At 43.0% G+C, this 59683-nt stretch overlaps 1 protein-coding gene across 1 annotated transcript; it reads left to right on the plus strand.

The window, feature by feature from the left end:
* Nucleotides 1-5498: 5498 nt before the first annotated feature.
* On the plus strand, nucleotides 5499-53770 carry LOC310995723 (uncharacterized protein; the record flags this gene model as incomplete). Its single annotated transcript, XM_083984847.1, has 4 exons — nucleotides 5499-5639; nucleotides 42211-43830; nucleotides 46451-47002; nucleotides 53661-53770. The coding sequence occupies exons 2-4, from the start codon at nucleotides 42441-42443 to the stop codon at nucleotides 53768-53770; spliced, it is 2052 nt and encodes a 683-aa protein (XP_083840973.1). The 5' UTR covers nucleotides 5499-5639; nucleotides 42211-42440.
* Between the last annotated feature and the right edge of the window lie 5913 nt (nucleotides 53771-59683).

Raw genomic sequence — 59683 nt, forward strand, 5'->3', positions numbered from 1 at the left:
ACTGACGAATGGCAAAGGAGATTTCTCATTTGTGGTCTTTTTTCAAACTGTCTGGTGGAGGTAGCAGTAAAAGGACAAAGGGCTTAACACAGTAACTCACTAGGCCTATAGTATTGTATTTTACATAGTACTTCAAACCCATTTAACTGTAGCCAAGTTGACATCCATTTTTACTACTGTTTTACAAAGATTCTATGAGATTATTATGATTACAGCTAATTGATAACATTTGTATTGGCTGAAATAACCTAAATACAGTGTATCACTTAGTTTAATAACATGATAGCCACAAAATATAATTCACATATTGTACAAGATATGATCGTGTCGCTTAATAATGAAGCTAGGGGTCAATTTATGCGGCCCTTCATTCATTCACTTACAGGCTACTGGGTGGTTAAACAGGGATATGACCTGAACTGAATAATGGACAAACTCGAGGAAATGATTCCTCCTCCAAACCAGCATGCATTCATACAGTAGGACAGATCTCTGTGGAGAAGACATGCTAACACAGAGGTCATCCTCTTATCTCACCCACTCACCTGCTCTCTCCCTCTGTCTTTAGCTTCTTTTGCCCATTTCCTTCCCCTCCTCCAGAAGACAGAGGAGTAAGGGAAGAGCAGAGGAGGAGGAGAAAAGGAGGCTGCTGGCTGTCATGTCAGGTCAGCGTCAGATTCAGGCTTCAGACTCCACGACACAGTGACTGACACACCTCAGTCTAACTCTGTGTGGCTCACTGAATTCTGGTTTCACTTCAAACAGGAGGACAGCGCTGACACATCTCTGTCTGCAAGGTCATGCTTTAAGTTTGTCATGAAGATCTCCATCCACACTAAAACACCACAACACTAGAACAGCATAATCTCCTCCTAAATATACTATAACTGCTGGTCAGAGTAAACCTGTGTGGAGCCACTGGACCAAAATCCAAATTAAGCTCTCCTGAGTTTAACTCTCCAACATACACTTTGTTTTAACATGGACATACTCAGTGCTCGGTTGTCTCATTAACACATTGTTCGTAGACATTTATTTGCACAAGACATTTTCCACTGAATGTATACAAATATGAATATATTCATTGTTGGATGACATGAATTTGGTATTTAAAGGTCCAGTGTGTAATATTTGTCAAAGTTTATTGGCATACTACCAATGAATATATTTGTATAAGTGTATAATCACTATAAAATAAAATCTGTTTGGTTTCCGTAGCCTTATAATTCTTCTTTTACTTTTAGCAAGGGTATTTCTTTCTTTCTTTCTTTCTTTCTTTCTTTCTTTCTTTCTTTCTTTCTTTCTTCCTGTTTATTTATTCCAACCAAGGCAATTTCACAATTTGACAATATCACGGCAAATCACAACATTTCTTTCATTGGTTGGAGGGGAGCAGGGGGAAGATACATCTTCTGCATTCATACAGTAGGACAGATCTCTGTGGAGAAGACATGCTAACACAGAGGTCATCCTCTTATCTCACCCACTCACCTGCTCTCTCCCTCTGTCTTTAGCTTCTTTTGCCCATTTCCTTCCCCTAAGAAGATGCTTAGAGAGTGTCGCCATCTTGCGCCACCATGTTTGTACGGTGGAGAGCACGTTTCAAGAGTTTCACGTTCATGAATAAACAATATAATTATTTAATAGATAAATAAGATAATCACTGATTTCCCCTCATGTTACACACTGGACCTTTAATGATTAGTGCCATGGGGCTAATAATAATGCTCCAAGGCACTGACCTATGAAATAGCTGCAGAGGTCAAGCTGAGATTTTAATGGATGTGCATTATGTAAAATGTTTGGGCTAGAGTGGGTGACATCATCAGCTGGTGTGGAGAAAGTTGTCTGAAATTGTCTGAAACGTTTCTCTTTCTACGTGTAACAGTTGTCTGCGTTGTGTTGTTTAGTTGCAAGAAGGACCGACACTCTCTTAGCTTCAGGACCGGACTTTTATTGCCTGGACAATGATACGGAAATGACTGGTCAGCTCATGGTCAAGCACAGCACTCGTTCGGCACAGCATGGGCTCAATCCTCGCATACTGGCACTATTTGTGTACATCATTAATTAAAAATAAATATATAAACAAAAACACATGTACCTGGACAATGATACGGAAATGACTGGTCAGCTCACGGTCAAGCACAGCACTCGTTCGGCACAGCTTTATGGAGGAAAATTAGCAAGTTAGCTTAGCCTTCGAGCTAAGGTCGCTAATTATAAACATTAAACAAAATAAACCCTCTGTAACACAATTAGTTACATGTAAAACTGTCGCCAGCTTCCTGAACATAATATCATGATAACTGCATTATTACATTACATTATTTACACAGTTTCAGTAGGCTATGACGCTGTGCTTCGTGTAACAAACCTACCATGGGCTCAATCCTCGCATACTGGCACTGTGTTTACGTCACAGCCCATATTTATGTGCTGAGGGGAGCCCTGCTAACCAGTGAGCGTCCGTGATACATGAATAAAGATAAATATGATTGGCTGTCACTGTGGAAGTGGAATCAACACCAAAACTCTGTTACATACGCTGCTCCCGGCCACAAATTACACTCTACACACATGATTTCTTCCACAGTTGTAGACAAACGTATCCTCTCTCTAACAATGTGCTCAACAAAGCAGACAGACTTCCAGAATTTAAACTGTGAGCCTCTGAGTGCAGTCAGGTCCCTTCCTGCTGCCCATTGACTCCAATACAAAGATTTTCGGAAAGAAGGAGAAGGGACCCTTGTTTTTAACTTGCAAGGGTTTCTAAAATATTGACTCTAGAAACACCAAATCATATCAAAGTGTTCAGGAAGTCCTCTGGATGCTCACGGTCTGCTTCTTTTTCTATTAGGAGCTACCGTTTTGTCACAAAAAGTCAAAATGTGAGACCAGCACCGAGGCAGAAAATCACCTGTTTTCTCAACGTTTCTGTCTGCCTCAGCCTGGGGTGCTTCTATCGTCATGGTCACCACCTCAGGTTGCTGGGTAACCTCTGAGCCTCAGGCCAGAGCCACAGCTGAGACCAATTCATTAATCAGGGACTCCTTTGATATCTACTGACCCCTATCTCCCATACACAATGACAGTGTGGCCCCCCGTGGCACTCAACATTTCTGCGAGTGAAAAGTCTAGTTGCAACGGTTATCGACTTTGTCTTCATGTACAAACAACAATCAGTGTGGTATTTGTCACACGTCGGCATCAGGAGGGATGTCAGGTTTCACTATTTCTTAATTCTTGGGCCTTGTCCACATGGAAACGGAGCTTCATCCAAAACAATCTTTTTCTTTTTGTTTTGAAAATAAATCTCCGTAAACACGGCATCGTTTCCAGAAATATCTGTGTACACATGGATCCACTGAAAACGACTCAAAGCACTGTCATACATTATACCAGGCCTGTATAGAGTGTGTGTGGTGCTGTAACACTGCCACACATAGGCCTACATACAGAGAGGACCGCCCCTTTATGCCGTTCTCTCTCCTCATTGGATAAAGGTTGTAGGATACAAGGAAGTATACAAGAAGTTTTCTCCTGGGCTTACAGCAGAGCAGAGTGACTGACAGACCCGTGTTTCAGACCAAACACTCTATATAAGTGATTGCTTTCGGAAGATATAACTATTTAAGACTTATATTAACACAAATATTCTGCTTACTTCTGCTTTAAATGTTGACTGGGAATCGTGTCAGTAAAAATATGATGATCAGTGATGATTTAATAACGCAGGCTATATGTGGCTCAGGTTACAGGTTAGAGAGGTGGGGGATATGACACCATCGTTTCACAAAAGATCCATTTTGGTTGTCTACATGAAAACGATGGGGCGGCGTTTTCAGACTTTCCCACTCTAAAAAAAAAACGTATGCGGATTCAGTGAAACTTGTATCCGTGTGGGCTCTTGGTTTTAACGTCTGTGCCAGGCAGAAGAAGAAAAAGAGGTTGGCTATGGGGAATAAAATGTGTTTAGAAGGTTGGGCAAACTTTGAGTTTAAAGCATAGAAAGGTGTTTGATGTAGCCTTAAAGCAGAAGTAAGCGATCCGGTCGTTTTGGCTAATGCTGCGTTCCAGGCAGGCTTTTGAAATCGTAAATTACAGCTTCAAGTCACGACTTACGACTTTGTAGCGTTCCAGGCAACCCGTAACTCGTGTTTTTCCGACCTGTTTTACCTGTGAAAGTCACTATAACGGCCACTCGTAACTTCCGACCCGTGAACTCGTACCAGATCGAACTGGTACGACTTCACAGGTCGGAAAAACACGAGTTACGAGCTGCCTTGAACGCACCATAACGTCTTGTCAGCCGACGGAGTTAGCAGCCCCCGCCCTCGTCATGGATTGGTCCTTGTCCCTACGTCACCACATTCAGGCGCATCCCTTGGCTGCACACACAGAGAGGACTGCCCCTTTATGCCGTTCTCTCTCCTCATTGGATAAAGGTTGTAGGATACAAGGAAAGTTTTCTCCTCGGCTCAGAGCAGAGCAGAGTGACTGACAGACCCGTGTTTCGGTCCAAACACTCTATGTAAGTGATTGCTGTCGGAAGATAGAACTATTTAAGACTTATATTAACACAAATATATCGCTTACTTCTGCTTTAACCTACTCATAAACCTGAGACAAAGATGATGACCAGAGCAGAAGTATATGTGATTTTTTCTTTCTTTCTAATTATTCAGTCAGTTCAGTGTGGACGTGGTCTGTGTCTCCATCCTCCTTCCACTACTTTACTCTGAGTGGTTGATATTTGAAAGAAAGGGTGCCTCCGTCCTCACCCCCACCACCCCTTCCCCTCCCTCTGTTCCCCCCTCCCCATTCACACCCCTCCCCTCCCCTCCTCTCTCTATGGCTCTGATGCTTTGCCCCCATTGTTCTCTTGCCTTCACGCACGCACACACACACACACACACACTGATACAAAACAATGCCTGAAACGTGAATGGAGCAGCCACCACAGGGAGAGTTGTAAGCTGTTGGCGCGCAGACTCCTGCTGACTCCCTCTCTCCTTCTATTTCTCTCTATCTCTCTCTCTCTCTCTCATCCTTCTTTCACAATGTCGTCTTTTTAAAAGCTCTGTCCTCCCGCGAGAAAATTAACCCCGAGAAGATCGTTTTTTTCTTTTCTTTCTCTAACCCCCTTAACTGGGTGATGAAATTTAGGAAGGGAGGAGAAGGAGGAGGAGGGGGGGTTGGAGTTGGAGAGGGCGGGGTTGGTGGTGGTCTCCGTGGTTGCTAAGGGCAACCATAGGGGAGTGAGCAAGGTAGAAGGCGTCCTGTGTTTTGCATGTGTGTGTGTGTGTGTGCGCTGCGTGCACGTAGGACCTGCCAACGTCCCGCTGCGCGACCCCTCGCGCCAATTCCATCTCACACAATTGGCTGAGAGAGAGAGAGAGAGAGAGAGAGAGAGAGAGAGAGAGAGAGAGAGAGAGAGAGAGAGAGAGAGAGAGAGGGAGCGAGTGAGAGAGAGAGAGAGACAGACAGACAGTGAGAGAGAGACCTAGGCACAGACCAAGAGAGAGAGAGGGAGAGAGGATGGCTGGTAGGATTTAGCCGCGGCAGCACAACAACAAGCTTATTAGCCTACCTTTCTCTCCGCGCGCTTGGAAACGGATTTACGCACACGAAAAGAGGTTTGTTTGCTTTATTTATTTATTTATTTATTCCTCCTCTGTTATCTCTCCATCTTCCCAGCTGATTGCATTCACCTCTTGCACGAGATTCATTTTTTGTTCCCCCACCACCTCACAAATGAACCGTTTTATTTGCCCCAGTTGCCTGCAAGTATAGTGGAGGGAGGGAGGGAGGCTACAGGTTCCTGCGCGACTGCGTTTAATAGCGATTAGCTGGCGGGTAATTAGCCATTAACGTTCAAATTAACCTGGTAGTAGTAGTAGTACAGTCGGCTCAGGAGAGACCGGGCTTCTGTCGGTTCTGGTGCAAGAGGGGCTTGTGTTTTATCTGGGGATGGGTTTCGGGGGGTCTGTTGGGGAGAGCGCTGCTGCTGCTGCTGGTGGTGGTGGCGGAGGGGGACAATAAACGGGGCTGTTGTTTGGCGACGCCGCGCGCATTGTGCCCCCCAAAACCGTTGATCGCGAGCTGCCTCTGGAGGCAATGAGGAATAATAATAATAATAGGCCTCTATTAGAAATGATGGCGATGAAATAGAATTAATTGATTGATCAGTCTAGTGGTGAAACAGTCACATGGTCCAGATCTATCCCACCAGAACCTGGATCAATCACACAGACTGGCTCCGCTCTGGCTGTATGTGGTGAATGGATGGTGGGTTTGTATGTGTGTATGTGTGTGCGCGCGGTTGTGTGTTTGTGTGCAGTTTCTTGCAGGAGCAACAGAGAAATAAAAAATGAAGATGTTGAATAAAACGCTGTGATGTTTGTGAGACATTAGAATCGGAAACTGTGTGTGAGCTGCTTCCACACTGTAGATAATATATCGGCGCGTTTGACATAATACAGTCAAATGTTACATTTCTGACATGTGTGTGTTTGTCATCTGTGACTCTGTATGTATGTGCGTGTGTGCGTTCGTGCAACGCGTGCAGTGTGGAGGAGAACAACAGTCTCATAGACCTGGATGGCAAAAGCGCATGAAGTTGTTTTTTGCGCCTGCATGGACCATGATGATCACAACAACAACAACAACAACAACAACAACATTGCAATAAAACCAAGAATATTATACAGTGCGCGCGCTGTAGGGAGAAGGAGAGACAGAGACAGAGAGAGAGGGGGAGACTGGAAGGAAGGGGGGCGGGGGGGAGGAGGAGGAGGAGGAGGAGGAGGAGAGGGTCTCAGCCATTTTCCATGAAGTGCGTGAAGGAGCGCACGCACATGGCGACAGACAGACTTGAAATCACATCATAATCACAGCCAGGCGTCCATGTGTGAAATGTGAACGAGGTCATTGCTCACAATGAAACACACAAGTCATCATCATCATCATCATCATTATTCTTCTTATCATCATCATTATTATCATTATTATTACAACAATATTATCTGTGGCTGTGAAGAAGTTGCAGGTTTGAGAGGAGGAGGAGGAGGAGGAAGGTTTCAGCCTCTTCTCTCTCTCTCCTCCACAATAGACAAGAGCTCCGCTTGTTGGGAATTTGGCGCTTCACTTGTTTTGCTCAATGAGGATTTCAGACAGAGTGAAGCTCCTCAACACTGTTGTTGATGATGATGATGATGATGATGGTGGTGGTGATGATGATGATGTGGGAGCGAAGAGTCGCGGCTCGGCTCTGTTGTATCGCCACTTGATTGTTGTAACGATTCTCCATTGACTGATAAATGTAATTGATCATGTAACGGTGCTCGGGGGGGGGTTAGTCCATGTGCAGTGCGCTGAGTCCCCCCCCCTCCACACACACACACACACACACACACACACACACACACACACACACACACACACACACACACACAGCCTCGGTCTATTGTTCCCTGGGTGAATCTGATGGAGGCAAACACGTATCAATCGGCCCATTAACACAATCGTCCGCGTCTGTGATAATAAAAAAAGGGGGAAAAAAGGAAAAAAAAAAGAGAGAAAAAGGTGCCGTGATAGTTTCGTATGATCTCACTCCAGTGACTTCATGTGTGTGTTTAATAGTCCAGGCAGCAGTAAAGTCTGGTGACCTTCTTCATGCTCGGTGTTATGTTATGTCTGTGGACTTTTTCTACTTGCTCCAAATTCTGTTATATAACGTTGCTTATATTTTAAATAATCACAAAACGATTTTTTTTTTTAGTTTTTTATTTGTCTTTTTAGGGGGAGGATGTGTGGAGAGGAGCAGACGAATAAAAACATGTCGCCATATTAGAATTTTTTTTTTGCCCCCCAAAATGGAGGGGGAGGAGGCTCAGATGAGCTCATTAGCAATGCAAATGAGTTTTTTTCTTCAATGGGGGCTCGGGCACCTGCTGTCTCGAGCATGCGCGCGCGGCTGGATGGCTGACTGGCTTCCTTCCCCTCCTCCTCCTCCTCCCTCAGCCTCGGGAGCGCGCTTCCATCCCTCCTCCTTCTCATTAGAATTATGTTCTATTTCCACAGGCGCGCCCCCGTTATCGGAGCTTTGACAGATTATAGGCTGTGTGTGTGTGTGTGTGTGTGTGTGTGTGTGTGTGTGTGTGTGTGTGTGTGTGTGTGTGTGTGTGTGTGTGTGTGTGTGTGTGTGTGTGTGTGTGTGTGTACAGTATAGTATAACCCAGTATATGGATACAGAGGAGCTCACAGGCAGCAACAGCCTCTAGGAGGTGGGGGCGAGAAGAGGCTAATTTAAAAAGAGGAAGATAAAAGAAATGGCATTAATTTAGTAAAAGAAAGAGAGGAAGAGGAGACAAATGAAAGAAAAGTGCAGCTATAGAAATATTTCAGCCACTGTGATGTAGGCTACTTATACATATTGTCTTGTTATTCACCAGCGGCCACTCATGTGTAATGTACACTGTGTGCTCTACAATCTGTTTACAGACACATTATGTGAACATTACTGTGAACCATTCAATGGCTCAACGGTTATAGCTGCTGCTTATGGCCAGAGCAGGTCAAGTCAGTCATACTAAGGACCCTAAATTGATATAGATTAGATCACGGGCACACATCTGATGAGATTTTTGTTTTAGATTATTTTTATTACAGTGTGTGAAGCCATGAACAAAAATAATCTGTCATTGGAATAAATTATAGTGGAAATAAATGATCCCTCAAGGAGCCCTGGACCCCACTTTCAGAACCACTAGATTAAATCACAGTGTTTGTAGGTTGGGCTGATGGGACAAATGTAACACTAAAATACACACGTAGGCTAATTGTTTAATTCAGCTTATTAGAGAAAACAATTTCCAACTAGGTAAGATACGTTTTTTTTTTTTAAAGGAACATTTGGTGCTGTAGTTAGTCAAAATGAAACTAGACACAGAACGTCATGAAAATAAAGCCTCCCAAAAACAGGCCGTAGGTCGTGTAGCCCAGTGGTTCTCAAAGTTTTTCACATCAAGGACCCCTAAATTGACACAAATTAGACCACGGACCCCCATAGGACAACATTTTGAAGCAAACACCATTTGTTCCGAGACTGAATAAAGTTTTCCACATTCAAATTAGGGCCAATGGCGTGGATTTTTGGAAATATTATGGAGAAATTTCTGGAAAAAAGTGGTACAATTTCTCCAAAAACCTTCAAACATTTTCTAAGAAGAAGTGGTAAAATTCTCCCCCCCAAAAAAAGTAAAAAAAAAAACAAACAAAAAAACAAACAAACAAAAAAAGTTCAAAATTTTCTAGAAAAGAGTGGTTAAATTCTCAAAAAAATACGTTTAAAGAAATCTAATATATAAATATTCTCAAAGAAAAATAAGTTTAACAATTCTAGAAAAATTGGTAAAATTTCAAGAAAAAGTTGGGGACCCTCTTCAACCCTCTCAAGGACCCCTGGGGGTCCCCGGACCCTACGTTGAGAACCACTGGTGTAGCCTATGCAGCAGGTTCTAACGACCCTTAATTACGTTTTGTTGCTAGACGACATCTAGTGGTCGTAGTAGGTATGACAGCAGCAAAGGGAAAAGTGCAGTGATGTAGCATAAAGAGAAAAAGTCCATGTCAGGAGCTTTTCATGGAGGGACCAGTCAACAATTCACAGCAATTTGACTGAGAGGAGTGTTCGATTCCCATGCCAATCGTAAAAGATACTTGGTTTAACCCACTTCACAATCTTTTCCTAAACTTACTGTAACCAAACCACTACCACTGTAATAGTAGCCACTGGCCATTATCGTTTTAACCATGACAACCAAGGTCTGTTTCGTCCGCCAAAGTATTTCATAAGGCGCTTGTATGGGTCGTATCAGAGTTGTTGAATACAGATTTACACAAACCAGAGCACAGAAGCTTCATCATTGTGCATTTTACAGTAACTGGCTGATTAATGAAGCAGAAATATGGTTGATAAGGTTGATATGAGCTAAAAATGAGGTATAAAACAGGTGTCTTACAGTAAATCTGCACTTAGTTTTAAGACGTAACTATATTTAGCTACTCGCTTTCCACCACAGGTGCATTCCAGCCTAGAAGGACATACACTGTGAACTGTGCACTGTCATGTCTGAAAAGTCCACTGCAGAAGGCTCTCACTGCAGCTGTTACAGTAAACATGAGTACATATGACACAACTTTCAACTTCTCTGAATCAGTTATTGGGTTATTGGATTTCTTCGCTGTTCTATCACAGTGTGTCGGTGAGAGGGCAGACAGGCGTTCTGTGCACTGGTCAGTGAGCCACTCGTCTATGGGAATTGTGAGACCCCAAACTGGTGAAAAGTGAATAGAAGTTAAGGGTTAAAGGGCAAAAGAAAGAGGAGAATGGAAGAATGGAGGAGAGGGAAAGAAGCAGGACAGGAGATATAAAGACAAAGTAAGAAAAACAAAGAGCGTAATGTTAGAAAAAGGAAAGATATGAGAAAAGGAGAGTGAGGGAAATGTGAAGAGAAGAGAAGGACAGAGAGACTGGAGGATGGCAAGTCACATTAAAGGATACAGGACAAATGAGAAGCAACGAGAGACAAAACAAGAAGAGATAAACAAAGGAAACAAGCATGAGGAGGTGTACGGAAAAGAAAAGAGGGATGGTTAAGAGGTAGAGCAGAGACAAGAGAGGGAGGGCGAACAAATGAGAGGAGAGGAGAGGAAACAAATGGAGGAACAAAGGAGACAGCAGTGGAGGACAGCAGATGAGGGGAAAGGAGGGGAAAGGGAGACGTGAAGGAAAACGAAGAGCTCATATAGAGGAGGGGAAGAGCCAGATGCAAGGGGGAGAAGATGAAGATGGACAAACTGGACAGGTGTAGGGGACAGCAGCAGAAAGACTAGAGGTAGAGATGGAGAGATGCAGGTGAGGGGCGTCGGAAGAGGAGGAGGAGCGGGATAGAGGTTGAAGATAGGGCTGTTCGATTTTGCCCAAAAGTAAAATCTCGATTTTCTTCTCTGAAAATTCGTTTTCCGATTACGATTAAGATTTTTTTTTTGTTAAATGACAAACTATTTTGTGTGCTGTTTGTGTCTTTTTAAATGGACCTAGAGTCTAATTTAAAAAAATTAATTAAAAAAATATCTATCTATCTATCTATCTATCTATCTATCTATCTATCTATCTATCTATCTATCTATCTATCTATCTATCTATCTATCTATCTATCTATCTATCTATCTATCTTAGCAAAATGCCGACAAGTGTGTGGGGAGAGCATGGGAGAGCGTGATGGGAGGAAGGAGGCAGCAGTCATTACCATAATTCAGCGCAGCCCAGTTTCATGAACGGGGGCTTACCGTAATTACCCTAGTTAGAGTAAAAAAAATCGATTTTTACGATTCCAAATAATCGCGATAACGATTTTAAATCGATTAATCGAACAGCCCTATAGTTGAAGATGACGCTGAGGGACGGAGGACAAGGAGGAAATTGTTCCGTAACGACTCAGACTGTATGGTTTCCTCCATTCCTCTCACATCACATGCACATCACGAGGGTCTTCACATTCTGTGCAACACATGAAACCAGCGCGTAGAAACAATTCACCTCGTTACCATGCAGGTTCGTCCGTTGTTCACCTACGTATGACTTCAGTCTGGAAGAAGATGCTCAGGTTGTCATGGTTTCCTGGTTAGATGACAACGACGACTGTTCACAAGCGAACTTAGTATTAAATAATCATGACCGCTGTTGTTTCTGCGCGATGTACAACAGCACGTCATGGTTTATCTGTAGGTTGGATTGCATTACAGCAACACACTGATGTTCACTGTTCACCACATGGTTTAGCTTGATTTTCATCCATCCAGTTGTCATGACATCATTCATTGATTGGCTTGTTTTTTTGGTTACATTTTTGATCATCAATTGATTGATTGATTGATAGATGTATTTATCGATCTGAACACTGGTTTCAGAGATTGAGATGAAGGATTTGCGTTGTGTTCCAGCAGGATGTTGCCTTTTCTCTTTGGGAAACTGTGATTTCTTTTTCAGATCAAAAGATTAAAAGATGGAAAATAAAGATCAACATATTATCTAATGTTAAAAAAAAACGTATAGTTTGCAGGGTTATGGCTGATTTACTGTATGTTTATTCTGCTAGTTGTTAGCAAAGACAACAGAGCTCAGATGACATGGTGTGTGCACAGTTCAGATGCTGCACAGCAGATAGGATGAGATTATTTGACCAGGAAATAAAATGTGAAAAAAAAAAAACTGCTGGAAAGACTTAGAAGATAACATCAAATCGGTATTAAGCTACACACACAGATAACGTGGCCATGGATAAAATATTTAGCTGGCTTTCCAAATCAGCCTTTCCCCCCACCCCCCTCATTGCTATGTTTGCGTGTTTGTGTGTGTGTGTGTGTGTGTGTGTGTGTGTGTGTGTGTGTGTGTTCCCCCCCCCCAAATCCTAACTGGCATGCCTGTTCGCTGTGGAAAACAGGGTCAGGCTGGAGAAAAAAGAGAAAGAGAGAGCGAGCACATGATGGGCAGATAAAGGCTTGCCTGTGTCTGAGGGAGAAGAGCGAGGAGGATGAGAGGAGGAGGAGGAGGAGGGCAGCGTGATGAAGGGGCCTCTCTGTTGAAGGAGGGAGTCGCGGCTCTATAGAAGGCTCCCATGGCGGACAGAAACAAGGCTTTTGCTCTGTGAGTCGGCCTCTGTAACGCCATAATAGGCTCTTATAATGATGCCACTATGGACAGGGAGGTGGTGGGGAGGTGGGGAGGGGGGGAAATACAGAATGTCCCTTTAAACTGGAGGCTTGTTGTGAGGAATGCCTATAGTGAGACGGAGGTGGATGAGCTGCCGCTTGGTTTGGGAAGAACAAGAAAAAGACTGATGTGGTTCTGGGGGTCCAGCTAGGGGTCTGGACTGACAGGGATTCAGCTGGTCCTGAGTCAGTGCTCTGCAACACGCTGTTATCACCTCTCGCTGCTCGCCAACAAACTGGTGGGTTGCTCTGTTAAATGTGGACAGACAGACGAAAGGCTTTAAGCATTAAAGGGATACTTCACCCAAAATCGATAATTCACCAATCATCTACTCACCGTCATGCCAAGGAAGGGTTTGGAGAACTTTCAGAGTCATCAAAACGCTTTAGGAGTTCCAGGGGGGGTCCGTCGGCTGGCAACGGATTTTCATATAATGGCGGCGGATAGAGTTCACTTTTGAATCGTCCAAAACACACTATGAAACATCCAGATACCTCCATACTGCTCGTCTGTACTGACCTAAGCCGCCATATGAAAAAGTTGTACGGAAAAAATATTTGATCTCTGTTTTTATCCTTGTTGTAGCAGTAGTAGCTCCCAGTGGCTGTGTGACATTTGCTGCGAGATGTTCTTCCGTGTTTACATCATACATCCAATAGTTTACGAACATCTCTCAGCAAATCTCTGGAGGTATTTGGATGTTTCATAGTGTGTGTTCTGGACCATTCAAAAGTGAACTCTATATCCGCCGCCATTATATGAAAATCCGTTGCCAGCCGGACCCCCCCTGGAACTCCTAAAGCGTTTTGATGACTCTGAAAGTTCTCCAAACCCTTCCTTGGCATGATGGTGAGTAGATGATTGGTGAATTATCGATTTTGGGTGAAGTATCCCTTTAACATGTGTCTCGTATTCAGATTGTATCCAGATTGGATAACATCAGTCAGTGTTTTTTGGTTTTTTTTTCAGACTTTTTATGCATTTATTTTGAAAGGACAGCTGGAAAGAGACACAATCCAATGTTCATGTAGCAGTCACTTTACCTTGGATCACATAGGAAAGTGGGTAAAATTGTCCCTAACCCTATGTAATTGATGTGGTGTTTTTTTTTCTTCTTTTTTCTGCATTTGTGTTTATCATGAAGTCGGTCTTTAATTTCATTTCCAGTGGCTTTAAAAAAGTCTTAAAAAGTCTTAAATTTAACTTAGCTTAAGCTGTAGGAACCCTGTATTACAAACGATTAACGTTTTATCGTAGTTCAACAAACATCCCGGAGCTTCAGTGAGTGAGATGGATGTTTGAGAAGAAACGTTGAGATGATGGATTTCGGCGACTCAAACCGACAATCACTCTGCAAATACGTCACGGTGCAAACCCATTTTGATTTGCCAATCCACTGTTTCCCTCATGGCACATTCAGTCAGATACTGGCGGAAATTGCCACTAGACTGAATCAGCTGTGAGACGTATGTTCGTTTTTTGGCGATTTGCGTTTGTAATGTGTAGAAGCTGATTTAGTTTATGGTGCAGAATCTCCTGCAGTTGTAAATTCACAGTGCTGATGTCCACACTCCAGATGTGTTTAGTTATGATGACTGAATCAGCCTGTAGGATGACTTAATGAGGCAGAGAGATGATAAACAGCATCCAGTTCACTTCTCACCTCAGCTGATCATTTTTAAGTTAAACTTCCAGTCGTTGCTTTATATCATCAGAGTTTTTTATCTGTTGTGTTAAAGCAGAAGTAAGTGGAATATTTGTGTTAATATAAGTCTTAAATAGTTGTATCTTCCGACAGCAATCACTTCTATAGAGTGTTTGGACCGAAACAGGGGTCTGTCAGTCACTCTGCTCTGCTGTAAGCCGAGGAGAAAACTTTCCTTGTATCCTACAACCTTTATCCAATGAGGAGAGAGAACGGCATAAAGGGGCGGTCCTCTCTGTGTGTGCAGCCAAGGGATGCGCGTGAATGTGGTGACGTAGGGACGAGGGCGGGGACTGCTAACTCCATCTGCTGACAGGAAGTTAGACAAAACCACCGGATCGCTTACTGATAGCTTTAACAAACCAATTTATGATAATAAATACATGTCAGAGCTCAATTGAAACAATCATGAACAGATGTAACAATTATGAAAAAATAGTTGTGAGCCTGGTAACAGTCATAAAAAAAATGAAAATAAAACCGATCAATGTTGTGCTTTGAGCTTTTGCTCTTCACGTCACATCCAGATGTATCAGCAGCTGGAAGATGAACCAGTGTGGATGCGGAGGGACGAGGGGGGACGAGGGGGGGTCGTCCTGCCCAGCTGGAGCACCCATGTAAACAGCTTCTGTAGGTGTGTGGATGGGCTCAGCTGGCCTGCAGTCTGTCATGTGTCAGGTGTGAGTGCAGCACTACACAGCCTACACACACATCTACAACTGAGATGTCAAATGCTTGAGATTTTAATGAGGAAAAGCCATTTTAAACTTTCCAACCAGTAGTGAGTTTGTTCATGGAGGGAGCTTGAGCTTCTCATTAAAAACTCATTGAGACCTACATGAGCATCAGACTGAAAAAACACACTCTCTGATTCCAGTTGCTCCAGCTGTTGTGTAAGATCTAAGTTCATTTTTAATATAGAGACATGGATAGAAAATCATCTGTGTACACTTCATCACAATCAGTTCCTAATGAGAAGACACAACTCTCTCTGAGTAGGAATGACCTGTTCAGGTTCATGTGATAAATGATCTGCCATCATCATTCTTGTTCTTCAGCATCTTTGATGGATGCTGATTGGCTGCCTGTTAGTAGTTGTGCTCCTTTTCCATTTCCCCCCCCCCCCCCACATGTTTTCATTCATAGTAACAAAGTAATGCTGGTAGTGATGACTTTATGTGGAGATGTTTCTTTTTTTTTTCAGCACATGCACAAAGCTGATGTGGTGAATTGTATTTTTTAGCATGCTCAGAATTTCATATTCTCTGCTACTGGAAAATCTGACAGCATTATTTCTGAGTTGAGCCTTGTTGCTGCTGCTGCTGCTGCTGCTGCTGAATGAACCTGCACAATACTCTCCAAAATGGACGCAGACACAGACGGTGGACACATAGCGGAGTGTGTTTATACTACAGTGTGTTTCTGCATATGCATGTGGCTGTGGGAAGGCTACAGTAAGGTAACTTGCATTAGTGAGCTTTGGCGGCTCTAAGTTGTGAGAAGCTGGAGGCAGACTGTGACAGTGCCATCATGTCAAAACAGAAGCAACCTCTTTTTTTTTTCCCTATTTCAGACAGCACAGCCCAGACCTGATTTGATTTGATTTGATCAGATTTGGTTTTATGTGTTGTGAAGACGTGCGGTGCGGCTGATATGCTGTCCTGCTCTTAGCCGCTCTGTGTGTCTCTGTACAGTGTCTTCCTTCACATGTGAACCTATGGGAGAGCTTTGCGTGCAGCCCTCTCCTGAGCCCACTGATGGATTTAACAGGCTTAAATCAAGTGTCATGTCATTTGAAACTTTATTGCTCCCTGCAGGGAAATCCTCTTTCACTTGACCCTCTGAGAGCAGAGGGTCAGAGGTCAGGAGAGAAGGTCAGGAGCAGAGCAGGACTCCAACCTGCAGGTGTGGGGTTCTGCTCAAGGACACATTGACTGGGTGGGTGGGGGGGTGGGTGATGGGGTGCAGGTGTTGGCTGAAGGTTTACATCACAGGATCAGCATCTGAAAGCAGAAGTAAGGTGAATGTTTGTGTTAATATAAGTCTTAAATAGTTATATCTTCCGACAGCAATCACTTCTATAGAGTGTTTGGTCTGAAACACGGGTCTGTCAGTCACTCTGCTCTGCTCTGAGCCGAAGAGAAAACTTTCCTTGTATCCTACAACCTTTATCCAATGAGGAGAGAGAACTGCATAAAGGGGCGGTCCTCTCTGTGTGTGCAGCCAAGGGATGCGCCTGAATGTGGTGACGTAGGGACGAGGGCGGGGACTGCTAACTCCATCTGTTATGGTGCATTCAAGGCAGCCCGTAACTCGTGTTTTTCCGACCTGTGAAGTCGTACCAGTTCGATCTGGTACGACTTCACGGGTCGGAAGTTACGAGTGGCCGTTATAGTGACTTTCACAGGTAAAACAGGTCAGAAAAACACGAGTTACGGGTTGCCTGGAACGATACAAAGTCGTAAGTCGTGACTTGAAGCTGTAATTTACGGTTTCAAAAGCCTACCTGGAACGCAGCATTAGCCAAAACGACCGGATCGCTTACTTCTGCTTTAACAGACAGAATCTGTGTTTTCAACAAAAGGAGCTGCTGGAATACCAAACTGGAACCTACTGTTGTGTTTGGAGCAGTGGCTAAACTTTTTTTTTTTTTTAAACAGCAGCAGCTAAAGTTATCTCATTTTTCAGAGTGGGACGGCTGAATTTAGTTATCTTGGCGAGATCAGGCTTGGTGGTCTCAGTCTCATGTGGACCGGTCTTTTCACAGTCACTGTGGATCTGGAAGGCCCACAATTAGCTGCCAGCATGTCATCTATGGGATATCTGCATATGTAGCAGAGATATGTGCATTAAAGTGAGGTGTGAAATTTATTCTATTTCGATATGTTTTAAAATCCATTACAAGACTTAGTGTCCGATCATCCTCACAGTGGATCTTTGAGTCTTACCACATTCTCCATGTTCATGTTCGTTTCACATATTAGCATGCTAATTAGCACTTAGAAAGCACAGTGAAGACAGATGGGGATGATGTCAGTAGTTTTATGGATATTTGATAATAAGCAATAAAAGATTTGACAGTGACTACGTTTACATGCAGTCAAAAACCCTTTCATAATGGAATATTAGCAATAATCTGGTTGCACACGGCCATGTAGACACCAATAACCCTTTTGAAAAAAAACCCTGGGTTACTCCTTTTCTAACGGGAATATTTGGTCATGTATACGCCTATTGGGATATCCCCATGGAAAGGAACATTCATTTGTGTTCTGCACATGTTCTATTAGCAAGGAATCTTGGACTTTTGAGTACAGGAACTACTTAAAAAAGCAAGAAAACACCACATTGGGATGTCGGGATAGCTCAATTGATTACAATGACCATGTTTACAGGATTAACCCTGTTTGCTTACGCATGTAAACAGGTTATTCTGAATGTTTCAGAAACTGGCATATTGACCTTAACCCAGGGGTGTCAAATATACGGCCCGCGGGCCAAAACCGGCCCACCAAAGGGTCCACTCAGGCCCGGGGGATGAATTTGCCAAGTGTGAAAATTACATTGAAGAAGAGGCCTGATACTGTTGCAATTACATGTATTTTTTTCTTCTACTTCTTTGCACTAAAACAAAGGGAAACATTTAGAGTTGTCGTTATTCATAGGTTATAATGTTATCATTTTACGGGTCCGGCCCACTTGAGATCAAATGATGCTCCTATGTGGCCCCTGAACTAATATGAGTTTGACACCCCTGCTTTAATCTGAATATTGATTGCAGTCAGTGTTTTCATTCATGGGTCAAACTATTTTATACATTAACTTACATGAGATCCCATGGATCTTTCCAGAAGCTCTTCAGATACCACTTTCTTGCCTCCCTGCCCCTTGTGATTATTATTTGTTAGCTCTAGAAACTTCAAATGTTTGACTTGGATGAACTCTTATGCCCTTTTAGATGAGGTCTTTACTGGCGACCTCAGCAAACACATGTTTGTATTGTACTACAGAAATTCCTCTTTTCAAAAATGCAGAGCTTCATCTTCCTTTCTTTCCGGGAATAATCGGGAACAAACACTCGGCTGTGAACCCGGCGCACAGAAATCTTGCTCACCAGTTCATTTTTTTTTTTTTTTTTGCTGAAGGAATGGAGTTGAAAATAAATGGACCCTAACAGCGTTGCACATGAAAGCTTTTCCAGAGCACCCCCCCTCCCACCGCTGCCCCTGATGCAAAACTACGACAGCAGGGATAATTAGGGAGTTGTACTGTTGAAAATATAGGTCTGCATGGTAATGAGGGCACAACTGCAAAAAAAAAAAAAAAAAAAAATCCTTCAATTCAGCTCAAACTGTTAGAGAGCTGCAAAGAAGACAAGTGGCTTTGAGGCAGATATGGAGAAAAGAATTTACTACAGTCTGTGGATTAAAAACACATCACACACACACTGTTTGGTCTCCACAAGGCCATGACATCGGCAGTCATCGAACAACAGCCACTTGTAACACTGCTGAAGGAAGATCACAGAGAACAACAGTGTCTGACCCCGAGTCATTTTAACTGTACAGGTTTCACAGTTCTTTCACTTACGCTACTAATTAATCACTTGATTTATGAAATGTTTGCTCATTTGAAGTGGCTTCTCAAAGATATAAATGTAAAAGTCTCATGTCTAAGAGTGACTATCTGTCCTCAGCAGTTACATAATGGTGATTGAGCCTGTTTCCAGAGTGTACAAGTGTTGCAGGTTTGATATATTTGCAGTGTTGTGGTGACATTTCTACATTTCATGCAAACCAGCACGTCCTATTGCTGCAGCTTTATGTAAGGAGGATAGTGTAGCTTTTGGCATTGGTGCTCATCTTAAGTGTGTTTCAAAACAAGACAGCAGTTCCAGTGTCCTTGGTAAAATGACAGCAGTCTGTCACCTGTACCTGTTGTATTAAAGAGGAACTAGGCACGATTTTTAGTCATTGTGATGGTTAAATGACTTGTTACAGGGAGAAATGAGGCTCTCTGCCTTCCACCTGGAGTCTGTTGGCTGAAAACCAACCTTGTAAGATCAGAGCCTCCGACCCGGTGTCCCAGATCTTGTATCGCCGGCACCACGACACAAACACACACACCCCGTAATCCCTAATCTCTTGTTTATGACAGAGAAGACTGCACAAATATACACATATGTTACCCACATTGGTAGACATGGCTGGCTCCATGGATTGGATTGCCTTCGCTGAAAACAAATGCACATGGCCAGAGGGGGAGGGAGGAGGGTCAGCTCAGCCAGAAGTCAGAATTCTGAGATTAAAGTCGGAAATCTGAGATTAAAGTCAGAATTTTGCGTTTAAAGTCAGAATACTGCGATTAAAGTCAAGTCAGAATTTTGCATTTAAAGTCAGAATACTGAGATTAAAGTCAAGTCAGAATTTTGCATTTAAAGTCAGAATACTGAGATTAAAGTCAGAATTTTGCGTTTAAAGTCAGAATACTGAGATTAAAGTCAGAATTCTGAGATTAAAGTCAGAATTTTGCGTTTAAAGTCAGAATAGTGAGATTAAAGTCAGAATTTTGCGTTTAAAGTCAGAATACTGAGATTAAAGTCAGAATTCTGAGATTAAAGTCAGAATGTTGCATTTAAAGTCGGAAATCTGAGATTAAAGTCAGAATTCTGAGAAAAAAGGTCAGAACTCCCTTTTTTCCCACAGCGGCCCTAATCCTCCTGAGTTTGAGTTTTTACGAGAAGAAGAAAGAAAAGCGACCAAAACAGCCACATGTGGGGGGGTTGATATGTTTTATTCAGGGACTCCACTTTTGCAGTGTTGCATGATTCATAGTTCAATCCAAATCCTTATTTACCTCAAACTGTCTGTTATGTCGCCGCTCAGTTGAGCTTCTAACTGAAACTGGTGATAAACTCAGGCTCCTTCTTTCTTCTGATTGACCAACCTTCCTGAAGCCTGTCGAGCAGCAGCTCTCCAATATCAACATCTTCACCATGATAACAGGCTACAACTAACATCTAATGACACTGACCTCCACTAAACTTCAGCCTGTTTGATTTAGTGCATTTGAAGCCTCTTAGGAAGTTGGTGATAACAGTGTATGTGGGTCTGTAGTCTCATTTAGCCTCTTGGTAGCAACTACAAAATCATGTGAAGCTTTAAAAAAAAAAAAAAAAAAAGGATGAGGACTGGGGTATATTTACAACCGTGTTTTTATGTAGTAGGATAAAACATGAAAAGGCCTGACCTGCTGCTAATCTCAGACTGTGTGTCAGTCATCTAAACCCACAGAGGACTCAACAGATCTCTTCTACAAAAAGCTCTTTTCCGTCAGTCAACTAATAGATGAACCATGTAGCTGCAGCAGCACTACACTTTGATTTGGAATCAATATACAATATTTACACTGCAGCATTTATATTCTATTGCATAGGCTAGTTGATGTTCTCAAACCGAGCTTTCTGCATGTGCCCGGCCACCACAGCCTCATGACATCAATTTCATTATCCATGTCTGCGAGGGAAGTGCGAACACGTCCTTTTTTTTTTAGATTTTTACCCGGCTCCATGTAGCTCCAGTATTGTTTCTGTTGAAAGACTGCATAATTTAAAGGAGCAGTCTGGAAATATTCTGTGTCAAGAAAAAAATCCAAAAGAATCAATTGTTCTCATCTCTGACTGAGCTCATCGGCTGTCGACTCTATTTCCCCGCTGCAGATTAACCCACATTGAGGGTAAGTGTGAGTTTTTCAGCAGCTGGAAGGTGTGTGTGTGGCACTGAGTCAAAATGATGCACAACGTGTGTGTGTGTGTGTGTGTGTTTGGGGTGATGAAGGAACATGTCGAACTCTGCAACTGTCTACACTGCAAAAACTCAAAATCTTTCCAAGAATATTTGTCTTATTTCTTGTCAAAACTTCTAATTTCTAGTTAAAACTAATCTCTTTCCACTTAAAATAATAATATTTTTAGATCATTTTCACTTGTTTCAAACTAATTTTCACTTGAAATAAGTAGAAAAATCTGCCAGTGAAAGCGGGTTTTTTGTGCTTGTAATAAGGAAGAAAAACTTGCTCCACTATCAGATTATTTTAACTGAAAATCTGCTTGAAAGAAGGAAAAAGTGTCTAAAAACAAGCTGCTTTTTAATGTGATGAGTCTTATTTTAAGTAGAATTAGATTTGTTTTGACTAGAAATGACATTTTGACTAAAAATAAGACAAATATTCTTGGTAAGATATTTGATTTTTTTGCAGTGTAGCTCACTGATGTGTTTTTGAAGCTCCGTGGCTCAGAGGGAGGTAGATAGTTACATCAGGCTGCGACACACACATGCGAGGATTATTAACATAAAGAAAACTACAGATAATCACTTGGACCTGTTAATTTATCACAGAGTACAACGTGGATGTAAGACAGCGACAGACATGGAGGAGAGAAACAGCCACTACGGAGACAGAGAGAGGCCCGTGCAGCGATGTGCCGTCCTGTGGCTGAATCCAGTTTAAATTGGCTGCTCTCCTAGCGCTGGATTAGACCTGGGCTTAATACCTTCACACTAAAAGGCCTGTCCGTTCCCTCCGAGGGCAATCTGCTGCAGGAACACACCAGCCTTTAATCCACAGCAACAACAACAACAACAACAACAGTTTATCTGGCTGAAGCTCACCAAGGCAGATCACACCACGCGAGGGCTCGCACGTCCTGGCTTCACCAGCGGTACTACGGCCCAGTGTCGATGCCTCATATGATGAAATCACTGTCTACAGGTTGTTTTTAATGCTAAATATGTAGTTTAGCAACCTAATGCTTAAGTTTTCTAGTTTTCTTTGGCTTGAGGGAGAAGCAGTTTATCAATGATTTCAAATTTTGGTTTTAATTAATTAATTTAGTTTCTTTCTTTCTTTCTTTCTTTCTTTCTTTCTATCTTTCTTTTGTTCTTTCTTTCTATCTTTCTATTCTATTCTATTCTTCTTTCTATTCTATTCTCCCTCATTCCACCTCTACCTCCACTTTGCCTTTCTTTCTTTCTTTCTTTCTTTCTTTCTTTCTTTCTTTCTTTCTTTCTTTCTTTCTTTCTATCTATCATTCTTTCTATCTTTCTATTGTTCTTTCTTTCTACCTTTGTACTCTATTCTATTCTATTCTTCTTTCTATTCTATTCTATTCTCTTTGCACCTCTACCTCCACTTTGCCTTTCTGTCTGTCTTTCTTTCTTTCTTTCTTTCTTTCTTTCTTTCTATTGTTCTTTCTTTCTTTCTTTCTTTCTTTCTTTCTTTCTTTCTTTCTTTCTTTCTTTCATGTACAAAATAAATAATCACATAAAGAGAAGAGATGCTTTATAAAAATATTAGTTGATTGGCTATAACCAGATTGAATCATCAACTTTTTAATAACTAATTAGTGGTTTACCAAGAGAAATGTCAAACATTCTCTCATCACAGTGGAAATCTGTGAAAGTCGGCTGATTTTCTCTGGTTTGCGAAAACACACTCATAATTGAGGTGCGTCTCGCTGATTACAGGGCTGCAAATGACCTGGTTTCATAATTCATCAGCTGTTTCGTGCACAAAACATCTTCAAATAGTGAGAAATCCTGTTCAAATGTTCCCAAAGGAGACTTTTTCTCAAATGTCTTGCCTTTGACCAACAGCCCAAAACCCTGAGTACTGAGAGAGCAGCAGCCCAGAACCTCACAGTGGAGAAGCTGTAGTAAAAGAATTTAGGACAGGCTTTGTACTATAAATGAATGAAATGATTGATGAATTAATTGCCAGTTCAGAGAGTTTCTATGTTTCTTCTCATCAAATCTAAGTCTCAGTCTAAATGGCCTAAACGTCAGCACACAGGGGTCAGAGGTCAGACATGAAGCGTTGACACCAACACCACAGGCTGATCTGAGGAAAAACTGAGGAAAAACTAAAAACATAAGATAGGATAAAAACCCTGAAAAAATAAATTAATTTTAATAATTTAGTAAACAGCTTAAAAGGATAAAAATATGTAAGATAATAAATAAAATAAGTAAAACAAGTAAAATTATTTAAGGTTAATAACAACTTTAAAAGCAAGATAGAAGCAGAAACATAAAATAAGATAGAACCATAAGAAGAATTTAAAATCTAGTTAAAAGCCTGACTAAAAAGGTGTGTTTTTAACCTTCCCTTAAAAATATCGACTGTCTCTGCGGTCCTGAGGCTCTCCGGCAGGCTGATCCACAGGTTGGGGGGCCATAGTGGCTAAATGCCGCCTCACCATGGGTTTTGGTTCTGGGTTTTGGTATGGGTAAAAGGCCGGTGCCGGAGGACCTCGTTTATCAAACAGCAGAGGAAGCTGGAAGCCAAACAAACGCAGTGACATTAACGCTGCACTGAGCCTTCAGGTGCAGCTTCACATTTCAAGTTCAACACAACGATGAGCGTTGGTAATTAACCTCTCACTCATCTGCCAAGGCTGAGTGAGAATAAAAATGTAAAAAAAAACGTCACCGTACCTGTTTACACTGGTGTTTCCTCTGCAAACTGGCCCTGTGTTTACTGAGATTCACCGATCAATCAAATACCAGCCAATCAGGAGCCTGTATGCAGACAATTTGTTATCGCTTTGATCCGATTGGCTCTCGGCCACGCTTTGTACGGTAGCCAGTAGGGACAAACTGTGCAGCAGGCGAGGAACAAGGATTAGTGATCAGACTCAATCAGCTGATCAAAGACTCATGTTCAGATGCATCTGGAGGACAGGGTTGGTCAGGTCCCACTGATGTGCAGGGCCGTTGCTAGGAATTCTGGGCCCCCTTAAAGAATACTAAAGTGGGCCCCTCCCCCTAACTTTTCCTTTTTTTTTCTTAGACTACGTATGTATTATCTTTTTTATTTAGCCTTCTTTGTTTTGATGCTAATGCAGCATTACACTGCAAAAACTCAAGTATCTTAGCAAGAATATTTGTCTTATTTCTAGTCAAAATGTCATTTCTAGTCAAAACAAATCTCATTATACTTAATGCTGATATCAGCTTCACGGCCGTTTCGGCTAATGCTGCGTTCAAGGCAGGCTTTTGAAACCGTAAGTTACAGCTTCAAGTCACAACTACGACTTGGTAGCGTTCCAGGTAACCCGTAGCTCGTGTTTTTACCATCCTGTTGTCTGTGAAAGTTCCCTATAACGGCCACTCGTAACTTCCGACCCGTGAACTCGTACCAGATCGAACTGGTATGACTTCACAGGAAGGAAAAACACAAAGTACGAGTTTCTTTGAACGCACCATGAGTTAGCAGCCCCCGCCCTTGTCAGGCATCAATTGGTCCTCGTGCTACGTCACCACATTCACGCGCATCCCTTGGCTGCACACACAGCCCTTCATGCCGTTCTCTCTCCTCATTGGATAACACTTGTATCCCACAAGGAAAATTTTCTCCTCGGGTTACAGCAGAGCAGAGTGACGGAGAGACTCGTGTTTAGGCTGAAATACTTCATGTAAGTGATTGCTGACGGAAAATAGGACTATTTAGGACTTATATTAACAAAAACATTCCACTGATATCTGCTTTAAAATAAGACACATCATATTAAAAGTAGCTTGTTTTTAGACACTTTTTTACTTCTTTCAAGCAGATTTTCACTTGGAATAAGTAGAAAAAATCTGATAGTGGAGCAAGTTTTTCTTTCTTATTACAAGCACAAAAAACTTGCTTTCACTGGCAGATTTTTCTATTTATTTTGAATTTAAGTGAAAATGATCTAGAAAACAAGTTCATTTTTAGGTAATGAGTCTTATTTTAAGTGGAAAGAGATTAGTTTTGACTAGAAATGAGACATTTGGACAAGAAATAAGACAAATATTCTTGGAAAGATGTTGAGTTTTTACAGTGTACTATGAGTATTAGTCAGGGTCTTACGCAGAATAAATCAGTCATACAAAGATTAGACTACTGGGGTTTTTTATGGGCCCCACTGGGCGCTGGGCCCCTAGAGTTATCATCACCTTTCTCCCCTATACAACGGCCCTGCTGATGTGTGGACTATGATGATGTCACCAGAACATCAAGGAGCTGTTACTCGTGAATCCAGAGTTATTCAAAGGTTTCAGAGATGAAGAGGTTTTGCAGGGAACATCTCTAATTTGTAGCAGGTGCGACAGAGCAGGCGAGATGTTGATACTTTCAGCTGGAGTAGGCAACAGTGCGGGATGTTTTTTGAAAGATATCATTATGCAAACAGCTGTGAAAGTGTGTTTGTGTGTGTGTGAGACACTGCTACACTGCAAAAACTCAAAATCTTTCCAAGAATATTTGTCTTATTTCTTGTCAGAATGTCTCATTTCTAGTCACTACGTATCTCTTTCCACTTAAAATAAGACTCATCACCTAAAAATGTACGTGTTTTTAGATCATTTTCACTTGTTTCAAACGTATTTTCACTTGAATTAAGTAGAAAAATCTGCCAGTGAAAGCAAGTTTTTTGTGCTTGTAATAAGAAAGAAAAACTTGCTCCACTGTCAGATTTTTCTACTTATTTCAAGTGAAAATCTGCTTGAAAGAAGTAAAAAGTGTCTAAAAACAAGCTGCTTTTTATGTGATTTTACGTATAATGAGATTTGTTTTGACTAGAAATGAAATTTTGACTGGAAATAAGACAAATATTCTTGGTTTTTGCAGTGTATATGTGGTTTAAGTTCCACAACCACAACCGCAGCAGGTGGAGGATCAGTCAGCGTGTCCGTCTGAGCTCAGGGTTTCTCTCCTCTGTGATATCTCGCAGACACTTTGGCCGGGAGCCAGGGAACAATTGATTTGATTTTTATGGTGATCTGGGATCTGGGATGTCGTCGACTCGCGCAGCTATAAAAGTAAAAGCCGCTTTGGTTTCAATGTCTTCAGGAATGTTTTTTCAACATTGACTGGTTCATTTTATCCCAAACAGAACAGAAGACGTACGACCGAAGCGCGTGGATGTGACAGCGAGGTCAGCGTCGGTTGTTGGTTTGTCTCCTCGCCGGTGCTAAATGTGGCTGAAACAAATTGAAATCTGACTGCAGATCAGCAGAGAGAGCTGATTAGATTTGAATGAAATCAAACAACAGCAGCAGAGTCTCTCCCTACACAAGTTTGTGAAAGTGTAAAAGCATTAAAATATGCTGTATTGTTGCACTGGAATATAGATTGTGTATTTATATGTATAGACACAGAGGGGTCGCCCTGAAATCTGCATCAATGAGAAAAAAAATCATTCTTAAAAATGAAAGACAAAGACGTGAAGTCCAAAATTTAACACCAGTCCAGTGTCTATCATTATAACTTCATGATGGAGCTGCATTAACCAAGTCAGACATGGTTATTGTGAAGTTGAGAGCAGATTGGAGGACACCGGAGATGCGGTTGTAACATCCAACATGTTAGATAACATAAAGCTGACTTTCCCTCACTGAGTAGTTAAGTGTTTTTCAACCTTGGGCTTGGGACCCCACGTGGGGTCGCCTGGAATTCAAATAAGGGTCGCCTGAAAAACAATTACTGATAAAGATGTATTTTTTTTAACAAATTATTAATCTTTTTGAAATTATGATTAAAAACACCACGCACAATCTTAAAGCAGAAGTAATCAGAATGTTTGTGTTAATATAAGTCTTAAATAGTTGTATCTTCCGACAGCAATCACTTCTATAGAGTGTTTGGTCTGAAACACGGGTCTGTCAGTCACTCTGCTCTGCTGTAAGCCGAGGAGAAAACTTTCCTTGTATCCTACAACCTTTATCCAATGAGGAGAGAGAACGGCATAAAGGGGCGGTCCTCTCTGTGTGTGCAGCCAAGGGATGCGCCTGAATGTGGTGACGTAGGGACGAGGGCGGGGACTGATAACTCCATCTGCTGACAGGAAGTTAGACAAAACCACCGGATCGCTTACTGCTGCTTTAAACAACTGTATTCTATACTTTCACTTTCTCAAATAAATGCAGCATATAGAAGTATCTGAGCTGGTGCATCTTGATTGACGGGTCGCCAGAGAGTTGTGGTGTCTAAATGGGGTCACGAGCCAAACAAAAGGTTGGGAACCACTGATGTAGTTTGTTCAGGTAACAGGTTTTCTGATCTGGTGCGATGTGCCTCGGACCGACAGGGTTACACAAAGCCCCGTGCTGTGTGTTCAGTGTCTCCTCCTACCAGCTGCAGCCCAGCTGATCTCTCTGAGAGGAGCTCCGTCATGCATGTGTGTGTGTGTGTGTGTCTTCTTATAGCCTCGACACAATGAATCGCACAAATATTGTGCAAACGTGTGGACGGACTCCGCTCCGAGACATTCACGGCAGTGGAGAGAGAAACGAGAGCTTGAGATTGATTTCACACCTCCATGGGTCGTCCGAGAAAGTTAGACAGACTGGCTGCATCCTGAAGAAATGTTCAGAAGCTGCTAAAGCATTGAATGAAATCCATGTCGGCTCTTTGGAGCAGCATCTGAAACCCCCACGCCTCTCCAACAATGAAATCTGAGTTGCATTGACATTTACTAAAACACATTTGCCTGTAGATCTAAGGAGCAGCTATAGGCCACATTACTTTTAAAAAGTAATTAGTAATGGTTACTAGTTACTTTCCCGAAAAGGTAACTGAATTACTACATTATAAAAGTAACTAATTACCAGGATATGTAATTATTGCGTTACTTTTTTATACAATGCTCAAATATGTCAAATTACTTGGACTCGCCCCCCCAACTGTAACCCTAACCTCCCGTTTATACTGAGTTGGTTGGTTCCAGATAAACAGCTTTGTGCTGAATGTGTAAAATCAAATATGGTCAAAATATAAATACATTACTAATTCCATTACAAATTATGTTAAGTATCTATTAATAGGACCAATTATTAATCCCCCAGGTGATGTGTTTGACATATTTGAGTCATTATTTGTCATCTAATCACCAAATGTTTAAGTTTATTTTAATCGTTCTTTTTAATTACAACATTTATTTAAAATCCTACAAATTCAATGTTACTTTAGGTAAATGGGCCATTGTCTGTGCATTTACCTTTACTTTGGCGCACATCTGCCGATATGGTTCTGACATAATCTTTTTTTGGAAAGTGACGGTATTTAGGAATCTTTGCAATGGGCTCTATGCACAGCTCCAGCACTTCCTGAATTTAAGGCAGGTCCTTCATTTCCTGTCTTACATTATTGGACAAACTGATTAATCCAGGTGTGTCTGATACCCCTTTCCCACTGGCCAAAAAACCCGTTTAAACCCGCTAACAATCGGCTTTTGGTGGCAGTGGGAAAGGCGCACCGAGCCGCGTCGACCCGCGTCGACGCGGGTCAAACGACTCGGCAAGCGACGCGGGTTAAAATCGCCTTTAATCGGCTCGGCTCTGCTCGGCTTGCAGTGGGAACGCCAGACCCGCGTCAACCCGCTAATTTACGTGATGACACTGAACGTTACGTGACGCTACGTCATCGCGCCGGTCGCGTCTCATATCACGTACCAAAACAAAGCTCTGCTCCGCTCTGCTCTCATCTGAGACTGGGATCAAAAGATCAGAGAACACTGACCAAAAACGATAGAAAAAAAGAAAAGAAGCGACAGTTTGTTTAACTGACGTGTTGTGCCGCGGACGTCCGTCATCCGGCCGCAGCAGACTCTCTGTCCTCCGCGGTCCTGGTGCTCCAGGTCAGCTAGCCAGAGAGTCTGCCTCGGCGGACGGACACTCCGCGGCGGGCGGCTGTGGCAGGACTGTGTGTGTCTCTTGCACCGCGGATGAGAGCGGGGCGACTGGTTTATGCTCTGTCTGATCCCCCAGCGGGGGGGCAGACTCGGCTCATTTTGGTCAATGGGAAAGGGGCCAAATGCCGATTGTTAGCGGGTCGACCCGCGTTTAAAAAACCCGCGTCGACCCGCTAATTTTAGTGGGAAAACGGCTTGAGTAGTCACAATGGTCAGACACACCTGGATAAAGGTTGGAAAAAGTAGCGCCGTTATTTTATAGCGCCGTTATTCCCATCACCGCTCTGGGCTACATGGGTTCTAAATGCGTACTGATGCTGTACAGTATAAGACTTTACCAAGCATTCCCGAGGTTGTGATAGAATTTAAGGGTGTTTTGTGTTTCAAAATGATTTTGTTGCATCGCTTTTCTTGCACAGCAGGTTTAGCTTCCTGCAATGTGTCTGAATCAGAGTCGGAGTTTGTCCCATTGGCTGCATCATGCTGAGTAAAGCGCTGTGGTCCTGGGAAGCAGATTCCCTCGTCCTCTATCAGATGGTGAAGCTGGATCACCTGATTAAAAGCTGCTTAGTGTATACACTGTATAAATGAACGTGCCGACTGAGACACAGTCAATAGTCTCCACCCGTGAGGTCACAGGTTCAATTCCCACAGCGGCGGCGGCAGCAGCAGCAGCAACTGTGTCCTGCGTGTCATGTCCCGGAGCGAATCGGCGGCTCTTTATCACTGTAAATCCATCGGCTTCGTGACTGAAATGTTAAAGTGTGAACGCTCTGACTGGACCGGAGCGGTTTCTCCTCCAGGCCGCGTTTCATTTTACATGACTGATGTTCTTTATTACAAAACGCTGCAGACGCTCGGTGTTCATGGCTCAATATTTCAAAAGCGTGGCCATCATGCATCACCTGAAATGTCACCTTCAGAGGTATTTCAAGACATTAAGGCTTTTTCTGTGTCATTATCGCTCCAGCACGTGAACTCTTTTTTTTTTTTTCTTTTTAAACAAAGGCTTCAAAGCCTCAGATCATCCAGTTACTGTAAGAGCCGGAATAAATCAGATTGGTAGCATTGTAATGTTATGAGTGGTCACACTGACGGTCCTGGTGACTGACAGTTTGGAGCAGCAGTTGTTTTTCCCCCTTGTTAACTTATTAATTAAGTTGTTTATCTCAGTAATATGTGGATTTTGTGAGTGGAGACCTCAGGGATGGTTTTGAAACAGCAGTAAATCCTCCTCTTTACACAGCATGGTACGCCGCATTTTGCCACACTCGTCCAACAGTCAGGTTTTATAAAGATGCTTCATGTAAAAATGAGTTGACCATCAGACAGAAATAGAGGCTGGATTTGCTGAGCAAACAAAGATCTATGTAAATCTCTCAGATTCCACATTTCACGTGCCAAGTATTCACATTCTTGTTTTGCCTCATTCACATGGTCCCTGATACGCATCACTTTCATGCAGTATCATGTGACGTTCCTTGGCAGAGGTCTCAAGGAGAAGAGGCAGCGAAGCAAAATGAAGGCTACAAGGTAGTACTTGTAATGTAGAACTATGCAAGTCCAGTCTCTTCTCCTCTGTGTTGCTAACCCTCCTCCCTGTCATGTGCATTTGTTATCAACAAAGCCGGCAAGAAAGCAATTAATGGAGCGGTGGATAACGTTACGCATTACAATGTGTATATTTGTGTCATAGAGAGAGATTACGAGTTATGGGGATATGGTTACGGGATCTTACATGGTTGGTTTTCAGCCAAGAGACGCGAGGTGGAAGAGAGAGAGCCTCCATTCTCCCTGGAACTAGTTACAAGTCATTGATTTAACCATCTGAAGCTGTTAAATAAAGGTACAAATGAAGCATAGTCAAGCTAAAAATCCTGCATAGTTCCTCTTGAAGGTGAGGAAAGAAGGGTTGGATTCACTAAGTTCACGAAGTTTTCTCCTCGGCTTACAGCAGAGCAGAGGGACTGAGAGACCCGTGTTTCAGACCAAACACTCTATGTAAGTGATTGCCGTCGGAAGATAGAACTATTTAAGACTTAAATTAACACAAATATTCCGCTTACTTCTGCTTTAAACAACTGTATTCTATACTTTCATTTTCTCGAATATAAATTGAGTTCAAATAAAATGCAGCATATAAAAATATCTGAGCTGGCGCGTCTCGATTGATGGCAGCAAGTCACGTGATCACAGGGTCACCAGAAATGTGTGGTGTCAAAATTGGGTCTCGAGCCAAAAAAAAAGGTTGGGAACCACTCCAACCCTGTATCACCATCGCCTTCACAGGGGTGACACCTCTCCCACTTTCCATATTCAGCTCCTGAAACGGGCGCACATCTGCACCATAAAGGGTTAAAAGGCGGGAACGTGAAGCCGTGCGTTTGTGTATGAATGCGGTCCATGAGTCCACTGCGACTGCGGGGGAAGGTGTGAAGAGGAGGGCTATTATCTCAGTGTGAAGTGGGAAACAGCGACCGGCCACTCTGCTACTTCCCCATTGACCCCCATTACAGCTGCATTAACAGGCATCCGAGGGGATTAGATTGTCATCACAGAGTGAAAACACATGCAGCTAGAAATGCACCCAAGAGGCACCAAAAGCCTCTCACATAACGACTAGGCTTTGTGCTGCAGAAGCTGTTTGCCTTCAATACTTTGTCCCTTTCTAAAACTAACAGAGTCAATCTGTGAAGACGGCCACTGTCAGGAAATCATTACCTGTTCAACGTAGTGCGTTACTTCATGCGTATAGCACAGTGATGAGTTGCAGCTCTGGCCTGTAGCTCATTAAGCTGATCATTAAGCCAAAGATCCAGCCACAGTTTTTCACTCTATACGTCTAAACCTGCAGTGACTAAAGGAAAGTAAAGGGCAGCAGCAGGTTGGAAGCTGCTGTGATGTGAACTCTTCTTACTAGTACATTTACAGCAATGCTGTTTGAAACGGTTTCTCTTTTTCAATGTATGAGATTTTATGTCACAGGAAGTGGTAGGGGCATGGTTAGGGTGGGGGGTGGGTTCATAAAGCTCATCCTGCCCCATGTTGTCTTCACTTCACCTGGATAGTTCAACATTTTGGCAAATTGGTCCATTGCCATAATCCCTTTTAGCAGTAGGTTTGTTACCTTTAATTGTCGGTGCAAGCTATTTTTAGAACGGTGGAGCAGAGCCGTGAGCTGCTCAGAGCTACGCTACGGAGGCTAATGGGATTTCTTGGTTTCCCTCATCAAACTCATCAAATACACAATCCAACAACTCCACAACGCTCTGGTGGACAAGTTGTGACCTGCACATTCACCACGCTATGAGATAATAACACAACGTTACCACACAGAGTTGTTTTAGAGGGAAATGCAGAGACTGCTTACCGAAAAACTTGTGTCAGCGGTTTTGCATGAATTTACCTTGTTGGATTGCTCCGCCGATCTAAAAAATATCTTGCACCGACAAGGTAAAGGTAACGAACCTACTGCTATGACTATAGGGATTATGGCAATGGGCCAATTTGCCAAAATGTTGAACTATCCCTTTAACCACTCCCTGGCTCCTTCAGTTGCCCACCCTAGCTACAGAAACTGTACATTGCCCATGATCAGCCACAGCCTCTGCATTTACCTGCAGAGTGATGGTAATGTGTAGATGTACTGTTCCTTTGATTGTTATGGGGGACTATGTCATGTTTGTATGAAGATGATTTTCTCAAATTCTTCTCTTTTCTGGCTCCATTCACACATTATATACGTATTAGTTTTAAAATGCATCACCTTTGCCTGTAACTAAAGAGTTACTTTTCATAAGAGAAGCTCCGTCAGTAGCTTAAATCAGGTTAGAAGCTTCTGGCATCTGCTAACCTGTTTTACATTAGTGACACAGTGTGACTTTGTTTGTTCTCCCCTTTGAAATGTGACTTTAAACTGCAGCAAAGCCAACGACCGCTCAGCCTGCATGTGCTCTGCTCTGATGACTGGAAAGAGACGAGACCTGGACTGAAGAGAGACAGACAGATAGACACAGACAGATGAGTCAGAGAGGGAGGAAGAAAAAGATACAGAAAGAAGAAGAGTAAGAGGGAAAAATGCAGAAAGAAAGAAAGAAAGAAAGAAAGAAAGAAAGAACAAAAGCGAATGGATAGAAATAAAGGGGAGCAACAGAGGGACAGAAAATGAAGAAAAAAATAAAAGAATGAATGCGACACAGATGGGAGGAAGGTGAATGAAAGAATTAAAATGAAAGGAAGAAACAGAGAGGGGGGCATGAACGATAGAATTAAAGAAGCAGCGAGAAAAAAGGCAGACAGAGAGAGAGAGAGAGAGAGAGAGAGAGGGAAAAAAGAAAGAGAGACAGCAGAAAAAAGACGGATGACACAGGTGGAAGCAGAGCCAGACAACGGAGGTGAAATGAGACAGAGGCAGACAAACAGAGGGAGAGTCACAAACAGAAAAAAAAGACGATGGAGGGGGGAAGCAGGACAGCCATGAAGAGAAAGAGGGATGAAAATGAAGGAGACAGACGAGAGGAAAAACCAGACAGTGACACAGACAATCAGAGCTGGAGAGAGAGAGAGAGAGAGAGAGAGACGATTCACAATCAGCTCATGTCTGCACCACTCCTCCTCTCCTCTGTCCATCCTCAACACCTTTTCCTCCTCCTCCTCTTTCTTCTCCTTCTTCCTCCTCCTCCTCACACCCCTCCCACCATTTTGTCGTTGTGCTCCGTCTGATGCTGTTCCAACACCTCGGGGCTTCAGCCTCACATCCACCGATCCAACACTCCAACACTCCAGCGCTGCTCTGCTGCTCTGCTCTGCTCTGCTGCTGCTGCTGCTGCTGCAGCGGCGGCGGCAGCGTTATCACCCGCCACCACCACCACCACCACCAAAAATAAAAAAATAAAAAAATCAACCCAAAATAAAGAGGAAGTGAAGTAAAAGCGGCTCTGCAACACCAGCTACACACACACACACACACAGTTATTAACATTATTACATCTGTTTACAGCTGCTGTGTTGTGCTGTTGTTCTGTGAGCAGCTGATTAATCCTGAAGTGTTATTATTAGTCAAACCGTTACACCGTTATTACCTGAGCTACATTTTCCCTAAACACAAAGCAGCAACGGCACCACTGCTCTATCAAGCCCATAATAATTCCCACCGTGCTGGTTTGTCTCCATGCAGTGCACACACTACACAGCTCCCCATTTGGGCATCTTAAAGGTATAATATGTAGGAATTCCCCCCATCTAGCGGTGCAGTTGCATATCGGAACGTATTCTTGATGTTGCATTCACCTAAAATCGGGCAGACGTTGCATGTAACAGGATAAACAAGCGTCTATGTAAACAAGTGGTCCGCCAGCACGAGGCAAAACAATACAGGCGTGACAACATGTTGTCATGGTGATGTGGTATTGTTTTACCGTCTTTCTCTGGTGGAGTAAAATGACATCCGGTTGGTTTTGCCGAAGGCCGTCTGCCTGACTGCACCTGAATGCAACACCAGTGCCTCCGTCCTTCCTCACACTACACAGTGGTGACAGTTTTAACAGGCCGAGCCCACAGCTCCGCTCAGTTTCCGTGGTTACCTACGGTCACGATGCAACATGGCCGCCTCGGTTCGGTGCGTCGCCCACTTATGTATTTGTAACAACTTGTAACAACTCATTCTAAGGAACCAGAAAGCTTTCATTTGTATGCAGCTGTGATTCCACTTCAGTGAAATACGGATTTATGAAAGACAGATTTGATTTTTGCTAATAAAAAGCCAAATAAGTTACACACTGGGGCTTTAAAGTTCAGTCTGGTTGAAGGTTGACTGCTGTGACCAACCACCATGCAGCAAATACACGTGAGGCATCCAGACAGTAGACCCTGAAACTGAGCTCCTCCCCCCAGGCTGCTCCCCCTACCTCAGGTCACCCTCAGCATCTTTTTTTATTTTTTGCCTGCTCCCTATCCTCTTGTAATCAGCTAGGTCGGAGCAGCCGCTTGTGTCTGAGCACTACATTACATTACATTACATTACATTCTGAGCAGTGGAAGGTGAAGTGACTAACACTGAATGACACTTCATCATGGCACCGGTGAACATGTTGTCCTCAGAGTGATGTGTTGATGTGTTAGAAGCAGGAACAATGGGCTGACAGTCGTTTGAAAAGGACGACTGGGTCTCTCTCTTGTGGACTGATCCCGGTCTGCAGTGGGCCGGATCTATCAGAAGTTGGTCCAAGGAAGGAACAGTGGTGAAGCGGCCACAGGCTCATTGATACATGTGGGGAGAGAAGGCTGCAGACTGCTGCACTGCAAAAACTCAAACTCTTACCAAGAACATTTGTCTTATTTCTAGTCAAGACAAATCTCATTCTACTTAAAATAAGAATCATCACATCAAAAGCAGCTCATTTTTAGATATTTTTTACTTATTTCAAGTCTATTTTCACTTGAAATAAGTAGAAAAATCTGACAGTGGAGCAAGTTTTTCTTTCTTATTACAAGCACAACAAATTTGCTTTCACTGGCAGATTTTTCTACTTATTTCAAGTGAAAATTAGTTTGAAACAAGTGAAAATGATCTAAAAACAAGTTAATTTTTAGGTGATGAGTCTTATTTTAAGTGGAAAGAGGTTAGTATTGAGTAGAAATTAGACATTTTGACAAGAAATAAGACAAATATTCTTGGAAAGATTTGGGGTTTTTGCAGTGTGAACAAGTTGATGCTGCTTCTGATAGAAAGCTGTCAGAACACATGTCATGATGGTATGGCTGATTGGTGTATATCTTTGTTACTGGGACTTCCCACTTCATAGTGTCATTATTTGGTCAACATGGAAAGACTGGACAGCGATCAGAATGAATGAATGACTTTTACTATTATGTCATGCATACTTCTGGTTGACCAAAGTTAGATTTAAGACACCAAGAAAACAAACCAGGACCAGAGAACATCATGAACATATCAAAGAAATAGGAAAACAAACAGTGGTTCAAAACCATTATCCAAAAAAAGAAAAGGAAAACAACGCCAAGGTTCAAGGGAAATCATCAGAAATTAATTAAACAGAATGTCCTGTCTTCTTTTCCAGGCTTTAGAAATAAAACTAGCAGTCTTAAACACACTGAAATTAAACAACCACACTAGTTTCTACTAGTTTCAGGGTTTTGTCCACAGATTTCATGAAATAATAGCCTACCTCTCTCAAATCATCATACTTAGTACAATATAAAAGGAAATGAGACTCACTCTCTACTTCATCTAACTCACACATATCACATAATCTAGAATACCAGATCTCAGCAGTGCAACTAAAGATCTTTGACTTCTCTGTAAACGTGATGTAACATAATTTAGGGCAATCTACATATATGTCCTTAATTTTGGTTTTAATAGAACATTTTCAAACCATTTTTCTTCAAATTTCAATAGAAGCTTATTTTTTAATGAAGTTAACATTCCAACACAAATTATTCCTGCAAATATACACTGTATCAGGAGAGGGGTGATGCTCAGATGATGCTAGAACATCTGCAGCTGGAGCGTATTATTGGCTACATTTATATGACAGGATTTCAAATGATTTCAGACTAATAAAATAATGAGAATGGAGGATGTTGGAACAAAATAAAGCAGAGCAGAGCACCAGAGAGCAGGTCCTCCCATCCTGTGTGCAGCATGCTGATGATGAACATCAGTGGCTGAATTATTAACAAGCAGAATATTAGATCCAGGGCTTTTGTAATCTCTGTTCAAACCCAGCTGCTAATGTGACTTTCCAAGTGGTGTCAGCACATCTGCTGGGACTGCAAACACACACTCAAAGGGTCCGGGGTGTTGCATCTTGGGTAAATAACCCACTTAAGAAGCTGTGTGGAATCAGGACGTGGTGGTCCAGGTGATGTGCACAGTTTTGCTTTTGCGCTGTGAAGATAAATTCATGTGCATTTTTCCGCACAATGTCAAACAACACTGAATATTGTCTATAGATTAGGGTGTGTGTGTGTGTGGCTGTTTGTGTGTGTTAGCTGGACATCCGTCTTTAGGCTACTAAAAGGCTGAGGAAATGAGCTGAGCCCATCAGAGCTAACAGGCTACCAGCAATTTAAAAGCTCAGAGTAGTAAACAAGCGAGGTGGGGGGAGGCTCCATGTGGTCAGCAGCAGCCTGGCAGCAACATCACCACTCAGTAAACCTGTCAGCAGCAGCATTAACTAGATCTGTAGGTCAGTGGCCGTGCAGCAGGAGCTGCTCTTAAGGCCAGACACTACAGGCAAAAACACTGCACTTCATGCACTTATCGATTTAGAGATTTTGGGCTATTTTTCTTCCTTAACATGTATTCTTTCAGAAAAGTCAGAAGAAATGGTAGAAAATCCACATTAAGGTGGTTATTTTACTTCATTTTGTCTCTTTCGTCAGTAGATTTCTTCTAAATTCACCAAAAGTTAGCATGCTATTTTGACATACTGTGCTGTGCCTGTTGTCTGACCCACGTCATGTCAGGCATCATTGTAAAGCTCTCTCTCTCCTGAAGAATTGATGGTGGTGACAGTATTTTCTCATTTCCAGAATGCTAAAAAGAGATATCCAAAATCTCCTCTGTAAAAACTTCTCAACTCTAATATGTCAACAAAATAAAACAAGAATTTTGAAAGGGGCTTTATCCGTTGTTCAGATTTCGGTTCTGGAAATGTATGCAAATTAGCGCATATTTCATTAGATGTTGTCTAATTTACAAATTTAAAAATAAAATTTGACAAAACTTTTAATACAAAAAATAATTGTCTTAATGTGAGTGATAAACTTGGGAAGTTTCATGGTGATATCTGTTATTTAAAATCTTACCCTCGTCACCTGCGTCTCCCCTTAACATGCAGGACGGTGGCGCTGATACAGGAACCAGGAAAACATGGTCAAACTTGTTGTTTGTCATAAAACATTGCATTCAGCAACAGTGGTACAACACTGGTACCTGCCAAGTTAATAAGCTCAGCAGTCGGCTGCAGCCTGTTAAACTACTAACGGTTGCCAGTGAGATCTATGGAAGACGCCAGAATACACAGCTTATTGGGTTTTAACTATGATACAGCAATGTGCAATGTCAATTCTATCCTCCAGTCATGCTACCTGTTGTTCTGTATTTAATTGGCCTTTGCAGTGCCATCTAAATCAATATTGAATACATAAATAAAGTGTGCCAACTGTGCATGTCTTTGGACAGGGGGAGCTGGAGAAAGCATTATTCGATAATCACCGGGAACTATTCGACCATTCTTTGGCTACCCAATCCACCCCACACCAGGTCCGTCGTTTAAAATGAGAAGTGGTACCACCTCTCATCACAGTCCATTGTTAAAAAAAAAAAGACAGACTTCTTTTTCATGACTGAAAAAAGTCCACCCGTCATTTAAAAATGAAATCACAGACCGTGATGAGAATTGGTACCGCAAAATATTGTAACGGTACCCTTCAATTAAGTTCTCGTCATGGAACGAGAGCATATCTAAATGGAAGTAAGAACAAGGGAGAATGAGTTTTTTTTAGGCAAGACGATTGAAACTTTTTACAATTCAATGACTATTTGAATATTTGAAAACCATTGTCCATCCCTACAGCCCACACAGATGTAGCCGATGTTATCTGGCCCTCTGCGGTTCAAACCCTGCTCTCATGCATGGTGGGCGACGATGCAAACCGTTTTGCCAAGAGGTCAATGACCGCTTGGCAATCTGGTTTGCATGTCCTCTATGGGTGAGTGAGTGCACCGCGGACCTTCAGTTACACAGGCACAGGGAGAACATGAAGACAGAAAGAGCCCAGGCCAGGAGATCAAATGCAAAACCCTCTTACTGAGAGGCGACAGTGCTATCCACCAGAGCACCTATTAACACATTTATTTATGTATTTAATATTGATTTACATGACATTTCTTATTACCAGAGCCCTCTGCTCTGACAGTCTGGCTGAGCCCACGCAACAGGCTCATAGAGAATGGTTTGTTGCTGTTTACTATCCCCACATAAGGTTGTTGTCTTTTGTAATACTGTTGAGTATACTAACCGGTCAGTCAGTGTGACAACCAGTATCAGTCAGAAACCTAACTTGTCAGCTGTCAAGAGCTAACAGGAGTAAGTCATCCGGTCAGTCAGTAAGTCAGTCAACCGCCCGGTCTCCCAGGCAACGCAGCAGCCAGCGTGTCCAGCGTGCCAATATGGCAGCCGGTCAACCAGGAAGTCATCCACTTGGTCAGCCAGTCAGTCAGTTGTGGCAACAGCACGGCCAGATTATCTGGAGCATGTGATGTATGTGTTTACACCTTTGCTCTGTCCCTGGCCGGCCCTCCGTCTCTCCACCTGAGTGCCTCTCTCTCTCTCCGTCTGCTGCATCTCTCCATCTGACTCACTCTCTCGCCTTCTCCTCCCAGAGTCAGTGTGTGGCTGTGTTCGCTAAACGTCCGGACTGCACACACACTTTTCTCGCAGCTGAAAGTCGGCTGCTCCACATTAGCGTGTGACTCACGGCGCGTTGATTCATTGATCTGCTGATTCATTCATTAAATCGTCTACAGGTGTTACAACCGACCGATGTTTAAAGGACAAACCGAGTCCACGTGCGGACCCGTCGCCGACAAGCTGTTCCCACCGACAGTATCAAAGTCTGATATGTCTGATTCCTCTGAGCCGTTAGCTACACTGTTCCATGAGTCACACTGTTGCACAGGTTGGCGTGTTTCCTCATTACTATGATCACAGACTCTGGAGTTTATTTTTGACTCAGTCCCACACACACCGTCCTGCTGCCCAAAAAAAAATTCATTGATGCACCAAATGAGAATCCGTCGCTGAAAATAGTCCCAGACAAATGCATTATTTTGCTCCTGCTCCAGTGTGGAGGTGCAACAGAAGCATTTAACAGATGGATAAAGAGAAAATGTATAAACTCACACAAACAAGCTTCATGGTACAACAGCGTCTCAGCAGCTAAAGAACCAGTTCTCAGCTGATCAGAGAGCAGCTTTGATCTAGAACTAAGAACCTTGATGTCAGCAGCTGAGTAAGAATTGTTGTAACTTGACAAGGCCATGCAATCAATGGAAAACACTTTGAGATATGATGTTGTCTGCCTTTGCTGTTGTTGTGTTTGGTGGAGATCCATGTAGATGCAAATGGTCATATGATGGTGTGGCTCCACGGTGACTCTCTTGCCACTACGGAACAGCAAACCAGAAGGGCTGCAAGTAAAGCCAACTAGAAGGGAGTTAGAAATGGTTGAAAAGGGTAGCCTGGGTATACCCATGATGCCTTGCACGTGATTTTATTCGCTCTGCAAGTCAGCCTGGAAACCATGGACCCAATTTTTCTCTCAACGAGGGAACCAATCACAGAACGGGAACACACAGAACACACCGAAGCGACTTTGTTGATAGCTTGTCGATCCAATATGGTGGCAGACGCTTTACCTTTTGATGCAGCATTAGAAGGTGTTTTATGTAGTTTAGACCGCAAGTTTATTTTGAGAAAACAGCAACGTTTAGCGTTTTTTTCCTCATCAGATTTCTGTCGCTCTACATACATCATCGGGTATGATTGATACGATTGGATAAGCTACGTACAGACTCATTTGATAGACATTCGTAGCGCCCAATAAACAGCTCTGGGCTTTAGTAAACCATGCCTCAAATACGAAAAAATGAACGGGTGGTACCCAGACCGATTCTCAATCGACATTTAGATGAGGTCGAGGAAAAGGGGTAAAATAGGCTACATTTTGAAACCAAATGTGTAATGTAGCTCTAGAGGATCGTTGTCAGTTGTAGGAAAAAAAACAATGGTGATTCTCATTTTTGGTTTGGAGACTTGAACATTACAACGTTTACAAAGCCTCATGGGAAATGCAGGGATCGCTGTTTTCAGAACTTGACCCTCACCAAGGATAACACCAAGATGCCGGAGTGCAACAGTGAAGCCAGTGGCACAAACATAAACCTTATACCACTCTTCCAAATGCCACAAAGCATGTTCATGATGGTGTTACATTTACCTCACTAAACCATTGGTTGAATTGGGAGAGTTTACAGTCAGAGTATTTGCCACTAGATTTAAATACCTTTTCTTTTCTTTTTTTTCAAAAAAGCACCTTTTAACTTATCTATAGACATATTTGGACAAAAACTGAGCTATTTTCTATAGAATGTGGAGCAGAATCACTTGAGAAATGGTGATAACAGCTGGTCACAACACAGTCACAGTCAGTCTGACAATGGAAATATAAAATCATATAAATGAGGACAGCTTTAATGTATTAAAACACTGTATCAGTAAAACAAACAAAAAAAATATATATACCGTATATGTGAGAAAAGAGAGATGCCGGTCACTTAATGCAGCTCCACAACAGTTTAACTACGTCCCCAGTTTTGCAAAAGGCCATTCCCAGTTCAGAAATATGACTCTTTACTATCTGGCATTGCTATTTCTTACATATGTCTACAACATTCAACATGTGTCACCATGTTGCTTAAAAAAGGAAACGTCTGCCCTGAATAAGACTGTCAAACAGAAACTGATTTTAATGTGTGGACAACTGTCGGCTCAGTGGCGTAGAAAGGAATCTGCTTTTGAGTGAGCAGCTGATGAAAGTGAAGCAGCCAGCTCCTGACAGAATAAACAGCTTATAGGATCCAAGGCCGTCTGCTGCAGGTTTTACATCTCCAAAACCTCCAGATTCTGCCATTTCAATTAAAAGGAAAAAGGAGGCGTGTGTGTTGGTGTGTGTGTGTCCCACATCAAATCACACAGGGGGTGAATTTTGGAAGTGTGACTGATTAGGAAACATCATAATTGCAGTGCATTTCCCACTGAGATTCTCTATTATGTTACTCTTCATTCCCTATTCAATGCACAGTCTAGACCGGACTAATTGAGTGTCTATGTTGTTGATTCAGACTATCAACCATCTGTGCTTCTCCTTCTCTCTCTCTTCTCATCCCTCTCTCCTCACCCCTGTCTCTTTTCTCTGCAGGAGTTTGGAGGACTAGTAGGATGCTGAGTATCTTTTCTCCTTGCCACTGTTCTCCACCCTGCTCTCCATGACCTGAGAGCGCAAACCACAGCGGGAGGAACGAAACACCAGAGAGAGAGAGCGGAAGAGGAGGGCAGAGGGTCTAGGAAGGAAGGAAGGGAAGGAAGGAAGGAAGAAGGGAAGGAAAGAACACACTTTTTCGCTGTTATTGTTTGTTTTCCCTTTCTGAAATGGCGGCGACGGAGGCCAGCGCTGCACCGGTAGTCCAGGAAGACGGGAAAACCCCGGAGAGCAAGCCGACGGAGGTGGAGCAACCAGCTAAAAATGCCAATGCAAATTCAGAGACTGTCAACAGTGAGGTTGTCGATAAAGATGGCACTGCTGTCAACAGCGAGGTGGTTGAAAACAAAGAGACTGTGAATAACGACACAGCGGCGGCGGCGGCAGCAGGAACCGAAGAGGGAGGAGAAGCAGCAAGCGGAGAGGCGGAAGCTCCTCAGAATTCGGAAAATGCAACTTCTTCTGAGCCCAAGACCTCGTTCCTGGACTCCTTCCTCAACAAGAGCGGCCTGGGGAAGGTGATGGGAGGACGGAAGAAGAAAGACCAGAGCACAGGTGCAGCGGGAGGAGAGGAGAACGCCGCGGAGGGAGGGGAGAAAGAGGCGGAGAAAGGAGAGGAGGCGGCAGCGGCCGAAGGAGGAGCAGAGGGAGGTGCAGAAGGAGAGGCAGCGATAGAGAAAGCTCCAGAAAATGGGGAAAAGGAAGAGGAGAAGAAAGCAGAGAAGGGCAAAGCGGCGGAGGCTAAATCCACGGTTCGAGATTTGATCAGGAAACCCGTGGCGAGGATCTTCTCCCATCGCAGCACCGAGAAGAAGGACGGCTCGGCCGCAGAACCCCAGAAACAAATAAAAGTTCGGTCCAGGTCCCTGGACAGGCTGGAAGATCCCGAAGCACTTAACACCACCGCAGACTCCACCGTAGAGGAGGGAGGAGCGGCCGGAGGAGCGGAAGGAGGCGCGGAAGGAGGCGCAGAGGAAGAGCAGAAAGCCTCGTCCTCCTCGGCAGCCACCAAGCACATGAAGCGCTGGCACTCCTTCAAGAAGCTCATGGCGCAGAAGGCGCACAAGAAGAGCGGCGGGGGAGGAGGAGGAGAGGACGGGAAGGAGGAGGCGGACGGAGAGGGAGGCGGCGGAGACTCCTCCACGCTGGACTCCAAGGAGTCGGGGCAGAAGAGGTGGAAACTGAAACGCTCCTGGACCTTCCAAGGCCTGAAGAGGGACCCGTCCATGGTCGGCATCAGCGGCAAGGCCAAGGGCTCCGACAAGGACTCGGCCGACAACGCCAAGACAGAGGAGGTGGCACCGGTAGGGGAGGAGGTGGCAGAGGAGGCCAAAGCAGAGGGAGGCGAAGAGAAGGAGAAGGCGGAAGGGGGCGAGGAGAAGGAGAAGGCCGAGGGAGGAGAGGAGGAGAAGGCAGCGACGGCAGGAGGCGGCACGGTGACACAACACGCCAACGAAATCTGGACCTCTTTCAAGAAACGCGTTATCCCCAAGTCCAAGCGGGCCAACACGGAGTGCGCCCCCAGCGGGGAGGAGGACGCCGCTGCAGCTGCCACCTCAGGTGAGATGAGACAATATACAACAACATTGTTGATGATCAGATCCTGTTCTGTTTTTTCTAGAAGGTTTTATGGCCAAACGATGATCCAATATGTCAGATTTATCCTGTTACACACTAGAGCAGCCTAAGTCAGGAGCCTCTTCATGTCCATTGGCATCCATCAATTCCAATTTTTACATGTTGTGGTATATCAATGTGTTGATGAAAAGAAGTGAGCACCGCCGACACGTCTTCACTTGCATTCAAAAAGAGTTTATTTACAAGAAGAACAGTGTTCAAAAAATGAATCCTGGAGCATCTCTGGTGCCAATGCGAGATCTCTCTCTCTTGGCCCAAAGCCCTACCTTCTAAAACTCCACCTTCTCCCAATATAAGGATATAGCTGACCAGGATAGGACAAAGACAGGATCTAAAAACAGAATCTAACCTATGCCATCTGACATTTAACCTCTTGGCCAAGCTAACTTAAACATAGATAAGGTATCAAGTATCCGCAAAAACCATGACCCCCAGAAAAAGGGTAAATGACAAGGCAAGGCAAGGCAATTTTATTTGTATAGTCTGTTTTTACAAACAGTTTGTCTCAAAGGGCTTTACATGGCATCATAACAAGAAACACATTTCTCAGGATACATTCTTGGCCAGGTCTCTCTTGCAAAAGAGATCTTGGATCTCAATGGGACAAACCTGGTTAAATAAAGGTTATAATAATAAAATTCCAACAGATCAGATTACTTCTAGGCAAGATATGGAACCCATGAAGCAGAGCATCAGTTCACACATTTCTTCAATCCAGAAAAGGCACACACAAAGAAGAACATAGGATAATACAAGATAGTAAAGCAAAAAGTTCAGGTGGATAATATAGTACTACAATCTAAAGAACTTTTATCTTGAGATTGCGGTGTTTAGCTTTTTACATGTCCAGAAATCCATTTGTGCAGCAAAGGCAGCTTGTTGTTGAGTATGGCAGTGGTTCTACGTGAAGCCCGTCCTAACAGTCAGGCTCAGAGGGGAGCGCAGACAGAAGCCAGTGGCTTGCTAACTCTGGAGGAGGTAATGTAATTGAACATTCTCCCAAATGAAATATTCAACGTCTGATGTGAAATTCAAATCACACTGTAGCTTCAGTCAACAGTAAAGACTAAATTTAGGTTATTTTTCTGCTCCTGGCTGGAAGAGGAAAATGGTACAGAAACACAGAACCCTGGGCAAAACAGAGTGGATCTAAGGCTCTCTGTTACTGGTGTTTCAGTGGAGGATACCTAGATTCTCTCAAACAGATTTTTATTAAACTCTCTTTTTTGAAAGCATGTCAAGAGAAAACGCCAGAGATGCTGGTTCTGCTCCAAAGCAGATAGAGTTGTTTTCATTCATTTTCATTTTATATTTTTAACTTAAAGCCTGGGGTAAGGTCTCATTAAAATGAAAACAGTTGAATGAAACAACCTTAGTAAATAAAGATGGATTTTAACATGGGAGTTTATGGGACTGACTTAGCTACTCACTGGAGTCGAGCCCGAGTAGTCATTAGAGGAACTGCCGTTTTTGGTACTTCTATGGTAGCTTCATTTTTCAGCGTCAGGGGATGCCCAGTCATCTCCTCAAAGGGATAGTTCAACATTTAGGCAAATTGGCCCATTGCCATAATCCCTATGGCTATTTTTAGAACGGCGGAGCAGAGCTGTGAGCTGCTCAGAGCAACGCTACGGAGGCATTAATGGAATTTCTTGGTTTCCCTCATCAAACTCATCAACTACACAATCCAACAACTCCAAAACCCTCTCCTCTTTGCATTTGCCTTGAAAATGAATGTGCGGGTCACAACTTGACCACCAGAGCGTTTTGGAGTTGTTGGATTGTGTATTTCATGAGTTTGACGAGGGAAACCAAGAAATCCCATTAGCCTTTGTAGCGTAGCCCTGAGCAGCTCGTGGCTCTGCTCCGCCGTTCTAAAAACAGCTTGCACCGACAATTAAAGGTAACAAACCTACTCCTCAGACTATAGGGATTATGGCAATGGGCCAATTTTCCAAAATGTTTAACTATCCTGTTAAGGATTCCTTCAACTAGTCTTAGGGCATATTCACACCTGGTTCGTTTGGAGCAGTTGCTCCAAAACAGGGAGCGTTTTATGTCAGAGATCAGTTCGTTTGGTGAACACAACAATCATGTCCGGATGCGGAACAAAACAAGCGGGCCGGGATCGCCTGAAGAGGTGGTCTCAGCTCATTTCCATCCGAGCCCTAGAGCGGTTCATTTGCAGTGAGAACGTTATCGACACAGCAACCGACACAACACACTACATGCTTCTGATCTTGAGTGGTTCTCAACGACCAGTGGTGCTGGTTCGGACTGGCCCAACCAGACACCTGTGAATACGCCCTTAGTCTTACAACTCATTTTAGTCAGTTGTTGAATGAATTTAAATTAGTAAAAGCACTGCACAAAAGACCTTAACAACCAAAGTAGGCCTAAGTAAAGTTGATCTCACTTTGCTGTACAGTAGTAGCCTACTGTTTCATTGACTACTTTTGAAGTTGGCTACAGTTCAAAGGTAGTCAATGAAAATCTGATTATTGACACAGGAGCTTTAACCATAAACTCTCAATCTGTCCAGGTGAGGAAGGAGCAGCAGAGGAGGGCAAAGACGGCAAGTCGGCCAAGGCCAAGCGCTCACACTTCGGCCGTGCAGTTTCCCTGAAGAACTTCATCATGCGGAAGGGCAAGTCCTCCAGCGTGGACCTGGGCGAGGGCACCAAGGAGGAGGAGGAGGCCACGGAGGCCACGGAGGCAGCAGAGGCAGCAGAGGCAGCGGATGAGGGAGGCGCCAACGACGAAGCCGCCGCGCCCGAGGGGACCAACGACGAGGAAGCAGCGGCGGTGACGGCTGAGAAAACGCCGGCGGCGGCGGAGGAGGAGGAGGAGAAGAGCGGAGGGGAGGCCGTCAAGGAGGCGGAGAAAACGCCGGCCGAGGCCCCGGTGACCAACGGCAACGGGGAGAACGGCTGCTCCAACGGCGTGGCGGAGGAGAACGCCACGCACAATCACCAGGAGGAGGAGAAGAAGAAGACGACGGGGAGCAGCCCCGTGAAGAAGAGCAAGGAGAGCGGCGGAGTAAAAGAGGAGGCCAACGCCAAGATCATCAACGCCACGGCGGCTGTGAACAGCGGTGAGTTAGAGCGCGCCGGCCGGGACGTTGACCAGCCACAAAACAGCAGCAGCAGCAGCAAAGAAGGAGATACTAACAACAGACGACAGCATCCAGCGCCAGCACTAACAAACAGTAGCAGTAAACAAGCTAATACCAGCTGTCAACAACCTGAGCTAGCATTATTTAGCATTAGCAGGGAGGAGGGAGAGGGAGAAGGAGAAGGAGAGGAGGAGGAGGCAGACTCTCCACAAAATGGAGGTTGTCATGACGGGGCAGTGTCGTGTGAGCAGGGAGAGAGGAAGAGGGGGGAGGAAGAAGATGATGGTGATAATGATGAGGAGGAGGAGGAAGAGGAGGAGGAGGAGGAGATGAGGAAGGAGGAGATGAGGAAGCAGGATCTGCGCGAGGCAGCGGTGGCCATCGTTCAGAACGTGATGTCAGCAGCAACTGACCAATTAGAGAGGGAGTTGTGTATCGACAACGGTTTAAACGGATGTTACGACACCAACGTTAGATACTAACAACACACACAAACACACACACACACACACACACATGATTATGCACAAGTAAACACAACTCTATGGATATAGAACGAATCGCCGGGTAGAAAACCAGCATGAGAACAATAGTGACGGACGAGAGTTTCGCTATCTCATTTTTCATGTCACTATATCGCCGTTTAGACTAATCTGATGTTTGTAAAGTCTATAAAACCAATGATTGGACAAACATTACTATTTACGTGTGCACATTTTTGTAATTAGTCATGGTTATCATAGATTAGCCGGCTAACGGTTAGCTACCTGTTGAACTTTAATAACTCAGTGACTCAATAAACGCTCCATGAAAAAATATTTTCTCCAGCGGATATCTGAGTTCCAACATGACTGAGCTAACTGGAGTAGTTTCATGTCGTGTCCCACAACGGGAGGGTTTTAACAGCTGACGTCCTGCTGTTAGCTTAGCTGCTGCCTTTAGCTTAGCTACCGCCGTTAGCTTAGCTACCGTCAGCTGTCCCTGTCAGCTGAGCCACTGATGCTTTCTAAACACTGTGATTCCCCCAAACTGAATAAATACAAAACAGAAAATATTTATGTATGTTTCTTCAATCATTTCAGATTTGTCTAAAAGGTGACAGGGCGTGAAAAATATGATATATATAGCTAAACTCTTGTTCTCATTCAAATTACGTGCTGGTTTTCTACCTGGAAGTAGTTGTAAACAACAAGGTGATTCGTTCTATACACACGTAAATGTGCCAAATTTAAAGCCACACCACAGGTTAGCACACGTATACGCATGCAAGCACACGTTAACGGCAAAGCCACTGTATATATGCAAAAAGCACATACACACAGGCACGCTAACTTCCCTGGGTGATTGCATGAGAGATTATGCAGTTATTCATACTTCCCTTTAACTAAAGTGTAGTGTAGCTGTTAACTTCAGTGTCTCTTCAACTGTAGCTGACCTGTGAGTATCTGATAGGAGAGAGAGAGACAGAAGCGTCCTTTTATTTGCTCATTTCATTACAGCGACAAGTTCATGATCAGCCAAAGCACAAAACTATTTCACAATGAGGACTCAGGTGGTGAGCGCAGATTCCCAGGGCAGCTACGGTTGGACGCTGACTGTTCATGAACTTGTATGAAAATAGAAATAGCACATTATTTGCTACATGTTTCCTCCCGTCGGTGAGCGAGCCCCCTTTCATTTTTTTTTTTAGCTTTTCATTTGATGCAAGTTTTGGTCAAATTGGTGAGGGAATGTGACGATGGAGATTTTTACTTCTCCTGACATTTTCAGTGTGACATTTTTAACAAGAGGAGAGAGTGTAGCCACTCGCCCCTTCTCCGCCGCTGCTTCACCTCCCTTTGGCGGTGTTTTACACATCTCCACCTGGGAAACGCACCGCAGCTGCTGGACACTGGACATGAAGTGCCTGTGAACCAGAAGGTTGCTCTGTTCTCTCCTCCATTATTTATTTCGGTCCCAGCCTCCTCCTCTGCCTCCATTCAAGTGCTCTGCGAGGCTCGGTGTCCAGCAAGCGCCCGGCTTTGATCTGGCGCGGCGCAGCAGATGCTCACGGAGAGCGTCGAGGCTCCTGCTGCTGCTGCTGCTGCTGCTGCTGCCGCCGCACAATTTACTAGAAGCCTCTTTGAAGCTCAAACTCTTTTTCTAAAAAAAAAGAAAAAAAAAGAACTCCATTTAGCACAGAGCGTTTGGCACTCCGAGGCCTGAAACTGAGCCAAGCTCACTGCGTTGTCAGGAAGACGCACCAGCACCTGTTTTTATTGGAAACAACATTTAGTCCAAGCACATCAGGCACACCAGCAAATATACTTTACTAAATGAGACACCAGAGTAACCCTGAAGGTGTTGTCTTAGATCGACGATGACAGAACAATATTGGGGTAGCTATGGAAACTTTTAGTTCACATCACTGGACACCTCAATTTGACTATTTTATATTGATTATAAGTATCACGTTATGAGTTTTCCATTCCAGTCATGATTTGGGAGTGAAAATCGGCATCACAGTTGGTTATCTAAATGAATGCAGCTTCATGGCATGCATAGTAAACACCAGTGATGGCAACAACAGTGTTATAAAATAACGGGTGCTACCTTTTTCAGTAACGAGTAGCCCAATCCAAAAAGTTACTGTCTCCCCCGTTATAACGCTGTTACCGTTACTGACAATAAAATGCAGAATTACTTGACTCAAGAAGTCCCGTCACAAAATAATACACCCGTTGAAGTGTACCCCAGCCGGCAATGCTACTTGGGGTCCATATGGGCCCCACCCGGGCGTGGCTTGCACCCAGGATCAGTGGCGTGCACAGACTTTTTGAAGGGCAGCCGGGGCGAAAAGGGAAAAAAAAGGGCACATATAGCGCGTCCTCGCCACTGAAGATGGCACTTTAGCGCGCGTTTTGGCTTCCAAGGGGCACTTTAACGCGCGTTTTTCAACAATTGGGCCACGAGGGGGCCCCCCCTGTGCACGCCACTGCCCAGGATCCATAAAGGCTAGGACGTTATACACATTTCTTTTTTCAGTCCATCAATTAGTCGAAAAGCAGCCGTTTATCTGTTTCACTCAGTATTCCTCCGCACACCCGTCTGTGCGGAGGAATACTGAGTGAGTTGGTTAGTTCCAGATAAGCAGGAGGTTAGGTAGTTAGGGTTTAGGGGGACGAGTCCAAGTAATTTGACACAGTGGAGCATTTTATAAAAAAGTAACACAATAGTTACTTTTCCTGGTGATTAGTTACTTTTGTAATGTAGGAACTCACTTACTAACTCAGTTACTTTTTCAGGAAAGTAGCCTAACGTCTAACTATAACTACACTGCAAAAACTCAAAATATTTCCAAGAATATTTGTCTTATTTCTTGTCAAAATGTCTAATTTCTAGTCAAAACTAATCTCTTTCCACTTAAAATAAGACTCATCACCTAAAAATTAACTTGTTTTTAAGACAGTTTTCACTTCAATTGAAATAAGTAGAAAAATCTGCTGGTGAAAGCAAGTTTTTTGCACTTGTAATAAGAAAGAAAAACTTGCTCCACTGTCAGATTTTTCACCTTATTTTAAGTGGAAAATTTGCTTGAAAAAATTAAAGTGTCTAAAAACAAGCTACTTTTTAAAATGTGATGAGTCTTATTTTAAGTATAATTAGATTTATTTTGACTAGAAATGACATTTTGACTAGAAATAAGACAAATATTCTTTTTTTTTGCAGTGTACTTACTTTTTTTAAAGTAGCATGCCCAACACTGGCAAACACTGTGGCACCTTTTAAAAACTCACAACACCACTGATGTGTTTCCCAGCTTGTTTGGGACACACCTGTATGGATCTAGGCTAATAAAACTATATCCATGTTCAGTGTTTAGAACTGAAAACATTTCAGTCCAACTTAGTTAGCTGCGTCTCTAACTGGCTTTCTTAATCCTATACAGATTGTCAGAGAGCATCGCACCCTGCATTTAAGATTGAAAATATTTATCATTCATAGTCCTCCACGTGGGAAAGTCTTCCACCCGATACTGAGAAAGTTCACTGTGAATGGTTGCTAATGCTAAGCTAAGCAGATATTCAGGTTTGATCGGGCCGACATCACCATTATCTCAGGAACATTTTGCACAATGAGCTCAGCTTTCATTCCCCACACCAGATCGTAAAAAAAAAAAAAAAACATGGCTCCTCGGCCAGCGTTTATTTTTCCAAACAGAGTTGTATTTTTTCCCCCAGACAGACACACACAGTAAATGCACTAATACAAGACGGATTAGAACCACCAAAGGCTTCACTGCAGATCCTTGACATCCTGGTTCTGGCCTTCCCTCCTCGATCCTCCGCTCCGGCCGACTGCTCACTGTTACTAAGTGTCACTCACTAGCTGTAACTAGCTGTAACTAACTGTAGCTTAGATAGTTAGGTCCGCTTGCTGTGGAAGAGAAAAGCTGGTTTAGCAGACATCAATAGAGTTGAGTCCATCAAAGGATTAGTGGGTAAAATCAAAGTGTCACGGAGCCCCTTCAACAAGCCAGATTAAACAGCCCTCTCTCTCTCTCTCTCTCTCTCTGTCTCTCTGTCTGTTTTTTCTTCTCTTTCTGGAGCGAAGCAAAGAAAAAGACAGAATCTATGTAGATGGAGGGTTATTTTCTACAAGAGAGTTATATTTCTTTGATTTTTAGAGTGTATGTGTGAGCTCTGAGGACCGAGACAAACCAAAAAGAAACAAAAAGAAAAAGCACAACTGCAGGTAGATGGTGAAAGACAGGCAGAGAGACAGAGCGACTGTTCGTCTTCCTGTTGTTATCCATGTGTTGACGCTTCGCCGTTAATGTGACAAACACTGTGTGGTAGTTCTCTCATGAAACTGTTGTGTTGTTGTTCTTGTTTCTCGTTGTGGTTTGCTTTGTGTACATCCTTAATACAAAAATTAACGAAACTAACTGAACATTAGAGACCGACATCTGTACTAAACCACTAAACACACATATAACCCTTTTATATGACTGTTTATTATTATTATTATTATATTTATTATTATTATTATTATTATCCTTTTTCCAATACCTATTTTTTAATACATTTTTTCAATCTCTTCTGTTATCATTTACCAGACAAAAAGGCGGGAAACGTGTGAGGCCACACAAAGAGGATTAGAACTGCCCGGGATTCGCTGAGCAAGGAGCTCTGAGCCCCGCCCCCTCCCACCCCCACTCCTCACCCCGCCTCCCTCGACTCCTCCTCCTCCTCCTTCCTACCCCTCCTCCTCCTCCTCCTCCTCCTCCTCTCTCCCTTCATCCCTCCTCCTTCCTCCCGAGTAAGCGGAGTAATCACGTGTTTAACAGATCACCATGGTGAGAAAGAAAGAGAGAGAAGAGAGGAGCTGAGAGAACGAGAGAGATGCAATCCATGTAGATGAGAAGAAGTGAAAAATAATAAATACTCAGAAAGCAATAATTCAAGCCCTTCTTTTCGTCCCCATCCATCCATCCATCCATCCATAGATCCATCCATCCATCCATCTATCCATCTCTCCGTCCCCTCTGTCCAACACATTCATACATAAGAACCTGTACATCCAGTGTTTTTATCTTTTCTTTGCTTGTCTGTGAGATTTTATATTGTCTACGAGAGAAAAGAAAAACGCAGAAATGTAAAAAAAGAAAAAAAAGAAAACTGAGACATTCCACCCCCCTACCTCCCCTCTCTCCTCCTCCTCCTCCTCCTCCTCCTCCCCCCACCACCGTCCTATTTTACTCCTTGTTGAACTACTTTAACTCTGCTCTCTGTCTCTGCCGACTCCTGATTGGTGCATTTAAAGAACAAAAAAAGAAAAAAAGAAAAAAAAGGACTGTTAGTTTTATATTGACGGCCATTTTGGTTTGTAGTCTCCCCCCTCAACTGCCCAACCCCTCCCCCCCGCCCCGCCGCCCGCCCCACCTCCCCCCTCTCCATCCATCCCAGTAGATATTTGACAGTACAGCAGGACCATGTTGCTACAGTATATAAACTGCCCTGAGGACTGCCACTTCCCAACCAACACTGCAATGTCTTCAGCTCTGTGTGTTTAATGTTTTTAGACTGTTATATTGTGTACATGAATTAAAACGAAAAAAGAAAAAAGAAAAACCACCATCGAATATTAAAGTCAAAATGTTTTTGTTTTTTTTTCTGTTTTTTTCTTCTTCCTGTTTGGTTTGGATTAATTTTTTTTTTCTTTCCTGTTTTATTTTTTAAAAACACATCTTCTCACTGTTACCGCAGTCTGACAATATGCTGTAATTAAAAAATAATAATAATAATGATGATGATGATGATGATGATGTTTTGTTGGTCCAAGTTTTCACATGTCCGCTAGCAATTGTCGAGAAAAAAAATAGTACAATAAAGACTAAAATCTAACAACTAAACTGCAAGTCATTGTGCGGTTTTCTATTTTTATCTGGGTGAGTGAAGTGTTGCATGCAGAAGGGCGGGGGTGCGGGGCAGAGGGTGGAGGGACGGGACGGGACGGGACGGGGGCGGGCCATCACGCTGGAACACCATTGGGCGCTCATTAATCTGTGTATCGATAATCTCATCCTTTTACGTAATGGGCGGAATAATATGAGATTTCTTTGTATTAAAGTAGATCTGTATGTGTAATCTGGCAGCTGCAGGCTGCAGGCGGGGCGGCCATATGCCAGCCACACCGCCGCTGCTACGCCACCATCAGACCGGACACGTTCACAGGGAAACAGAGGACGAACGCGCCGACCTTTGACCACCACAGGCACACGTTTAAAGGGATAGTTCACCCAAAATTCAAATTTCACTCATTATCTACTCACCCTCATGTCAACTAAGAGCTGTGGGAATTTTCAGAGTCCTCTGTGGCTTCTCTGAGTTACAGGGAGGGGGGGTCCGCACAGCAGTATTTGTCCATATAATGGTTGTCAATGGATACCAACTTTCTTCATCCAAAAAGACACACCAAAAAACACCCAAATACCTCCATGCTGATCGTATGTAATGTCCGTCTTGTATTGAAGCCCCGACATGAGAAATTGTTCCGCCGGTCAGTGCAAATCACGCGAGATTTGCACTGACACAGGAAGAGCAGTGAACCGAGACACTGGGAGCTTCCGCTACAAACAAGCTTAAAATATAGACTTATTTAATTTTTTTCGGAACAATTTCTCATGTTGGGGCTTCAATACAAGAGGGACATTACAGACGAGCAGCATGGAGGTATTTGGATGTTTTTTGGTGTGTCTTTTTGGACGAAGAAAGTTGGTATCCATTGACAGCCATTATATGGACAAATACTGCTACGCCGAGACCCCCTGTAACTCAGAGAAGGAACGGAGGACTCTGAAACTTCTCCCAGCCCTTAGTCCACATGAGGGGGAGGAGATAATGAGTGAAATTTGAATTTTGGGTGAACTATCCCTTTAAGGTGGAACTGAACAAAATATCAGTCGACAGTGTGTGGGAAGTTTGTGTGTTGCTTGTGGTTCAAGGTTGTTCCTCGTGGATCTGCCAGGTCCCCTGACGGCCACAAGAGAGAGAAGAAAGAAAAGTTTCTGCTCACTAATAAAATTTCACAAAATAATGAACAGTGGTTTTCTCCTACGAGCCAGTGGAGTCGTCTAAACCCACAAGATCATTTAGATGACATGTGGGTTCATTTTAATCCTAAATTAGTCACCCGGGCTAATTTGAGAGAATCTGACCTTCAGTTTCAGGGGTTTGGTGACACGTCACACTAACCCTGACCCAGTTCCTCACATGGCTGCTGTCAAACACTTTGTTAACATGACAGTTCAGATGAGACTCGATGAGGAAAACTGACTAAATAGGTTTATGTTAGCTTTCAAGTCAGTGTGTTCAAAATGCAAGTCAAACTAGTTCCCTGTGGCTGCTATGAAGCACACAAAAATCGCTGTGTTGTTGTAGTGATGAACAAGCTTAAAGGGATAGTTCAACATTTTGGAAAATTGGCTCATTCCCCTAATCCCTATAGTCATATCAGTAGGTTCATCACCTTTAATTATCAGTGCAAGCTGTTTGTAGAACAGCGGAGCAGAGCCGTGAGCTGCTCAGAGCTACGCTACGGAGGCTCATGGGATTTCTTGGTTTCCCTCATCAAACTCATCAAATACACAATCCAACAACTCCAAAACGCTCTGGTGGACAAGTTGTGTTGTCTCGTAATCCGTAAAAATTCCTTTTTATCTCATAGCGTGGTGAATGTGCAGGTTACAACTTGTCCACCAGAGCGTTGTGGAGTCAGGGCTGAATAGAGCAGGTTAAGGTTCAAATCAGCTGATTCCAAACTTGTTGCTGATATTGGAGACATTGGAAGTGTTACCACATCCCTGGCCAGATATGTCAGATAGCCTTTCTCCTTTAACTGTGTTTACATCCATGGCTTCTAACATTTTGACCTTGAGTTGTGTTTTTTCCAGTCATTCCCCCAGATCAGCTACTGTAACAGGATTTGAAAGACATCTCTGAGTTGAACAGCTCCTTGTGAGCATGTGAGTTACCTGACGCCATCGATCAATCAACAAGAAACGTGCAGTCTTTTTGTTTGAAAAGTCATTAAAAAGTGAAGTTGTGTGTACACACCTGTGAGCAGGAGGAGTCAGGGAAAATGTTTGATCAAAGTACCAGAAAGAATAAGACAGTTTCCACAAGTCTTTGCTCCGTCCCTCTGTTTCCTCGTTTCCCTTTTCCCAATTCATCTTTTTTTTAACCTTTGGAGATGAAAAGTGTTTCTTCTTCTTCTTCATCATCTCCAGTCTAGATGGATGTAAATCTGACCTTTGTTTGCTGGCCGTTTGTCCTCAGAGCTGCTGCTTCTCCTCCTCGTCTCCTTTGGAAGCAGATGAGGAGCCAGAATCACTGCTCTCTCCTCCTGTAGCTTCATTTCTGTATCACCTGCAGTATTGTTTTTACACCGTTTGCATTAGTCAGAGCAGGCGTGTAGTTATTTTAACTCCAGTATCACTTTGAATGTATCAAATAACCAGTTTTGCATTGTTTAAAAGGTAAAGATAATATATTTCCTCAAGAGAAATCTCTGACTCTGCTGAGGTCAATATAACGGTTTCTGTATTTGCTGATCAGATCCCACTGATATGAGAGCAGGTATCGTTATTGAGATCATGTCTGGTGCTCTGCTGAGGAATCCTCCTGTCATAATGTGTCCTTGAGCTTAAAAGCTGAGCTCGTTTCCAGGATGTGAGCAGATCTGAATGTGAGCTACTGACTGACACACCTTATGAATGAACAAAGGAAACTGCAAGACAAGAAATCTAAAAGTGAGACCATCAGGAGGCGAGGACACAGACCTTCTGCCAAGCATCACAGTGTGGTCGTGTCAAATGGTTTCAATTAAAGCCAAATAGGAGATGACTCCACTAAGTACTTTACACTTCATACCTTTCTTTGCTCCACTATCTCATATTGGACAGCTACGGTCGGTGACCTTGTAAAATGTGACGCACTGTAACAGCTACACAGCAGTTTATAAAAGCAGCAGCTCCAACCTGAATATTCATGGGTTATGATGTCATTTTACACATTACATTACATTATTACACAGATCTCTATAGTGACAACTTTGTTCAAACATTATTATTAGAGCTTTGATCAGGCCAAACAAATCTGTCCACGTCCCGAACCGAGCCCAAACCACAGCAGCTGTTTTGGGACCTAGCTCCAGCCGAAAACCCAGATTTAAAAACAAAAAACAAAAAGGCTATAACCATTATTTTTATTTGCCTAATTTAAATAATTCAAATATCCCATATACTCCCCAGTTTCCAACTTCTTCTTCGCAGCTGCCATTTTCCTTTCGCACCAACCGACTGACAGCTCAGTAACAGCATCATAACTATATGAGGATGTGAGAGCAAACAGCAAATTCTACTCATAAATGTATAAACTGCACAATTTTCTTTCGTTAGTTAATGGGTTGATGGCAACAGTTTTCTTTTCTTTTCTTGATCCCCATTAGCACCTGCAGCAGCATCGGCTATTCTTCAAACATTCATTTTAAAAAAATAATGAGAATGAGAATAATAATTCTGTCCGAGCCCGAACCGAGCCCGACCTATGGCAGCAAATTAGGGCCGGCAACAAAATGTAACTATGGGACTAGTGGTCACTTTTGATGCAAAGTTGACATTGTTTGAGATGTACTTGTTATGAGAACTTGACATAATTTTAAAATGTTGGCAATTAGGTCTGCTATGATAGATTATGTTGTCTTTATGTCAAGTTGTCAGAACAAGGACATCTCAAATAATGTCAACTTTGCATCAAAAGGGACATAACTTACCGAATGACACAGCTGTCATAAGTATTCAATGATGTTTATGACAGGTGTCATGTTATGGTTATGACAGTGTTATGTCAATCTTATGAACCCGTATTCAAGTAAAGTGTTACCAATATTTTTTATCAGAAATGTTTTTATCAATTAGGCCTACTAGACATTTCGGGGGACCCCATTTGAATTCCACGCGACCCCACATGGGGTCCCAACCCCAAGGTTGAAAAACACTGGGTTAACCTGTTGTGAAATGCTCTCTACACTTTCATTCATCAGCAATAATGATGTCATGATATAACATAAAACAACTCTCAGAGGACGTTGAATACTTCCAGCACAATGCAACAAAGTCCATTCTTTCTTTAACACGGTCTAAACTGAACGTTACATTCAGTAACTTTGGCCTTAGCTGCTAGTTGGAGTGTAGTTACTAAAGGTTCATTGTCTGTCAGAACCTACGCATGACAAAGGCTGTTAGATGTGCAGCCAGCTGGAGCCAGTAAAAACAGAGCCCATGGGCTGATTGAAAGCAGCCAGTTGAACGTTTACCCTTCACTCCACTGGCTACAATACATTTAAAGGTTCTCTGACTTGTTTTTGAAGCTGTCAGTGGTTTGGGACTGGACTGTCTGTCATTTTTATAATCCTTCACAACTAAGCTCTCTCTCAGCTCCCCCACTGCCCGGCCTTTAAATACATACAACTGTACACTTAAAGAAATGTGTTTTTACTGCTTCTCAACTGTGGGTGGGTCATTCCGCCAAAAGAGTGCCATTTGCTCATTGTAACTCTTAAAAATTAAACTTAATTTTTCATTCCATTTCAGTATAGATTTTTTTAATATACACATTTACTCATTCAAAATGAGGACTGGTCAATCTCAGGCTACTTTATTTAATTTATTGCTGCTTTTATCATTGCATTTTTGAAGTATGAGTAACAGCAATGAGGGTAACAGCAATGGGTTTTTAGCATAAAATCAGCAATTGTGTGAAATCAGCCAAATAGCATCTATACTAATAGCCTGAGCACACAGAGCACATTCTTAGGATTTAACTGAATATTTTACTTTTGATATCAACAAACACTGTCTAGAGATAATTTAGGTAACAGGAATGAGTTTTAAGAGTGACCGACCCTGACATATAGCTACAATATCATTCAATTTCAGGAAAAATAAATTACAGAATTTAATTTTGGTCTTCCCATGACTTTCAAAAGACCCAAATGATGTCACTTCCTGCAGAACATGTCACTGGTGGAATGTTCCAAACTTTTAGAGTGTAGAATGTGTTTGGGTAAAACAGCACTGAGTGAAAACCTGGGGACGGGACTAAAATGTGAATTTTAACCAAAATATAATTAAGTTTTAATTTAAAAAATGTTATATAAGTGTAGATATAATATAAAGTCACACTAATATGCAAAAAAAAGAAGAGATTTTAGAAGGATTTTATTAATTATGCATTGTGGTAAACTATAGCGTTTGGCTCTGGGGACATGCAACAAAGGCTATGTTTCAGTGATTTGAAAGCCTTTTTATAGTAATTAAAAATTATATATCTTTAATTTCTACAGTGATTCATGTGTATGGTGCTTTGTTTATTAATTAAATGCAATTTATATTATATTATTACATGTTTTTATACATTTAATATGCTGGGGACAGAAATGGCACTCTTGGTGAAATCGCCCAGGAAACCCTGCAAAGAGGCTCTGAAAACAACACTGAAAACAACACTGACTTTGTTTTTAATCAATTCACTTCAATTTGACTATTTTTATTTTTTATCGTGACGCACTTTGAGCTACATTCTCTTGTAAAGGTGCACTAAAAATAAAGATTATTATTATTATAATTATTGAGTTAGATTGTAAATGTCTCTGGGCCCTTACTTCCAAATTGTTCTTTACGTCAGTCTTCACTGAACCGTGACTGTCAGTGTCCCTGGTTGGGTCCGCAGGCCGCATGTTGAGCCTCAGCAGCAGCAGCAGCAGCAGCAGCAGCAGCAGCAGTAGTAACACACGTCTGTTTAGCCGTCTGTAAAATGTGTGGTGACGATAATTCCCAACTGTCAGTTGAAATCGGCAGCATACTGTCTTGCTGTCGGGCCAAATCTCTGGGATTATGTTATTACAGCCGTAATGCCAGTGTACAGTAGCACACACACACACACACACACAGACACACACACACACAGAAACCTTTGGAAAACTAAAGCTTAGTCATTTAAAGATGTGTGAATGACAAAAAGGGATGACCGACCGTATCAGGTCTGATGAGCATAAATGAGTCTCACCTTGAGCGACTGTGTTACACTGCCACCAGCTCTGATAATGAGAATATCAGAG

This window comes from Trachurus trachurus, assembly GCF_905171665.1.
Source record: "Trachurus trachurus genome assembly, chromosome: 13".
Taxonomy (NCBI): Eukaryota; Metazoa; Chordata; class Actinopteri; order Carangiformes; family Carangidae; genus Trachurus; species Trachurus trachurus.